Consider the following 72,089-nt stretch of genomic DNA (forward strand, 5'->3'; position numbering starts at 1 on the left):
GGCCAGCAAGTTAGAGGCCGTCCCAGAGACGCAGTTCAGAGTGGTGGGGCCCAGCCCCGATTTTATACTTTTCCAGCTAGGCCTGAGGCTGAGTCATCTGATGCTGTGATCATAGGTATTATTCCAGTTTTCCATAGAGATGCTTCAGTTATATTTGATCCAGGATCTACTTATTCCTATGTGTCCTCCTATTTTGCTTCATATTTGGTCGTGCCTTATGATTCTCTGAGTGCTTCTGTGTGTGTATCTACACCGGTGGGAGACTCTGTTATAGTAGATCATGTCTATCATTTGTGTGTGGTTACTATTGATAATCTTGAGACTAGTGTGGATCTTCTACTTCTTCATATGGTAGATTTTGATGTCATCTTGGGTATGGATTGACTGTCTCCTTATCATGCTATATTGAATTGTCATGCCAAGACAGTGACCCTAGCTATGCCGGGGTTACCTCGGTTAGAGTGGAAAGGAACTCTTGGCCATTCTGCCAGCAGGGTTATTTCTTATATGAAAGCTCGGCGTATGGTAGAGAAAGGGTGTCTACCCTATTTGGCTTATATTCGCGATCCCAGTACAGATATCCCTTCTATGGACTCAGTACCAGTTATTCGTGAATTTTCAGAAGTATTTCCTGCAGATCTGTCGGGGATGCCACCCGACAGAGATATTGACTTCTGTATTGATTTGGCTCCAGGCTCTCAGCCCATTTCTATTCCACCATACCGTATGGCCTCGCCAGAGTTGAAAGAATTGAAAGAGCAATTACAAGACTTGCTTGACCACAGATTCATTAGGCCTAGTGTCTTACCCTGGGATGCACCAGTATTATTAGTAAAGAAGAAAGATGGCTCTATGCGGATGTGTATAGACTATCGGTAGTTGAACAAATCCACTATCAAAAACAAATATCCGCTGCCAAGAATTGATGACTTATTAGATCAGCTTCAGGGTGCCAAGGTATTTTCGAAGATCGATTTGAGGTCTGGTTACCATCAGTTGAAGATTAGAGCATCTGATGTCCCTAAAATAGCTTTTCGGACTCGGTATGGGTATTACGAATTCCTAGTGATGTCGTTTGGGTTGACAAATGCCCCAGCAGCATTTATGGATTTGATGAATCGGGTGTTCAAGCCTTATTTGGATTTTTTTATGGTTGTATTCATTGATGATATCTTGATTTACTCCAGTAGTCGAGAGGAACATGAGCAGCATCTTCGAAGTGTGCTTCACACCTTGAAGAATAATCAGTTATATGCCAAGTTTTCAAAATATGAGTTTTGGTTAGACCTAGTTGCCTTTTTAGGGCATGTTGTATCGGCATAAGGCATAAAGGTGGATCCTAAGAAGATTGAGGCTGTTCAGAATTGGCCTAGACCTACTTCAGTTACAGAGATCCGGAGTTTCCTGGGTTTAGCAGGTTATTATCGTCGGTTCGTGGAAGGGTTTTCATCTATAGCAAGCCCATTGACCAGATTGACCCTCAAATGTGTCCCATTCAGATGGTCAGACGAGTGGGAGATGAGCTTTCAGAAGCTCAAGACCGCTTTGACCATGGCGCCAGTGTTGGTATTACCCACAGGTTCAGGATCGTATACGGTATATTGTGACGCATCTCACATTGGGCTTGGTACAGTATTAATGCAAGATGGCAAGGTAATTGCATATGCGTCGCGGCAGTTGAAAGTTCAAGAGAAGAATTATCATGTTCATGACTTATAATTGGCAGCCATTGTTCATGCGCTGAAGATTTGGAGGCATTACCTCTACGGTGTCTCGTGTGAGGTATTTACTGATCATCGCAGCCTTCAGTATCTGTTCAAACAAAAAGATCTTAATTTGAGGCAGAGAAGATGGTTGGAGTTGTTGAAGGACTATGATATCACCATTTTGTATCACCCCAGAAAGGCCAATGTGGTGGCCGATGCTTTGAGTAGAAAGGCTGTGAGTATGGGCAATCTTGCGTATATTCCAGTTGGTGAGAGGCCATTAGCTGCAGATGTTCAGACTTTGGCTAATCAATTCGTGAGGTTAGATGTTTCAGAACCCAGTCGGGTTCTAGCTTGCACAGTCACTCGGTTTTCTTTATATGAGCACATTAGAGAGAGGCAGTATGATGATTCTCATTTACTAGTCCTTAAGGACACGGTGCGGCACGGTGATGCCAAACAGGTTGCTGTGGGGGAAGATGGGGTTCTGCGAATGCAGGGTCGTATTTGTGTGCCTAATGTGGATGGGCTTCATGAATTAATTCTTGAAGAAGCACACAGTTCCAGGTATTCTATTCATCCAGGTACCGCCAAAATGTATAAAGATTTGTGGCAACATTATTGGTGGAGGAGAATGAAAAAGGATATAGTTGCATATGTAGCTCGGTGTCTGAATTGTCAGCAAGTTAAGTACGAGCATCAGAGACCTGGTGGTTTGCTTCAGAAGTTAGAAATTCTTGAGTGGAAGTGGGAGCGTATCACTATGGATTTTGTTATTGGGCTCCCACGGACTCAGAGAAAATTTGATGCATTTTGGGTCATTGTGGGCAGGTTGACCAAGTCAGTACATTTCATTCCAGTGGCAGTTACCTATTCTTCAGGGAGGTTAGCTAAATTTACATTCGTGAGATTGTCCGCCTTCACGGTGTGCTCGTGTCTATTATTTCAGATCGAGGTATGCAGTTTACCTCACATTTCTGGAGGGATGTACAGCGTGAGTTAGGCACACGGGTGGAGTTGAGTATAGCATTTCATCCACAGACAGACGGATAGTCAGAGCGCACTATTCAGATATTGGAAGATATGCTCCGCGCTTGATTTATAGACTTTGGAGGTTCTTGGGATCATTTCTTGCCACAGGCGGAGTTTGCTTATAATAATAGCTACCAGTCGAGCATTCAAATGGCTCCATATGAGGCATTATACGGAAGGCGATGTCGATCGCCAGTTGGTTAGTTTGAACCGGGAGAGGCTCGGTTGTTGGGTACTGATTTGGTATAGGATGCCTTGGATAAGGTTAAGATTATTCAGGATCGACTTCGCACAACTAAGTCTAGGCAAAAGAGTTATGCCGACCGTAAAGTTTGTAATGAGGTTCGGAAAGAAGGGCAAGTTGAGCCCTAAGTATATCGGACCCTTTGAAATTCTTGAATGGGTGGGTGAAGTAGCCTACAGGCTTGCATTACCACCTAATTTATCAGTGGTTCATCCGGTGTTCCATGTGTCTATGCTCCGGAAATAGCATGGTGATCCGTCCCATTTGTTAGATTTCAGCTCAGTCCAATTGGACAAAGATTTGACTTACGAGGAGGAGCCGGTGGCTATTCTAGCCTGGCAGGTCCGATAGTTGAGGTCTAAGAGTTACCCTTCAGTTCGGTTACAATGGAGAGGTCAGCCAGTAGAGTCATCTACCTGGGAGTCCGAGTCGGACACACGGAGTAAATATCCACACCTTTTCTCCAGCTCGGGTACTTTTTTTAACTCCGTTTGAGGACGAACATTTGTTTTAGAGGTGGAGAATGTGATGACCCAAAATGTCATCTTTAAATTTAATGAGTAATTTTGTGTTCTAAGACCTCGAAAAGCACCATTCATTATTCCTTGACTTGCGTGCGTAGTCCGTACTATTTTCCGAAAAGTTTTCACGTGAAAAATGGATTAAAATGTGAAATAGAGCCTTAAAACTCAAATGAGTTGACTTTGGTCAACATTTTGAGTAAACGGACCCGGATAAGTGTTTTGACAGTTCCGGTAGCTCCGTATCGTGATTTGGGACTTGGGCGGTGTCACGACCCAAAATTTCCCACCGACGGGACCGTGATGGCGCCTAACATTTCACTTGCTAGGCAAGCCAACGTTAGAGAATCATTTACCAATTCCTTATTTCCATTCAGTAATTAGCAATAATTAACTACGATAGAATATAAACAAGTGCGGAATATTATAAATCTGTATTAACTACTACCACCCGGATCTGGAGTCACAATTCACGAGCATTCAAGAATTTACAATAAGTAATAGTCTAAAAGAAATACAATAGTTTGAATGAAAGAAAACAGTAAGACATAAAGGATAGACGGGGACTTCAAGGTCTGTGAACGCCGACAGATCTACCTTGAGTCTCCGGACAGCGGACTAGTAGCAAATCTCGATCAACCAGAGCCGGTATCAAAATCTGCACAGAAAGTGCAGAGTGCAGCATCAGTACAACCGACCCCATGTACTGGTAAGTGTCGAACCTAACCTCGACGAAGTAGTGACGAGGCTAAGACAAGACACCCACATATAACCTGAACAGTATAATCATGCTAGTGGCAACAACAATAAGTATAGCAATAACACAGAAATAATGGGAGGGGAACATACAATGGGGGAATACAACATAAAGAGTGAGAATAATGAAAAGACAGAATTAAACCGAAAATCCTTAAACGAATTGAGCGATTAAGACATCAAGGAAAACTGCACGGCATCACCCTTCGTGCTTTTACTCTCAACCTCACCAAATAACAAATAAGACTGCACGGCATCACCCTTCGTGCTTTTACTCTCTTCCTGACAATATAAATAAATTATGCACGGCATCACCCTTCTTGCTTTACACTCTTCCTCACAATATAATTAAATTATGCACGGCATCACCCTTCGTGCTTTACACTCTTCCTCACAATATAATTAAATTATGCACGGCATCACCCTTCGTGCTTTACACTCTTCCTCACAATTCACAAAATCAATAACAACGGATAGAGAGAAGTTTCATAAGAAATCAATATTTCATAAATGATTACTTTCACAATTTAACATCTCAACCTCGAATCAATATTCACAATTTTATCGACCTTGGTGGAACCGGATACACGTCTCCCAACATTTCAACGACAACAATAAACATGGATAACAAGATTTAAGACTACAAATTTTCAAGAAATGGAATTTCACTCGCATGCTATGACTCGGCCACGACGTATAGATGCTCGTCACCTCAACTATACGTCGTATTCAACAACAAAACACGTAGCAAATACTCACACAATACCTATTCCCTCAAGCCAAAGTTAGACAAGACACTTACCTCGCTCTGAAGGCCACTTAATTCTCAATCACAGCTTTTCCTTTGGAATTCACTCCCAAATCACTCGTATCTATTCAAAAATGACTCAATAATATCAAATATTACTAAAGAAAACAGTTATATTGCATAAATTAAATTTTCCATATTTTCCTCCAAAAAGTCAAAAATTTGACCCCGGGCCCGCTTGGTCAAAACCCGAGGTTCGGACCAAAATCCTTTTAGCCATTCACCCCCGAGCCCGAATATGTAATTAGTTTTGGAATCCGACCTCAAATTGAGGTCTAAATCTCCAAATTCCCGAAATCCCTAGTTTCTACCCTAACCCCTAATTCTACCATGAAAACTCTAGATTTTAGGTTGAAAATTCAAGAAATGTAATGGGTAATTAAAAACAAATGATTTAGAATCACTTACCAACAATTTGGGAAAGAAATGACTCTTGCAAAATCGCCTCTCACCGTTTGATTTTTGAGAAAAATGAGTTTTTGGCTAAAATCCCGTTTTTTTGGGTTATGTTAAGTGTTGGACGACAGTGTTCATTGCGTTCGCGAGAGCACTGTCGCATTCGCGAAGTGTATGGGATGCCAAGCCTTCGTGTTCGCGAGATAGTAATCGCGTTCGCGTATGCTACCCTTCCCTGGTCTTCGCGTTCGCGAGTAATTGTTCGCGTTCGCGATGAAGAAAAGCTGCATGCCCCTCCCCAGTGCCTAACGCTGCGCGTTCGCGATTGGCTTGTCGTGTTAGCGAAGGGTAACGCCTCCATCGCTTCACGTTCGCGAACAAGCCTTCTCGTTCGCGAAGAAGAAATCCTCAGCTGCCCAGTTTACTCTTCGCGTTCGCGAGAGTACCTTCGCGAACGCGAAGAAGGACATGCCAGAATACAGATTTTGCAGAAAAACCAGATTTCTAAAGTCCAAAACATCTCGTGGCCTATCCGAAACTCACCCAAGCCCTCGGGGCTCCAAACCAAACATGCACATAAGTCTAAAACCATCATACGAACTTGCTCAAATTGAATGAAATTCTCAAGAACACTTTAAAATTTCTATTTTCTCAACTGGACGTCCGAATCACGTCAAATCAACTTCGTTTCTCACCAAATATCACAGACAGGTCTTAAATATCATAATGAACCTGTACCGGGCTCCGGAACCAGAATACGGACCCGACACTAACAATGCCAAACATCAATCAATTCTTAATCAAACTTTAATTTTCATCAAAAATTCATAACTTGAGCTAGGGACCTCCGAATTCGATTCCGGGCATACGCCCAAGTCCCATAATTCGTTACGGATACACCGCGACCGTCAGATCCAGGACCGTCAAAACATGGATCAGGGACCGTTTACAATAAATGTTGACCGAAGTAACCTAAAATCAATTTTTAAGGCAAAAATTCTTATTTTCATTAGTTTTCAACATAAAAGCTTTCTGAAAACCTGCTCGGACTGTGCACGCAAATCGAGAAGGGTAAAATGAGATTTTTAAGGCCTAAGAGTGCATATTCGAGTTCTAAATCATAAGAAAACCTTTTGGGTCATCACAGGCGTATGCCCGAAATTTAATTTGGAGATCCCTAACTTAAGTTATTACCATTTAACAGAAACTAGTAATTTAAAGGCTAAAGATTTTCAAGTTTGATCACGGGGTTGACTTTTTGATATCGGAGCCGGAATCCGATTCTGAAAATTTGAACAACGCCTAACATTTCACTTACTTGGCAAGCCAACGTTAGAGAATCATTTACCAATTCCTTATTTCCATTCAGTAATTAGCAATAATTAACTACGATGAAATATAACAAGTGCGGAATATCATAAATCTGTATTAACTACTACCACTCGGATCTGGAGTCACAATTCACGATCATTCTAGAATTTACAACAAGTAATAGTCTAAGAGAAATACAACAGTCTGAATGAAAGAAAACAGTAAGACATAAAGGATAGGCGGGGACTTCAAGGTCTGTGAACGCCGACAGATCTACCTTGAGTCTCCGGACAGAGGACCAGTAGCAAATCTCGATCAACCTGAGCCGGTATCAAACTCTGCACAGAAAGTGCAGAGTGCAGCATTAGTACAACCGGCCCCATGTACTGGTAAGTGTCGAACCTAACCTCGGTGAAGTAGTGATGAGACTAAGACAAGACACCCACATATAACCTGAACAGTATAATCATGCTAGTGGCAACAACAATAAGTAAAGCAATAACGCAGAAATAATGGGAGGGAAACATACAATGCGGGAATACAACATAAAGAGTGAGAATAATAAAAAGACAAAATTAAACCGAAAATCCTTAAACGAATTGAGCGATTAAGACAGCAAGGAAAACTGCACGGCATCACCCTTCGTGCTTTTACTCTCAACCTCACCAAATAACAAATAAGACTACACGGCATCACCCTTCGCACTTTTACTCTCTTCCTCACAATACAAATAAATTATGTACGGCATCACCCTTCGTGCTTTACACTCTTCCTCACAATATAATTAAATTATGCACGACATCACCCTTCGTGCTTTACACTCTTCCTCACAATATAATTAAATTATGCATGGCATCACCCTTCGCGCTTTACATTCATCCTCACAATATAAATAAATTATGAACGGCATCACCCTTCGTGCTTTACACTCTTCCTCACAATATAATTAAATTATGCACGGCATCACTTTTAGTGCTTTACACTCTTCCTCACAATTCACAAAATCAATAACAACGGATAGAGAGAAGTTTCACAAGAAATCAATATTTCATAAATGATTACTTTCACAATTTAACATCTCAACCTCGAATCAATATTCACAATTTTATCGACCTTGGTGTAACCGGATACAAGTCTCTCAACATTTCAATGACAACAATAAGCATGGATAACAAGATTTAACACTACAAATTTGCAAGAAATGGAATTTCACTCGCATGCTATGACTCGACCACGACGTATAGATGCTCGTCACCTCAACTATACGCCGTATTCAACAACAAAACACGTAGCAAATACTCACACAATACCTATTCCCTCAAGCCAAAGTTAGACACGACACTTACCTCGCTCTAAAGGCCGCTTAATTCTCAATCACAGCTTTTCCTTTTTAATTCACCCCCAAACCACTCGTATCTATTCAAAAATGACTCAATAATATCAAATATTACTAAAGGAATCAGTTATATTACAAAAGTTAAATTTCCCAAATTTTCTTCCAAAAAGTCAAAAAATCGACCCCGGGCTCGCTTGGTCAAAATCCGAGGTTCGGACCAAAATCCTTTTAACCATTCACCCCCGAGCCCGAATATGTAATTAGTTTTGGAATCCGACCCAAATTGAGGTCTAAATCCCCAAATTCCCGAATTCCTAGTTTCTACCCTAACCCTTAATTCTACCATGAAAACTCTAGATTTTAGGTTGAAAATTCAAGAAATGTAAGGGGTAATTGAAAAAAAAAAATGGTTTAGAATCACTTACCAATAATTTGTTGAAGAAATGACTCTTGAAAAATTGCCTCTCACCGTTTGGTTTTTGAGAAAAATGGGTTTTTGGCTAGAATCCCACTTTTTGGGTTCTGTTAAGTGTTGGATGACAGTGTTCATCGCGTTCGTGAGGGCCCTGTCGCGTTCGCGAAGTGTATGGGCTGCCAAGCCTTCGCGTACGCGAGACAGTGATCGCATTCGCGTAGGCTACCCTTCCCAGGTCTTCGCGTTCGCGAGTCATTGTTCGCGTTCGCGATGAAGAAAAGCTACCTGCCTCTCCTCAGTGCTTAACGCTACGCGTTCGCGATTGGCTTGTCGCGTTCGCGAAGGGTAACGCCCCCATCGCTTCGCGTTCGCGACCAAACCTTCACGTTCGCGAAGAAGAAATCCTCAGCTGCCTAGTTTACTCTTCACGTTCGCGAGAGTACCTTCGCGAATGCGAAGAAGGACATGCGAGAACACAGATTCTGCAGAAAAACCAGATTTCCAAAGTCCAAAACATCCCGTGGCCTATCCGAAACTCACCCGAGCCCTCGGGGCTCCAAACCAAACATGCACACAACTCTAAAAATATCATGCGAACTTGATCGCGTGATCAAATCGCCAAAATAACACATAGAACTCTGAATTTAGCACCAAATCGAATTAAATTCTCAAGAACACTTTAAAATTTCTATTTTCTCAACTGGACGTCCGAATCACGTCAAATCAACTCCGTTTCTCACCAAATATTACAGATAGGTCTTAAATATCATAATGAACCTGTACCGGGCTCCGAAACCAGAATACGGACCCGGAACTAACAATGCCAAACATCAATCAATTCTTAAAAATAATTCATTTTCAAACTTTTAATTTTCATCAAAAATTCATAACTTGAGCTAGGGACCTCCAAATTTGATTTTGGGCATACGCCCAGGTCCCATAATTCTATACGGACCCACCGGGACTGTCAAAACACAGATTCGGGCCCGTTTACAAAAAATGTTGACCGAAGTCAACTAAAATTAACTTTTAAGTGAAAAATTCTTATTTTCATTAGTTTTCAACATAAAAGCTTTCCGAAAACCTGCCCAGACTATGCACGCAAATCAAGGAGGGTAAAAATGAGATTTTTAAGGCTTAAGAGCTCAAATTCGAGTTCTAAATCATAAGATGACCTTTTGGGTCATCACAATCTCCACCTCTAAAATAATCGTTCGTCCTCGAACGGACATAGAGAAGTACCTAGGCTAGTGAAAAGGTGGGCATATCTACTCCGCATATTGGACTCGGACTCCCAAGTAGCTGCCTCAATAGGCTGACCTCTCCACTACACTCGAACTGAAGGGTAACTCTGTGACCTCAACTGACGAACCTGCCGGTCTAGAATGGCCACCGGCTCCTCCTCGTAAGTCAAATCCTTGTCCAACTGGACAGAGCTGAAGTCAAATCCTTGTCCAGCTGGACAGAGCTAAAATCTAACACGTGGGACGGGTCACCATGATATTTCTGGAGCATAGACACATGGAATACCGGATGAACTGAGGATAACCCTGGAGGCGACGAAAGTCTATAAGCTACCTCTCACATTCTCTCGAGGATCTCAAATGGCTCGATATACCTAGGGCTCAACTTGCCCTTCTTCCCAAATCTTATAACACCCTTCATGGGTGATACCCGAAGCAATATTCTTTCTCCAACCATGAATGCAATATCACGAACTTTACGGTCGGCAGAACTCATTTGCCTGGACTGAGCTGTACAAAGTCGATCCTGTATAATCTTGACCTTGTCCAAGGCCTCCTGAACTAAATCTGTACCCAATAACCGAGCCTCCTCTGGCTCAAACCACCCAACTGGCGACCTACACCGTCTACCATATAATGCCTCGTAGGGAGCCATCTGAATGCTCGACTGGTAGCAATTATTGTAGGCAAACTTTGCTAACGGCAAAAACTAATCCCAAGAACCTCCAAAGTCAATAACACAGGCGCGGAGCATATCCTCCAAGATCTGAATAGTACGCTCGGACTGCCCGTCCGTCTGAGGATGAAATGATATGCTCAACTCAACCCGCGTACCCAAATCACGCTGAACTTCCCTCCAAAAGTGCGAGGTAAACTGCGTACCTCGATCAGAAATGATAGACACGGGCACACTGTGAAGACGGACGATCTCCCGAATGTAAATCTCTGCCAACCACACCGAGGAATAGGTAACTGTCACAGGAATAAAATGCGCTGACTTAGTCAGCCTGTCCACAATAACCCAAACTGCATCGAACTTCCTCTGAGTCTGTGGGAGTCCAACAACAAAATCCATAGTGATACGCTCCCACTTCCACTCAGGAATATCTAACCTCTGAAGTAAACCACCAGGTCTCTGATGCTCACACTTTACCTGCTGGCAATTTAGGCGCCGAGCTACATAGGCAACTATGTCCTTCTTCATTCGCCTCCACCAATAATGCTTCCTCAAGTCCTGATACATCTTGGTGGCGACCAGATGAATAGAATACAGGGAACTGTGGGACTCCTCAAGGATCAACTCACGAAGTCCATCCACATTAGGCATAGAAATATGACCCTGCATCCCCAAAACTCCATCATTTCTAACAGTAACCTGCTTGGCACCCCCGTGTCGCACTGTGTCTCTAAGGACAAGTAAATGAGGATCGTTATCATGCCGATCTCTGATGCGCTCAAATAAAGAAGATCGAGCAACTGTACAAGCTAGAACACGGCTGGTCTCAGAAATATCTAACCTCACGAACTGGTTAGCCAAGGCCTGAACATCCAATGCAAGCGGTCTCTCACCAACTGGAATATATGCAAGGCTACCCATACTTACTAACTTCCTACTAAAAGCGTCGGCCACCACATTGGCCTCTCCGGGATGATACAATATGGTGATATCATAGTCTTTCAATAGCTCCAGCCATCTCCTCTACCTCAAATTGAGTTCCTTCTGCTTGAACAAATACTGCAAGCTCCGATGATCAGTAAATACCTCACATGGCACGCCGTAAAGATAGTGCCTCCAAATCTTTAGCACATGAACAATGGCTGCCAGCTCTAGATCATGAACAGGGTAATTCTTCTCGTGAACCTTCAGCTGACGTGAAGCATATGCAATAACCTTGCCACCCTGCATCAATACCGCACCCAAACCAATACGAGATGCGTTATAATATACTGTATAAGATCCTGAACCTGTGGGTAACACCAATACCGGTGCCGTAGTTAAAGTTGTCTTAAGCTTCTGAAAGCTCACTTCACACTCGTCTGACCACCTGAACGGGGCACCCTTCTGGGTTAATCTGGTCAACGGGGCTGCTATGGATGAAAATCCCTCCACAAATCGACGGTAATATCCCGTTAAACCCAGGAAACTACGGATCTTTGTAGCTGATGTGTGTCTAGGCCAGTTCTGGACTACCTCAATCTTCTTAGGATCCACCTGAATACCCTATGTTGATACAACGTGACCCAAGAAAGCAACTGAACTCAACCAAAACTCGCATTTTGAGAACTTAGCATATAACTGGCTGTCTTTTAGAGTCTGAAGAACGATCCGAAGGTGCTGCTCATGCTCCTCTCGACTGTGGGAGTAGATCAAGATATAATCAATAAACACAACCACAAAGGAATCCAAGTAAGGTTTGAACACCCGATTCATCAAATCTATGAATGCTACTAGGGCATTTGTCAGCCCAAATGACATCACTAGAAACTCATAATGCCCATACCGAGTCTGAAAAGCTATCTTAGGAACATCGGATGCCCTAATCCTCAACTGATGGTAGCCAGATCTCAAATCAATCTTTGAAAACACCCTGGCACACTGAAGCTGATCAAATAAATCATCAATCCTCGGTAATTGATATTTGTTCTTGGTGGTGACTCTATTCAAGTGCCGATAATCTATACACATCCTCATCGATCCATCTTTCTTCTTCACAAACAACATAGGTTCACCCCAGGGCGAGACATTAGGTCTAATGAAGCCCTTATCCAGCAAATCTTGCAATTGCTCCTTCAATTCTTTCAACTCTGGCTGGGCCATGCGATATGGCGGAATGGAAATAGGTTGAGTGCCCGGAGCCAAATCAATACAGAAATCAATATCCCTGTCAGGTGGCATCCCCGGCAGGTCTGCAGGAAATACCTCTGGAAACTCACGAACAACTGACACTGAATCTATGGAAGGAACCTCCGCACTAGAATCGCGGACATAAGCCAAATAAGCTAGACACCCCTTCTCGACCATATGTCGAGCCTTCACATAAAAGATAACCCTGCTGGCAGAATGGCCAAGATTTCCTCTCCACTCTAATCGAGGCAACCCCTGCAAGACTAAGGTCAATGTCTTAGCGTGACAATCGAATATAGCATGATAAGGTGACAGCCAATCCATACCCAGTATGACATCAAAATCAACCATGTCGAGAATTAGGAGATCTACACAAGTCTCAAGACTCCCAATGGTGACCACACATGAACGATAAACACGATCTACAACAATAGCATCTCCCACTGGTGTGGACACATACATAGGAACACTCAAAGAATCACGGGGCACAACCAAATAGGAAGCAAAATAGGATGACACATAGGAGTAAGTAGATCCCGGATCAAATAGAACAGAAGCATCCCTACTGCAAACTGAAACAGTACCTGTGATAACAGTATCAGATGACTCAGCCTCAGGCCTAGCAAGGAAAGCATAACATCGGGGCTGGGGCCCACCACCCTGAACTACGTCCCTGGGACGGCCTCTAACTGGCTGGTCTCCACCTCTAACGGCCTGACCTCCACCTCTAACAGTCTGGCCTCTACCTCTGGCTGCCTGACCCCTGCTTCTGGCTGGCTGAGCAGGTGGTGCAACAACTGGTGCCAGAACTATGGCACGAGAACTTTGATGTTGTGAGTTTCCCGTTGCTCGAGGGCAAAATCTAGCAATGTGTCTCGGATCACCACAAGTATAACATAACTTCGGCTGTTGTGACTGCTGACCCTGAAACTGACCATGTCGACCTGAATAACCACCCTGATAACTCTGGAGTTGAGGTGCACTAATAGGAGTTGGTGGTGTACTGTAGGCTAGCTGGTCGGAATAATGCATCTGAGGGCCACGACCACCTGAGGCACCGTGGGATGCTTGGAGCGCTGAATGAAACGGCCTAAGAGGATGGCCTCTACCAAAAGTACTCTTGCCTCTAGATAAGGCACCACTGAACTCACCAGAATGACGAGGCTCTTGTCAGACCCCTGACCTCCCTGAGTAAGAACCAGTTTGACTCGTCTGGCGACATTAGCAGCCGCCTGAAAAGAAATCCCACTCCCCGTCTCCTTAGCCATATGCAATCTGATAGGCTGAGCAAGTCCATCAATAAACCTCCCCACCCTCTCTCTCTCTCTTGGTGGGAAGCAGGAGAATAGCATGACGGGCCAAATCCATAAAACAGGTCTCATACTGAGTAACAGTCATGCTGCCCTGCTGGAGACGCTCAAACTGACGGCAACGCTCCTCTCTTAATGTGATAGGTAGAAAATTCTCTATGAAGAGTTGAGAGAACTGGTCCCAAGTAAGAGCAGGCGACCCAACTAGTCTGGTCAACAAGTAATCTCTCCACCATTTCTTGGCGGAACCCGTCATCTGAAATGCAGCAAAATTGACCCCATTGGTCTCCACTATACCTATGTTCCGTAAAACCTTGTGACAGCTGTCAAGATACTGCTGGGATCCTCTGAAGGAGCACCACTAAAGTGAACAGGAAAGAGCTTCATAAACCTGTCTAATCTCCATAAGGCCTCAGAAGACATAGTTGGCCCATCTCCAACCTGTGCTGCAATAACCGGCTGAACTAATCCGATTGTCTGAGCTACTGGAGCCTGATATTGGGGAGCTATCTCCTCTGGAGCGGGAGTGGTAGGAGTTTAGGCTCCTCCTCCAGCCTGAGAAACTGTTGGTGCCATGGGAAATGCACCAATCTGGGCCACACTCTCCATAAGGCCCACCAAACGGACTAAAGCGTCCTGAAGTATTGGGGTAGCAACGAACCCCTTCGGAACCTGAGCTGGTCCAGCAGGAACAGTCTAGGTTGGGACCTCCTCGTCAAGCTCTATCTGAGGCTCTACTGTTGGGGCTGCTGCTCGGGCCCTAGGCTGAGCCCTGCCCCTGACTCGGCCTCTGGCACGGCATCAGCCTCGACCTCTGCCCCGCGTAGGAGCTGTCACTGGAGGCTCTGGCTGCTGCTCAGTTGAGGAAGCGCTACGTGTTCTCGCCATCTATGAGAGAATAAGGGTAGAAGAGTTTAATCACCATTAAGAAAGCAAAATCGCACGACAGAGAAGAATAGAAGTGAAACTTGTTCCTAAACTTCATAGCCTCTGGAAGATAAGCACAGACGTCTCCGTACCAATCCTCCAGACTCTACTAAGCTTGCTCGTGTATCGTGAGACCTAGGCAACCTAGTGCTCTGATACCAACTATCACGACACAAAATTTTCCACCGACGGGACCGTGATGGCGCCTAACATTTCACTTGCTAGGCAAGCCAATGTTAGAGAATCATTTACCAATTCCTTATTTCCATTCAGTAATTAGCAATAATTAACTACTATAAAATATAACAAGTGCGGAATATCATAAATCTGTATTAACTACTACCACCCGGATTTGGAGTCACAATTCACGAGCATTCTAGAATTTACAACAAGTAATAGTCTGAAAGAAATACAACAGTCTGAATGAAAGAAAACAGTAAGACATAAAGGATAGACGGGGACTTCAAGGTTTGTGAACGCCGACAGATCTACCTTGAGTCTCCGGACAGCGGACCAGTAGCAAATCTCGATCAACCTGAGCTAGTATAAAAATCTGCACAGAAAGTGCAAAGTGCAGCATTAGTACAACCGACCCCATGTACTGGTAAGTGTCGAACCTAACCTCGGCAAAGTAGTGACGAGGCTAAGACAAGACACCCACATATAACCTGAACAGTATAATCATGTTAGTGGCAACAACAGCAAATAAATAAATAACGCATAAATAATGGGAGGGGAACATACAGTGGGGGAATACAACATAAAGAGTGAGAATAATGAAAAGACAGAATTAAACCGGAAATCCTTAAACGAATTGAGCAATTAAGACAGCAAGGAAAACTGCACGGCATCACCCTTCGTGCTTTTACTCTCAACCTCACCAAATAACAAATAAGACTGCACGACATCACCCTTCGTGCTTTTACTCTCTTCCTCACACTATAAATAAATTATGCACTGCATCACCCTTCTTGCTTTACACTCTTCCTCACAATATAATTAAATTATGCACGGCATCACCCTTCGTGCTTTACACTCTTTCTCACATTTAAATAAATTATGCATAGCATCACCTTTCGTGCTTTACACTCTTCCTCACAATATAATTAAATTATGCACGGCATCACCCTTCGTGCTTTACACTCTTCCTCACAATTCACAGGATCAATAACAACGGATAGAGAGAAGTTTCACAAGAAATCAATATTTCATAAATGATTACTTTCAAAATTTAACATCTCAACCTCGAATCAATATTCACAATTTTATCGACCTTGGTGGAACCGGATACAAGTCTCCCAACATTTCAACGACAACAATAAGCATGGATAACAAGATTTAAGACTACAAATTTGTAAGAAATGGAATTTCACTCGCCTCAACTATACGTCGTATTCAACAATAAAACACATACCAAATACTCACACAATACCTATTCCCTCAAGCCAAAGTTAGACACGACACTTACCTCGCTCCGAAGGCCACTTTATTCTCAATCACAGCTTTTCCTTTGGAATTCACCCCCAAACTACTCGTATCTATTAAAAAATGACTCAATAGTATCAAATATTACTAAAGGAATCAGTTATATTGCATAAATTAAATTTTCTAAATTTTCCTCCAAAAAGTCGAAAAATTGACCCCGGGCCTGCTTGGTCAAAACCGGAGGTTCAGACCAAAATCCTTTTACCCATTCACCCCCGAGCCCGAATATGTAATTAGTTTGGGAATCCGACCTCAAATTGAGGTCTAAATCCCCAAATTTCCGAAATCCCTAGTTTCTACCCTAACCCCTAATTCTACCATGAAAACTCTAGATTTTAGGTTGAAAATTTAAAAAATGTAATGGGTAATTGAAAGAAAATGGTTTAGAATCACTTACCAACAATTTGGGGAAGAAATGACTATTCCAAAATTGCCTCTCACCGTTTGGTTTTTGAGAAAAATGAGTTTTTGGCTAAAATCCCCTTTTTGGGTTCTGTTAAGTGCTGGCGACAGTGTTCATCGCGTTAGCAAGAGCACTGTCACATTCGCGAAGTGTATGGGCTACCAAGACTTCGCGTTCGCGAGACAGTGATCGCGTTCGCATATGCTACCCTTCCCTGGTCTTCACATTCGCGAGTCATTGTTCGCGTTCGCGATGAAGAAAAGCTGCCTGCCCTCCCCAGTGCCTAACGCTGCGAGTTCGCGATTGGCTTGTCGCGTTCACGAAGGGTAACGCCCCTATCGCTTCGCGTTCGTGACCAAGCCTTCGAGTTCGCGAAGACAAAATCCTCATCTGCCCAGTTTACTCTTCGCGTTTCCGAGAGTTCCTTCGCAAACGCGAAGGACATGCCAAAACACAGATTCTGCAGAAAAACAAGATTTTCAAAGTCCAAAACATCACGTGGCCTATCCGAAACTCACCCGAGCCCTCGGGGATCCAAACCAAATATGCACACAAGTCTAAAACCATCATACGAACTTGCTCACTCGATCAAATCGCCAAAATAACACCTAGAACTCCGAATTTAGCACCAAATCGAATGAAATTCTCAAGAACACTTTAAAATTTCTATTTTCTCAACTAGACGTCCGAATCACGTCAAATCAACTCCGTTCTCACCAAATTTCACAGACAGGTCTTAAATATCATAATGAACCTGTACCGGGCTCCGGAACCAGAATACGGACCCAGCACTAACAATGCCAAACATCAATCAATTCTTTAAAATAATTAATTTTCAAACTTTTAATTTTCATCAAAAATTCATAACTTGAGCTATGGACCTCCGAATTCGAATCCGGGCATACGTCCAGGTCCCATAATTCGATATGGACCCACCGGGACCATCAAAACATAGATCCAGGCCCGTTTACAAAAAATATTAACCGAAATCAACTAAAATTAACCTTTAAGGTAAAAATTCTTATTTTCATTAGTTTTCAACATAAAAGCTTTCCTAAAATTTGCCCGGACTGCGCACGCAAATTGAGGATGGATAAAAATAAGATTTTTAAGGCTTAAGAGCGCAGATTCGAGTTCTAAATCATAAGATGACCTTTTGGTTCATCACAGGCGTATGCCCGAAATTTAATTTGGAGGTCCCTTACTCAAGTTATGACCATTTAATGAAAACTAGTAATTTAAAGGCTAAAGATTTCCAAGTTTGACTACGGGGTTGACTTTTTAATATTGAAGCCGGAATCCGATTCTGGAAATTTGAACATCTCTGTTATATCATTTATGACTTGTGTGCCAAATTTGAAGTCATTCCGGATTCATTTATTATGTTTTGGCACGAGATTTGCAAATGAAAAGCTTAAAACTCAAAGTTTGAATCGGGGTGTGAATTATAATTTTAGCGTTGTTTGATGTGATACGAGACTCTGAGTAAGTCTGTATTATGTTATTGGACTTGTTGATATATTCGTACGGGGTCCTGGGTACCCCGAGCGCGATACGGATTGAAATCGAATAAAAAATTGGACTTAAGCAAAATCTGAATTTTTGCCTTCTCTTAAAATCGCACCTGCGGATTTTTGACCGCAGGTGCGAGCTCGCAGAAGCGAGCCTTCGATCGAAGATGCGCCCGGACGTGGCTGGGCAAAAATTCGTAGGTGCGGAAATCTGCACGCATTCGCAGAAGTGGACAGCTTCTCGCAGAAGTGCGTCCGCAGATGCGCACCAATTACGCAGATGCGGACATACGCTGGCAGCCCCCTTTCCGCAGATGCGAGCTCGCATGTGCGAGCCCAGGCACCGCAGGTGCGGAAATGCCTGGGCAGTGTATATATATATCGAAGAATCCAATAGTTTTACTCATTTTGGTCAATTTGAGCTCGGTTACGGCGAATATTTGGGCGATTTTCACGGGAAATATTGGGGTAAGTATTCCTTATCCTATATTAATTATATTTCATGATTCCATACTCGTTTATATCATGAATCCATGAATTTATGGAAGAAAAATCAGATTTTTCTAAAATCTTCCAAAAACAAGAAATTTAGATTTGAAGGTCCATTCGATATCGGAATTGGACAATTTTTGTATGGTTGAACTCGTATCGGAACGGATGTTTGGATTTTGTGAGTTTTTTTGGGATTTGATACGTGGGTTCCACTGTCAAATATTTTAATGAATTTCGGATTTTTATCCGAAAAATTTATAAATTCATATGGAATTAATTCCAATGATTAGTATTGAATATATTGAATTGTTTGTGAATAGATTTTAAGCTTTCATAGACAAATTTAAAAGAAAAAGGTGTGGTTGAGTAAATGGTTGAAATTTGCAAAGCGAGGTAAGTGTCGGGGTTAACCTTGACTTGAGGGAATAGAACCCTTAAATTATTTGTTATGTGAATTGCATGTGAACGACGTATAGGAGAGGTGACGAGTGTCTATACGTCGTCAAATTAATTGTTTGCCTGCTTACTTGAAAAATTATAAATTATTTTAAATCATAAATTAATTATTATAATAATTATTTCTCTCTTATTCTATGTCAAATATTAATTCTTGAATTCATGCATTAATTGTTACATGCTATTTGAATTATGTGTTTTAATTGTTATTTGACATTTAGCATATTAAATATTAAACTGCCTATTTTCTCCCTGATTTCTATAATAATTTGCTATTTATCATTGTTTGTTTCATAATTAAATCATAATTATTGTATCCATGTCTTATAATTTTATATTAATTATTACATTTATTGGAAAAATTTCTTCTATAAGAATTGATTGGAATGGATATATTGGAGGATCGGGTTGCACGCCGCAACAGACTTATTAAAAAGTCCATATTGGAGGATCGGGTTGCACGCCGCAACAGACTTATTAAAAAGTTCATATTGGAGGATCGGGTTGCACGCCGCAACGGACTTGTTAAAAGTCAATATTGGGGGATCGGATTGCACGCCGCAATAGACTTATCTAAAAGTCAATATTGGGGGATCAGATTGCACGCCGCAACAGACTTATTTAAAAGTCTATATATATACTTGATTGAAATAAATATATGACAGACTTGATTAAAAGGAATATATTGTAAGAGCGGGTTGCACGCTGCAACAGAAATGAATGTGAATATATTTTGAGATTGGATTGCACGCTGCAACAGAATTGGGTGAATTAATAACGGATTATGACTGCTGAGTTGGCTTCAATTATTATAAATGAGTTACTTGATTTATTTTTATTATTTGTTGTTGTTATTAATATTGTGTACAAGTTAATGTAAGTGAACCGCCTTAGCCTCGTCACTACTTCGTCGAGGTTAGGCTCAGCACTTACCAGTACATGGGGTCGGTTGTACTGATACTACACTCTGCACTTCTTGTGCAGATTTCGGAGTTGGTCCCAGCAGCGTACCATAGACTTGCTCGGATTTCAGCTATTCGAATGAGACTTGAGGTATAACTGCATGGCATCTGCAGTTTTAAAGTCCCCGTCTATTTTACTTTAGCTGTTTGTTTATTTCCAGACAGCTTTATTTTATTCAGACCTTTATTTATATTATTCTAGAATGCTCGTGAATTGTGACACCAATTCTCGGATGGTATTTAGACACCGTTATTTTTATGAATTATTTCACTATGTTTCAAACTTTGCTTCCGCCTTTGTTTCCTTGATTATTAATAATATAAAAAATTATTTTAAAAATAGATAATATTATTCTAACGTTGGCTTGCCTAGCAAGTGAAATATTAAGTGCCATCACGGTCCGAAGGTGGGAATTTCGGGTCGTGATACTCCCAAACCATTAATTGTTCACCAAAGGGTTCATTGATATCCAATATATCTCTAGAACTCCGGACAATTATTTTGATTATTTGACACTTAGACATAGATGCTTCATCCCATATTATTAATTTTACTTTTCTTATAAATTTAGCACCATTGTTGTGCTTTGGTATATTTGTGATTGTTATTTAAGTTGTTTGAAGAGGTATATAAAATTTAAAGTGGGTGGTCTCACAATAAAATCATTGTTGGTATACCATTTGCTATTATTGCTAATAGTTTCATGCCTCTTGATATGATATTTGCAAGTAAGGCATGACGTAGAAATATTATTTCGATTCCGCCGAAGGCATCTACAAAGAATAATCTCGTTATACCACAGTAGACTCTTTATAATATAGAGCCCGTTTTGATTGGCTTATTTTAAGTGCTTTTAAGCCAAAATAACTTTTAAGTCATTTTGTAGTGTTTGGATAGAGTAAAAAAGTGCTTTTAAGCACTTGTTTTTAATCTAAAATGACAAAAACAAGCCAAAAGTTAGAATTCCTAACTTATGGCTTAAAAGCTATTTTGGCTTAAAAGTCACTTAAAATAAGCCCATCCAAACGGACTCATAGTCTTGAAAGCTTGTTCTTGTTTGGGAATTAGCTTTGATTGTGCTTCTTCATACACTTGTATAACATTTTGATTGTTAATAATATACTAACATTTTTACTTTGTGTTCTAACGCTCCTTTTAAGGAATTAATTTATATAGCCTAAGATTTTTTTTACTTGAATAAGAATTTTACTCATATGATGAATTTAAAAAATAATTGAATTGGATTCTCTTTCTAAATAATTAATTAAAAGATTTAATTATTTTTTAAATTATTTAATTTTAACATAAAAAAATAATTTATTCTATGTTGATTCAGATCTTAATATTAGTTCATCTCTTGTTTTGAATATTTAATTGACTCATACCAACCATTTTTTCTCTCTTTCTCACACATTTATATTCTTAAATATTTTCTTAGTTGTTGTTTAATAATTAGGTATTTTTCAATATTACACGAAAAATTAATTTAAAAAACTATTTGAGTGGGAAAATAGTTCAAATATAATATAAAAATATATTATCGTGGGAGTATTTTTTCTCAATTTCAACTCTTTATGCAGTCCATTTAATATTACTTTTAGTTTTTCTTCGTATTGGACATTATGTAATGGTAATGTATTGTCAATACGGAGAATTCTTATGAAATTGATTTTATTAAGCCTTCCTACATATTTTTAATGAGAATCTAATAGACAAATTTTTATTAATTTTAAATATTAAAAAATTAGCATTAAAGATATTGTAGTCCAAAAAATAGGTTATTGTAGTTATGTCCTTTCCCTATGAGTTCTTCCGTTTAAAATTTTAGAGCTATTTCGATATATTAATATTGTATTTATAATTTTATAATAATATAGGCTCTCATTTTTCTAAATGAATTTGTATAATATAATACATTCTCAAATAAATTAGTAATAGGACATTATAATACGTTTTCAAATTAAATTAGTAATAGGAGTTTTTAAGAAGTATATCCTAAAAGTAATAGGATTACATGACTAAAGGTATTTACTTGGTCAATTTTATATGAATTAGACAACACGAAATTAATTATACTAATAGGATTCCTAACGGTAATAATGTAGGATTCCTAACGTATAGTATTATGTCCTAAAACTAATAGAATTATAAGGCTAATATCTATAATTTCGTTTATGTTCTTTTATTATAAGTTATTATGATTAATATTATAAGGTTATTTTTGTAAATCGATATTGTATTCATACTTTTATAATAATATAAATATAGATAAATATATAGATACAGATATATATATATATATATATATATATATATATATATATATATAGATTATTAACACGCAAAAGGTCTTTGCCATACATTTTTCTACACTGAATGGTTGATCACCATCCATCATGATACTCCATGTCTATGTTAGATGAGTGGTGTTGCTGCTAATAGTCGTATTTTCGTTGATCTTTGTAATTATAACTATTGGTATTTTGAGATGAAACAATATAAATAAATTAAGATGTCGTTGATAGTTATCTCTGGGGAATGTTTTTATTCACACCGTGTGTTTATTAGAGCAATGGGTGCAGGTAATGGCCATTCACTAGCTTAGCTTAATATTTTTTTTTTTTTGGGGGGGGGGGGGGGGGCAAGACTAGCTTAGCTTATTAACAGTAGTAAACAGTGATATCGTGCATAAATCTTAGTCCTCAATTAAATGTTAAACTTGACAATAATCTTTTTTCTCCACCTAAACTAAGTAAAACTTTTCCTGCCATAAGTTATATTTCAGCTGGAACTGTGTACGTAAGCAATTTTGTCTGAACTGACACATTTTAGGTGTTGGTGAGGATTACACGAAGGTGAAATATCTAAGTTCCTGATTCAGCATAGTGTCATAGCAATCATAAATTTTGCAGCAATCTAGACTTCAGGGCCCAAAAAAAAAGGAGCTTTGGTGCAGGATAAAGTTGTAATTTAGCTAACGTTATAATGATCAAAACAATAAATAAGTCACTCCTAAATATCTTCAATATATAAAAATATAAAACTCAAGAAATCACCATGAATATGTAATCGGTCTGTTTGATTTTTTTTAAAATACCGAACCGTTATAAATATATTTTATTATGGATATCCATTTAGTACTCCCTTGTAAATAAGATTCATGAAGAAACTTATCTATATATGACGTAAATATGTTTATCTATTTAGTACTCTATTGGAAATAAGTCTCCCGAAGAAATTTATCTTTTCGGTACTCCGTTATGGATAAATATTACTCCCGATAGAAGATTATCTATATCTGGTACAATAGCAGCTTACACAACAGCTTCCTTTCTTCTATAAATAGAGGAGATTTCAGTTCATTATGTACATAAGTTTGAAGTTTGAATAATATATCAGTTTCTCTCTATACTTGTCTTTACTTTACAGTTTTTATTTTATAACACGTTATCAGCACAAGTCTCTAATTTCATCATCACTACCTGACTGTGAGGCAATATACTGCCCTTGTGCGTGGTCAAACCGAGTTTATTCAGGGCATTTTGAGGAAAATTACATCCTTAGAGCGGTGAACAGCACGTTGGTTTTGTTAATTTTCAACTCTATGAAGAGATGAAATCCTTCTGATGTCATTTCTCAAAGATAAGGCTTATTAATTTATAATTTTAATTTGATTTCCTTCCTGAGCTTGAAAAATTATGCTTATTATCTATGTCCATCACGTGCTAATTCTAAACAACTAGTGATGCAGGACTTGCAGGTATATTGTGATTTGAAATACAAATTTGAAGGCTAAGAAGACAATAGATAGTGAATCAACTTGCTATGTTACGTGCTCTGTATACGTATTAGCATATAACAACTATTTTTTTTAATATACTTATCATGTTGTCATCTCCATAAAAGATTACAAAGTGAATAACAATGTCAGATCCATCTAAACTTCAGTAGAGTTTATGAGAAATATATAATTACCAACAGTGATAATATTTCCTAAGTCTCGTTATGACTTAACTTCATGGTTCACTTGAACTCCAGCAGAGTACGGCCACCATAAGCGGCTATGTTTCATATATCTCATTGTAACTAAATTTTGTTAACCACCAGAAGTGTTATATGCCTATGACCATCAGAAGTGTTATATGCCTATGACCACCAGAAGTGATAATTTAGGCTTGCTATGGTTACAATGAAGATAAGTTAGAGAAAATTCTCTATATTGATGTTCGGCTATAATTCCATATTTTAGTACATTATTTACCTTATATTTTGGGACTTTAATGTTAAACTATTCTATATTTATTATTAATTGAGTCCATTTTATGTGTAGATACGATGAAGATGAAATTGGGAGCAAAGTTGAGATTTTATGTATATTTTATATACTACAAGAATAAAATTATAATTATTTAATTAGGGGACAAAAGAAATCAATAGAAGACAAAAGAAATCAAAAGACGACAAAATAAACAAATTGAAAAGAAAGGAAAAGAAAGAGACAAAAAACGTGAAAGAGAAAGACAAGAAACAAGGATGAAAGCTGAAGAAAATGTAAGGCAGCAGAAATTGAAAACGAAGCAGCAGTGTCTGGCGAGGCGAAGCAATTTTCTCGCGTTTGAGCACGCGACGCCAGCCTGACGCGAGGTGCGTCGTGTGTTTTGCATGGCCACGCATGTTCCGGATTTCAAGTTTATTTTGTCTTTTATTTGATTTTGGACATAATTATTTCGTCTAGAATTTTTTCCTACATATATAAATAGTCATTAAACATCAATTTTGAGAAGAGACCGATATTAGGAAAGACCGACATTAGATCGATTTTTGACCTAAGGAGACAAGAACACACTAGGAGTAAGGCGGAGAATTCTTCTACGAATTTTTCACTTTCTTCTTCTTATTTCCATTATTGGTTATGAATTCTAGTATTGAAGTTTTGCATACTATTATGAATAGCTAATTTGTTATTTAGGGTTTTGATGGAACCTCTTGAAGGATGATTTTCCTGTTACGTTAATATAGATTTGTCGTAGTATTTTCTATATTTGTTCAACTACGTTATTATTGTGGTTGGTTGAAGAGATCTCAATCGACTGTGCATATTTAGTGTGTATTACTCGGGAGAGAGTGCATAATTAGGTAGTTGTTAAACAACATCACTTCTAACGTATATGAGGGATCAATACGGAGGGTTTAAAGGTGGGATTAGGGATAACGAAATCTTGGTGCGATCCGAGTGAGTCGTACTTAATGCCAGCTAGCGTAATTTGGGAGAATATGTCTAGTAAATTGTGGTAGTTACTCGTGAGAGAATTACGACACTCAGAGCGCTCATGATCGGTAGAGAATACTTAGAAGTAATTATAGAAGGCATAGCGGGAGGGATTCCGACAATTGGGAAAATCACAACTCTAGACCTCCTTAGTCTTGTTTCAAATTTCATCCTTGTTAGTTGATAATTTTGCTGCTTTATAATAGTTGTTAGTTAATTAGTTAGAAATAAAAAATATAATCTCTATAATTAGAAAATTGTTTGGACTTGTGTTTCTTAGCAATATTGAACAGTTGTAGCTAAGTCTTAGTTCTCTGTGGGATTCGACTCCGGACTTGTAAACCAGATTATATTTGCAATGACCGCTTAGTCCTTTTTATAAGGCATAGTTGGGCGTGATCAATTATATTCATACCTCGATTTGTTTCTGAAGTAGCAAATATCTTAAAAGAGGTTCGAAGCATCACAATTTGATGTGATTATGCACATTCAGATAATTATGTTCTATCTCCTGAAGGAAGAGAACTTTTGATAATATTAATCCATTTCCTGAAGTGAATGTGACAATATTAAATATGAATGCGCTCTTGATGTAAATATATTACGATTCACCTCCAGAAGAGGTAATACGATTGAGAGAATATATTCTCAATATTTCATATTTCAAATTTCTCCTGAAGTAGTAAATAATTAAAATTTCCTCCTGAAACAGAAAAATATTATGTAGTGGTAAAACAATATATTAAAATTCTTAATTTTCGTCATTTATAAATTTAGAATTGTATTTATATTGTTCATTTGATTATGATTTTCTTTCATTACACCAGAAGTGTCTGAACAATATTTGGTAGTACAAAATTTATCAAAAGCTCCTGAAGATCTAACTATTTGTCTAGAAGATACATGACATCAGTAGTGTCGGATAAATATTAGATTGTGGATAATAAATGAAGGCTCTCGAAGAGCTTATATACAAATATGTCATTCATATTATATGATTATGGTCAAAATATATATTGTAGTAAACCTGAAGTTTACTAATAAATGGTTATCATATTGAGAATACAAATGACTGAAAGATTGAAAATCTTCATGTTTTCACAATCATAGGGGGTAAAATAATATGTATGTGAGAAGTGACCCGCCTTATTCTTTAATTTGTACTATATCATGTATCACGGTAAATCAAAAGCTTACTAATGCAAAAACAGTTACGGTAAACCAGAAGTTTTACTGAGGCAAAAGTTGCTACTGTAAACCAGAAATTTACTGATACAAAAGTAACCACAGTAAATGAGAAGTTTACTTAGAGATAGCACATGCCATGATAAACTTGAAGTTTTCATTTTCCATTTTTAAATGAGCTATTTGAGAATTCAGATAAGCATACACTGAAGAACTAGAAGATTCTTCAAGAATTCTCTTGTGTTGCTTGTTCTCATAATAAATTGATTATACCAGCTAAAGTTGGGACTAAAATCCCTGAATTTTGGAATATATAAAAGGTGAATATGGGCTCATTCACCTATCATGTGAACCACTTATAAATGCATATATGAGATGGTTACATGTGTGTTTATTGTCAACCTGCAGTTTGGCATTTAAAATTGCCTTTCTCAATTAAGAGCATAATTTTCAGATTATGAAATCAAGATAGTTCATCTTAATGATGCTGGTTTATATCCAAGCTAGTTTAGCATTGAATACCTCCTATTAATGGCTAAACTATTGCTTATAAGAACAAAGCCTCATATGTTGATCTAAGATTTTCTAAATTGCAAACAATAACACTTGTATGCATCAGACCAACAAAATATGATAAGTCCTCCCCTCACAATTGGTTTAGGATCAGAAATCAAATATTTTTACTATCTAATAACTTTTGATGTGTGGTATATGATTAATTTCTCTACCACAGTGCACAAAGATAGGTTTTCCAAAGAATATTGGGGATATGTGTTAGTTTTTCTAACATTTGGGGATGGAATAAACAGCTGAAAAATATGCTATATGAATCGAATTATCTTTAATATGATCCTCACTTAGAAGATAATTCAAGTCAAATGCTAGAAGCATTTGCTGATCCAAAATTAAATATCATATTTCAGTTATAAATGCTACTATTAAAATTAAAAGTCCCTGAAGGATAAAGTTTACTGCACGCATAAAGCGTAGTAAACCAATCGGTTGCAAAGATAACAATCCTTGAAAAATGATAGGAGCAAATGATCAAAATGATCATAATGATGAGGAAATGAGCTCTAGAAGAGCCCACGACATAACATTTCATGAAACTCCAGAAGAAGTTCAGGTACCTGAAAATAAAGAAAGTGATGAGATCTCAACAAGTTATGTCGCTTAGGAACCGATACAAAATAATCATCGACGATATATTTAATCCAATATAGTGCACGATATTATAAAAGATTGTGAGGATCGGGCCTGTAGTCCAGACACCTAAAGATGTCATGCCATTTAAATGCAAGTCATAACCTATATGACTCATTTGATTAAATCAATATGAAGATCCCTGAAGGATTTAAAATGCTTGAAGCATATAATTCAAAGTCTCGAGAAATGTACTCGATCAAATTACAAAGATCTTTGTACGGTTTAAATCAATTTGGGCGCATGTGATATAATCACCTCAGTGAATATTTGCTGAAAGAAGGTTACATAAATGATGTTATTTGTCCATGTATTTTTACAAAGAAAACAACATCATAGTTTGTTATATTTGTTGTTTATATTAATGGCATAAATCTCATAGGAACTCCAGAAGAGCTCCTAAGGGAAAAACTTTGTCTTAATCTACAAATTGAATATTTAGTAGACGAGATCCTTATCCATCAATCTGTCTATACAGAAAAGGTCTTAAAACGCTTTTACATGGACAAAGCACACCCATTAAGTACACCAAATGGGTGTTCGATTACATGAAGTGAATAATGATCCGTTCCGACCTCTAGAAGAGGATGAGGAACTCCTTGGTCCTGAAATACTCTATCTCAGTGCAATTGGTGCACTTATGTATCTTGCTAATGCTAACAAGGGTGGTGCAGATCATATTGGTTGTGCAGATGCAGGTTATTTATCCGATCCCCATAAAGTTCGTTCTCAAATCGGGTATGTGTTTTACATGTAGAGGTACTGTCATATCATGACGCTTCACAAAGCAATCTATTGCTACTGCTTTTTCAAATCATGCTGAGATAATAGCTATTCATGAAGCAAGTAGGGAAAGCGTATGGTTGAGATCAGTGATTCATTTTATTCGAGAAAAATGTGGGTTGGAATGTGATAAGAAACCTATAATATTATACGAAGACAATATTGCATGGATAGCCCAATTAAAGGGAGGATTCATAAAATGAGATAGAACGAAACACATTTTACCAAAGTTATTCTTCACACATGATCTCGAGAAGAATTGTAATATCGTTGTGCAGCAAATCCGTTCAAGTGATAATCTAGTAGATTTATTCACTAAATCTTTACCAACTTCAACTTTTGAGAAGATAGTATACAAGATTGGAACGCAAAGACTCAATATTTGAAATAAAGTTTTCATCAGGGGGAGTAAAATACGCGTTGTACTCTTTTTCCCTTACTAAAGTTTTTCCCATAGGGTTTTCCTTATAAGATTTTTAATGAGGCAGCTATTAATGCATATTACTAGATATGTGTACTCTTTTTCCTTTACTAAAATTATTTTTCGCGGAGTTTTTCCTAATAAGGTTTTAAATGGGGCACATTATCTTTTAATGAACATCCAAAGAGGAGTGTTATAAATATATTTTATTATGGATGTCCATTTAGTACTCCCTTGTAAATAAGCTTCCTGAAGAAGCTTATCCATATGGGACTCCGCCGTAAATATGTTTATCTATTTAGTATTCTATTGGAAATAAGCCTCCTGAAGAAGCTTATCCTTTCGGTACTCCATTATGGATAAATATTACCCCCGGTAGAAGATTATCTATATCTGGTACAATAGCAGCTTACAAGCAACTTACACAGCAACTTGCAGTAGCAGCTTACAAGCAGCTTGCAGTAGCAGCTTACACAACAACTTCCTTTCTTCTATAAATATAGGAGATTTCAGTTCATTATGTACATAAGTTTGAATAATATATCAGTTTCTCTCTGTACTTGTCTTTACTTTACAGTCTTTATTTTATAACAAACCAACAAATATTATTGATTTTATAAAATTGACAACCAAGTCAAAATATGTAACGTCAATTTAATTTGATTATTTGGTTTGGTTCAATTTTTTCAGTTTATCTTGAACATCCCTTAGTACCACTCTAAGGGGTCATTTGGTTGGAAATAAGTTATCCCAAGATTAATTATCTCGGAATTAGTTATTCCGAAATTGTTATATCACCCTCCGATAGGGATAAAAGTAACATTATAATCCCAGGATAACTAATCTCGAAACTAATTATACTGCAGTTTTATCCCAGCTAAATATAGTATAGAGAAAATACCAGTTATGTCCATTTATAAGTAGCTTATTGTAAAAATTGGCCAATTCATAAAATATTACTAATATTAGCCAATTAGCTATTTGTAGCAAAAAAAAAAAGTCAATATTTTGCTTTCTTTTGAGTGGGTGTTATTAGAATAAATTGGATACATTTTAAGGAACTTGAATTTCAATTTTGGAATGATTTGGTAGAGTTTTGAGGTGGTTTAGAAGATGAACATGAAAAAATGATATGTGTATCACACTGTGTATCAGATATGTAACATATTTGTATCAAATGTGTATCACAAGTATATCCATGTATACCTGCGTATGAGATACATGCGTGATACATGTGTCGCAGAAGAACTTTTTGAACTCGATTTTAACTACGAATTTTGATACCAATTCAGTCCAAATCACCTCCAATCTTCCTCAAATTTTATTTATAGACTCATTTATATGTTTTCAATGAATCTCAACCATACCCATTGAAAAAGTTCTTTTTTTGCTTAGATTTTTGGAATCTTATATATATATTTTTTTGTATTTCATCACCTTATTTGCTACCCCATTCATGAAATTTCATTTCCGTCTTACATCTAATGTTGCTAATTATACTTAAAAATATGGAAGGAGATCTTTGTGTGTGATTCTTGGAGAGAAATAACACCTTATTTCTTTTGGTTTTTAATTTTTATATGTATTTGACTAGTTTTGATAAATTTATGATTAATGGCTAGAGATTGATAATTTGAATTTTTTTTTTGGGGATATTTCTATAAGATTCTTTATATGATAAACTAATCTCAAATTTAAGTTAGGATTAATGGTCTCTTATCCCTAGTATAAAACGAGCCCACGTGGGAACGGGGGGACAAAATGCACAATCAAGTGGGAGCGGGTCGGGTTTGATTTCTCAGTCACCAACCCAATTACAGACGTGAGACCACCCGGTATTTCTCCTACCATTATCCTCCCCATCGATCACACCACCACCACCGGAAAACCCTTCATTCCTGGCGAATCGCTAATTCAAAACCCTAAAATCATCCCTAAATTCCCACCCCAACCCTAACTAATCGTCATTCACAAAGCAAGCTCCATTCAAATCCCGCTGTTCCATTCCTCAATTCGATAATCCGATCATCAAATTGTTGAATCAAGATGGTGTTAGCACAATTAGGGGGGAGCATATCACGTGCTCTCCAGCAAATGAGCAATGCCACAATCATTGATGAGAAAGTTCTCAACGAATGCCTCAATGAAATTACACGTGCCCTTCTTCAAGCTGATGTTCAGTTTAAGCTTGTCCGTGATATGACTACCAATATCAAGAAAATTGTTAATCTCGATGATCTTGCTGCTGGGCACAACAAGCGTAGGATTATTCAACAGGTTATTTTTGCTTTCAATCGCCAAGATTGAATTTTTTTTGCTTATAAATTTGCTTATTTTGGATCGTTTGTATACTTTTATTTGATTTTTCAAGTCAACATTTGAACATTTGCATATGTTGTATAAGTGTGTGTCTGATGTCCTGCACTATCTTAGTGATTGGCTTTAAATTTGAATAAAATGTACTCTAGTACTTATTTACCTCTCAGGAAAAAATGAGCCTTCATAAATGTGCATGTTTGCTACTAAGTATACTACTCTTTGCTTAATTATACTTTTTCCTCGTCACATTCTTCCATTGACTCAAGACAATTTTCTTCTCTTGTATAGGCGGTCTTTAATGAGCTCTGCAAGATATTGGATCCTGGGAAGCCTTCTTTTACACCAAAAAAGGGGAAACCTAGTGTTGTCATGTTTGTTGGTTTGCAAGGTGAGTTGATAAAAATTTCCACTTTAAATTTATATATTATATGATACCTTAGCAATTTGGTGATTATCACATGACCTCTTTGCTTTCTAACGGCAATAGGAATTTGCGTGAAGACATGTTGAATCCCGTTCCAATTTTTCACTTTGTAAGAGGGATACCCTTATTTATTTTGTAATTTACCACAGGGTCTGGAAAGACAACAACATGCACAAAGTATGCATACTACCACCAGAAAAAAGGTTGGAAACCAGCTTTAGTATGTGCAGATACATTCAGAGCTGGTGCTTTCGATCAATTGAAGCAGAATGCAACAAAAGCCAAGATACCCTTTTATGGAAGGCATATCCTCTTCTCAATCTCTTAGTGTCACCTTCTCTTTACAATTTTAGAAGCTTGATGAGGCTACAATCATCGTGAATGTTCCTCCATCCTTCTTTGTGAAGGTGTTCTACATATTGGTTGGTTAATTAAACTGATAAACAATGTCATAGGCTTAGGGATCAGAGATTTTAAGTGCATTTAGACAGAGAATCGGAGCAGGTCAAAAAGATTACTTAAAATAAAAAAAGACTCGTCAAAGAGATTAAAGTCATAGCTGTCAGCTGACTGAGAATCATTATGCAATATCTAATCATGAGTGGTAATAGTGAAACAAAAGTACATAACGTGTAGTTATCTGCTTATGAAATAGTTTCTTTAAATCTGGCTGAGGATTGCATATCTATTTGGATTCACCTTTTGTTATCTATTTGGCGAAAGTCCTTATTCTACCTGCTTATGGGAGGAAAGTCCTTAAGCTACTTTGCTCAAGAGCTCTCACCACTGAGAAACCAATGATTTCTTCTTCTCTTCTTTTATTTTTATTTGTTCAAATCAAATGGAGGTGGATAGTTGTTTGACCTCGGTTTTGCCTAGTTGCTTCACCCTTGCGAAGAATAAAAGAAGTTCTTCATCTGCTTTTTGAATGGATTGAGTAGTCTGCTATTGTTGCATGTTTGCTGACTATGAAGTAATAATTAGTCAATTAGGTTCTGCTAATCTGCTTTTGCTGTTCTAAGCAACAGTATAGGCAATTTTGTATTTTGATTTAATGAATGTTTCTGCAACAGCTATACGGAGTCAGACCCTGTGAGAATAGCAGCTGAAGGTGTTGAGACATTTAAGAAGGAAAATTGTGATCTAATAATTGTTGATACCAGTGGGCGCCACAAACAAGAAGCTGCTCTTTTTGAAGAAATGCGACAAGTTTCTGAAGCAACGGTATGTTTTACAATGCTCCAAATATATGGTTAGCTTTAATAAGAAATGCTAATCTTTCTATTTGGTTTTCCAGAAACCAGATCTTGTGATATTTGTTATGGATAGCAGTATTGGTCAAGCTGCGTTTGATCAAGCTCAAGCATTTAAGCAAAGTGTCGCAGTTGGAGCTGTGATTGTTACTAAGATGGATGGTCATGCAAAAGGAGGTGGTGCCCTTAGTGCGTAAGTTTGCTTGCTACGGTTGTAGCAGTTACTATAATTGATAATGCCTTCTTTTGGTAATGAGCACTCTTGTATAACTAAATAAAACATGCCTTTGAGCACGTCTGGGCAACATCAAGGGTGACAACTTTAAACCATGTCAGTTGCAGAGCTTGTTTGGTCAAACTTCTAAAAACTACTTATTTTAAGAAGCACTTTTGTCAAAATAACTTTTCCAAAAAGTACTTTTAAAGAGAGGCAAATTGTGTTTGGCCAATTCATATGAGAAGTGGTTCTTTTTAGTATTTGATAACCAAGTTGTGTTTGGCCAATCTTTCCAAACAATGCTTTTGAGTGTCAAAGAGTATTAAGGTTCATTTACAATTAGTATTATTTGAATAGAGAAATGTTTTTAAATATTCTTTTATGAAAGGCAGTAAATAATTTTTTTTTATTTAGTTAAAATTTTAAAATAAACTAATAATATATATTAAGGCTTTTAATCATTATCTATATTCTATATATTATTAAAAGGAGAGGAAAAAGCCCTCTTCTTAAACTAAATGACGGCCTAGAAAAAAGCCACATGGCATAAGTAGTTAATAATTAGTTATTGGTTATTGTTTTTGAATTTAAATTTCTATAAAATAATAAAATAAAATATTTTATAATAAAAAACGAAAATTAAAAAAAGTGTCCATTCAAATTGGAGAGTAGTTTCAAGTTGGAGTTTTTAAATTATTTTAAAATAAAAAATCAATATCAATCAATATATTATTAAAAGGAGAGGAAAAAGCCTTCTCCTTATGCCAAGTGGCAGCCTAGAAAAAAGCCACATGGCATAAGTAGTTAATAATTAGTTATTGATTATTATTTTTGAATTTAGTATCTATAAAATAATCTTCTATATATTATTATAAGGAGAGGAAAAAACCCTCTCCTTAAGCCAGTGTTTTTGAGAGCGAGAAGCGCAAAAAAGCGACAGGGGCTCGCCTCGCTTCAAAAACGAAGCGCAAAGCGAAGCGCACGCTTCATTGAAGTGAAGCGCAATTCTTAAAAAACATAATGTAAACCTTGCAAAGACACAATATAAATAATCAAAGAGTTCAATTTATATATAAGAAAAAAACATAATCAAATAAACTGAAAATAATATATATATATATATATATAGACAAGCAAAATCACATAAAAATTAACTTTATAAACTGAAATACACATAAAAATTAATAAATAAAGGCTAAAATACTAATCAAATAAAAATATAATATATATATATATATATATATATATATATATATATATATATATATATATATATATAATAATTAACTTTATAAATTGAAATACACATACAAATTAATAAATAAAGGCTAAAATACTAAATAAAAAGAATAAAAGGAAAAATAAATCGTGTCTGCCCTAGCTGTGAGCAGACGCCTGGACGGGAACAAGAAGAAGAAAGAAGAAAGAAAAAAAGGAGAAGGAGAAAAAGAAGAAAAAAAGAAGAAAAATTACCCGGAGGATTGGAGGAGGTCTCTGGCGACTTGAACCCTAGCAGTACTCAACAACAATTGATTTTGGGAAGAAGAGAGAAATGGTCTTCACTTTGGTCTTAGGGATATGTTTTGTATAATAAAAAAACAGACCCAAATTTTTTCTTTTAAAAAAACTGACCTCTTTGAACAGAAGCGAGCGATTCTGCGCTTCTCGCTTCAAGGTCCCTTCGCGCTTTTTTGACTGAAGCGAGCGCTTCGTGTGGTCGAGTCGCCTCAGGCATGGAAAAGCGAGCAGCCATCGCTTTGCGTCGCTTCTCGCTTAAAGCGATCGCTTCGTCGCTTTTTAAAACACCGCCTTAAGCCAAGTGGCGGCGTATAAAAAAGCCACATGGCATAAAGTAGTTCATAATTAGTTATTTAGTTAATAATTAGTTATTGGTTATTGTTTTTGAATTTAAATATCTATAAAATAATAAAATAAAATATTTTATAATAAAAAACGAAAATTTTAAAAAAATATCTTGAATTTAAATATCTATAAAATAATAAAATAAAATATTTTATAATAAAAAACAAAATTTTTAAAAAAATATAAATATCTATAAAATTTAAAATAAAAAATATTTCAAGATTAATAAAATATATATCTTCTCTTATATTACAAAAAGAAAGTGAGCAGACAAAAATATTAAACAAAGTAATATGCTAATAAAAATTAAAAATACTAAACATTGAATAATAGAATAAAGAAAAATATAGAACAAAAAAGTTATTCAATGACTATATAAGTCCCTTTAATTTTATTATTGGGTATATCATATTGACAAATAAGATAACAATTGAAATTCATTAAAGCAATACGATCTAATATGTTCAAACAAGCCCGATCACAATTTAGTTTAATTAATATTTTTTAATATTGACTGTGCATCGCGCGGGTACGACTACAAGTAATAGTTAAACAAAATAAAAGGAAGAGGAGAAGAGGGTTGTAATTATATTTGAGGGATGTATGGGTTAAATTAATGTGAGACAGTTTGGTAAATATAAATTTTCAATAAGGATATTTTTGTCTTGAAAGAATCAGTTTCTGCTTTTGCTTCTTGGAAGAAGCGGAAATTTGTCGTTTTCCCCAAACAGCAGAAAACTGCTTATGCTGCTGCTCAAAAGCACTTTTTGTTTTTGGTACACCTCAAATCTCCGCTTTTGGCTTCCCAGACAATTGGCCAAACAGGCTAGCTTTCTGTTAATGTAATTTTTTGGTTGGGTAACACATATTCTTATAACCTCTTTCAGTTAAGTACTCTAAGCTATTGAACATGTTCCTTAGAAAATTATTATTCTTTATCTGACAAGTTCAATTTATATGGAAACAAAATGAGATGCTGTTCAGGGCTTGAAATTTGAAGGTTTCTAATTGGTACAACACTAAGCCATAACTTCTGCTGTTTCTTGTCTAGGATATGCACATATTTCCTGAAGTGTTGATTAAACTATGAATTCTACTGCCCTGTCCTGATATGTCCGTTCTTTTGCTTACAAGCACTTCTTTTTCATATTTTCAATTCCTAAATTAGATGAGTTTCATCAGTTATTTTAATGCAATGAAATTTATAACCTGATTTTGGGAGTGAACAAGATATATTTATCTCTCTCTCTCTTGCATGCAGAGTTGCTGCAACAAAAAGTCCCGTCATATTTATTGGAACTGGTGAACACATGGACGAGTTTGAAATTTTCGATGTTAAGCCATTTGTCAGCCGTCTTTTAGGTTTGCATCTCTTTTGTCAATTCCTCACCTTTGCTTGGACGCATTTTCATCTGCACTGTAATTTGATTTTCTTCCTGAACCAGCTCCTGCTTATTTGTGGTACTTTATATTGCTGATATCTGTTGTCCTATTGTGTCGATCTCTACCAGGCATGGGTGACTGGTCTGGGTTCATGGACAAGATACATGAAGTTGTCCCGATGGATCAACAGCCTGAGCTTCTTCAGAAGTTATCGGAAGGACACTTTACCTTGAGGATAATGTATGAGCAATTTCAAAACATACTTAAAATGGGTCCCATTGGCCAGGTTTGTTGCTTGCTTTAAATTTTCTGATTTTTCTGAAAAAACATTCTCTTTTTCCATCGTTTTGGGTGTCAACCGTCAACTTCCTCATCATTTTGGTTGGAAAAGCTTCATCACTATCCAATTCATTTGGAAATAAGCAACTATAGTCCATCAGCAGGCGCTTTTGCTGTTATCTTAAGTTTATAGTTCCTGCAGTATAAATTTTCTTGAGTCCGTTTACAATTTTTTTTCCCTTCTTTTCTTTCTGATAAACCACAAATATTTACAGAATAACTTACTGCAAGCTCAAGATCATTTTCTAGTTCCTTGAATACAACTGAAAGGGATTTGTCAACCCTACCTCTTTTGCTCCCCCAACCCCGTCCTCTCTCTCTCTCTCTCTCTCTCTCTCAGTTGACTTGATATCATCTTACACGTTTTTTATGTTTCTTTGTGGTATAGGTCTTCTCAATGCTTCCAGGATTCAGTGCAGAGTTGATGCCAAAAGGCCGTGAAAAGGAAAGCCAGGCAAAAATTAAACGATACATGACAATGATGGATTCAATGACTAATGAAGGCAAGTGATCTAATTCTAAGAGCTTTACGCATTAGTTGGTTTTAGAGTTTAGTTCGATGTTTTGATTTAAAATTCTAATTCGATTGCAGAATTGGATAGTTCCAACCCAAAGCTTATGACAGAATCCCGAATTATGCGGATAGCTAGGGGCTCCGGTCGCCAAGTGCATGAGGTCATGGAAATGATGGAGGAATACAAACGACTGGCGAAGATATGGAGTAAGATGAAGGGGCTTAAGATTCCAAAGAAGGGAGAGATGAGTGCCTTGTCTCGAAATATGAATGCGCAACACATGAGCAAAGTCCTGCCCCCTCAGATGTTGAAGCAAATAGGTGGCATGGGTGGTTTGCAAAACTTGATGAAGCAAATGGGCGGAATGGGTGGAATGGGTTCCGCTAAGGACATGATGGGTATGTTTGGTGGTGGAGACAAGTAATATATGATTACATCAAAGCACATTTTTACTGGAAAAGCATCTTAACCCCGGAGCTTCCTCTTGCCCTTTGTATTATTGGCCATAGATTTTGGAATTTTGGAATTATTGGAAGCAGATCATGTCAATAGAAGGAATTTCTTATGAGTTTGCTGCTTCTTGATTTTCTTGCTGTATTTATGTTGTCAGTAGGTATCTCAATATCCATTTTCTTAGATTAGAGAATGGTCATACCCCTCCTCCCGTTTGAGGAAGATATCTCAGGTGTTCGCGGATAGGTGGATGGGATGTGTCAAGAGTACAGATTGTTTGAGTATAACACTATAGATGTCAATGAAGGGGAGCCTTGGTGTAACGGTAAAGTTGCACCTATGTGACTAGGAGGTCACGAGTTCGAGTCGTGGAAATAGTCTCTTGTAGAAATACAGGATAAGGCTATATACAATAGACCCTTGTGGTCCGACTCTTCCCCGAACCCCCCGTATAGCGGGAGCTTAGTGCTCAAGCTGCTTTGTTTTACTATAGATGTCAATCTTTTCTCTCAGTAGGCTTTTACTAGAGTGTTTCTCGACTCTCCAAATAGTCTCAGGTGTAGAGGTGATCACGCTCAACTATGCCTTATAAAAAGGACTAAACGGTCGTTGAAAATATAATATCCGGTCTAAGAATTCGGAATCGAATTCCACAGAGAACTAAGGTTTAGCTACAACTGTTTACTATCACTCATAAAACAAGTTTGAACAATTTATAAGCTGTAAATATCAATATTCTTATGTCTAACTAATTAACTAACAAATTAAAAAAAGTAAATAAACAACTAGAGATACTCAGGGTGGGAGACAAGAATAAGGAGGTAAAGAGTTATGATTTTCCCAATTGTTGGAATCCTTCTCGCTACGTCTTCTATAATTTCGCCTAAGTATTCTCTACCGATCGTAAGTACTTTGGGTGTTGTATCTCTCTCTCGAGCAACTACTACAATTTACTAGACGTATTCTCTCGAACTACGCTAGCTAATACTAATTCACCGCTCACTACGATCGCACCAAGGTTTCGTTATCTCTAATCCTACCTTTAAACACATAAGTTATGAGTGATGTTGTTCAACAATTACCTAAATGCGTACTCTTTCTCGAGCAGTACACACTAAATAGGCACAGTCAATTGATGGCCATTAAATCAACAACAACAAACACGTAGTTGAACAAGTAGCGAAATCTAACTGCTAAATTATATAAAAACATAACAAGAATTCATCCTACAAAAGGTTCCATCAAAACACTAGATAACAAATTAACTATTCATAATAGTATGCAAAAGTACAATACTAGATTTCATAACCAATAATGAAAATAGGAAGACGGAAGTGAAAAACTCGTAGAAGAATTCTCCGCCTTGCTCCTAGCGTGTTCTTGCCTTTTTAGGTCGAATCTCCTCTCCAATAATGTCTCCCTCTTAAGAAATAGGTTTAGAACCCCTTTTATACATGTTGGGAGCGTGTAGGGTCGAAACTACCAAGTCCTAGCCGAATTAGGACGAAATCCGCCCTTAGGCGTCTCGCTTGGCGCCTGGTGCCAACCTGGACACCGAAATTTTTCCACTTCTGTGCTTTTCTTCCATTAGCGTTTTGGTTAGTGCCTGGCGCTAACCTGGGCACCAAAATCATACTCCCTCCAAATTCTTGTATTTTTACTTCACTTTGCATGCAAGCTTGCCAAATTACTTTAAATTGACTCCTACACATATAAACACCATTATTAAGCTTGAGTCATAAATATTTACACCAAAGTTAACAAGATTGAGGTATAATGCAAGGCAAATTACATGCAAAAATATGAATTTGTAGCCTAACATCACCACCCCACACTTAAGCTCTTGCTCGTTCTCGAGCAACCTAAAACTTTGCAAACCAAACGATGCACGCAAGACATTATACAATGGAGGAACATCTGGCAATTCAAAACACTACACATATGTGTCACGTCTCAATTTCCCCTTCGTTGGGTATCGTGATGGCACCTAGTCTTAGGGACTAGGTAAGCGTAACATTTACTGAATAACAACCATAATAAATAACATCTAATAACTTGAAATGAATTTTTTAATAAAAGTTTACAATTCCCAAAACCGGTAGTACAAGTCATAAGCTCTACAGGGATTGCTACAAATTTCTAAATACAACTGTTTGGAAATAGGTAAAACAGTGTGAATACAAAATAGGAAGGTGACTCTAAAGCCTGCGAACGCAGCAGTAGGTTTACCTTGAGTCTCCACAGCAACAGTCTGCACAACTAGCTAATGATCAACTGATTTCAAAATACCTGGATCTGCACAAAAATGTACAGAAGTGTAGTATGAGTACACCACGGCGGTACCCAGCAAGTATCAAGACTAACCTCAGTGGAGTAGTGACGAGGTACAGTCAAGATACCTACTGGACTAAATAACTTGAACAAGTATAAGTATAGAAACAACAGAGTATGATATCTACATAAAGACTATGCGAAGTGAAAATTAATACGGTAATTGCAATAAGAAAGGACAGCAACAAGTATCAGCGGAATACCATAATAATGACACAGACGGGTAAACGTAAACACAACCTAAATCCGAAATCACAGATACAACAAAGACAATTAATAACTCAGCAACAACAACCGCTTTCGCATCAGATTTTAGTCAATAAACTCCACGAAGTATCGAACCTCGAGCTAATCACAATTCACGGGTCTCAATAACTGAACCTTAACACTTGACATTTTGTGTCCTCATTACACTTCATAACCGCATTGACGACTCACGTGCCAAATAGAGCCATTCTCACATAGAAGGCAAGTAAACAAGGGTGTGCACCTATACTCAACAATATCAAGAAAATCTTTTATCCGATAAGAGTGCTTAACTACGTGTATGCTTGTGCAAGTGTCCTAACATAGTTCATACCGGCTAGTGAGCATAAGGAAAAGAACGGACAACACGTAGAATATTTTCTCACAACTTTTACAAGATAAAGCTCACACAGATAAGTGTACCACTACACAAATATCAACAATAAGAATGCCCCTAGGCCATCACGAATCATCACAAATCAATCCCTGATATAGCCCACCTTGTCTCGTCACGTGTGCAATAGTAAAGTAAATGTCCGTCTTGTCTCGCCACACGTGCATAATAATGTTTCCACCTTGTTTCTCCACATGTGCAACCCACATATATATTTCCTGCCTTGTCACGTTGCATGTGCAAATATCAATAGTAACAATGGCACGGCAGAAACCTCGTGCAACCCCATAACAAAGAGATGTCAACAAAGGGCACTCCCGAGATACTGTCTCGTAGTCCCAAAAGTAAATTCTCAACAGGGGATCTCCCGAGGTACCGCCTCGTAGTCCCAAAGTAAATATGCAAGACAGGGGGATCTCCCGAGGTACCGCCACGTAGTCCCAAAGTTAATATGCAAGACAGAGGGATCTCCCAGGTACCGCCTCGTAGTCCCAAAGTAAATATACAAGAATAACAAGTACAACAACAACAATAACACTAATACAAGGATACGACAAATAAATCAACTCAAAAATTCTAGAACTCAAAGGAACGGAGGAATTAATTCACGAGGAGTGGCCACAATTGAGAATGCTAGTCATAATAAGAACATCTCAACAAGAAAGGAAATATTATGTAACGACGGTCCACGATGTACAGTTCGACAACGAGGAAGCTAACACAAGGTGAATAATTCCAAATAAGGAACATATAGGATATCTAACATTCTTTTAAGGTTGGCAATTAAGAAAGAGATACAACAAATTCAATTAGAGATAAGCAGCAGAAAGATAATCATAGCCTAAATTAAGGACGAACAATTACAAAAAAGATAATTATAACTTCAAATAAAGATAATCAGTTAGGGGAAAGATAACATGGCAATAAAAGAGATAACAATTTCAGTTAAGGCGTAGATGACTCAAATAAGCATCAAGGGCGGATCATGAAGTAATTAATTCTAATTAAAGTAGGTAGAGGTAAAACTAGTAATTAAGAGACGTATTCATAACATAATAACTGCATAATCAGTGAATACAAGGACCTAAGAACCCTAAAAGGCCAACTTTCCACAAATAGGTCCGAGCACGTACTCGTCACCTCGCGTACACAGACTAAAATTAGCATAGAAGACTCAAATCCTAAGGGGTAGTTCCCCCACATGAAGTTAGGCAAGATACTTACCTCGAACCAAGCTCAATCAATAAGTAAGAATGCCCTTTTCCCTTGATTATCCGACACTGAATGACCCAAATCTAACCAAACATAATTACGTATCATAAATAAAATTATGAGAAACTAATTTAAATAATAAATTTATGACACTACAAAGAATCGAAAATTCGGCCCAAAAAGTCGACTCGGGCCCATGTTTCGGAATCAGGTAAGAGTCATAAAATACGAACACCCAATCAACCACGAGTTCACTCGTACCAACCCTTTTCCCAATTTCTCAACCAAATTCCTTAATTAAATGATGAATTCAACTATAGATTAATGAGATATAACCATAAAAGAGTTAATAATCGTTACCCACAAGCCTCCTTTGAAAATCCCTCAAACTTTTGCCTCAATCCGAGCTCTCTGGGTCCAAAATTGGAGAATGAAGTCAACCCTCGCACTTAGCCCTTTTCTGCCCAGCGATTTCCACTTCTGCGGGCTTCCAGTCGCACCTGCGACGCCGTACTTGCGGAAATTCCATCGCAGGTGCGGAAATGACTTAATTCCTCTAGTCCGCTTATGTGAGCATAAGGCCGCACCTGCGAGTGCGCGCCTGCAGATTCTTGTCCGCTTTTGCGGAATCCTCACTCAGCTCTCCTTCCGCTTCTGCGATCTCTTCTCTGCAGGAGCGGCTCCGCTTCTGCGGCCCTTTGGTCGCACCTGCGACCACTGGTTACCCAGACCAGGGCCGCATCTGCGAGCTCTCTTCCGCACGTGCGAGTCCGCACTTTCGGCCACCCCACCGCAGGTGCTATTACACCAGAAGCTTGAAAGCTTCAGCAACTACACAAGTCCAAATTTCGACCCGTTAAGCATTCGAAACTCATCCGAGGCCCCCGAGACCTCAACCAAATATACCAACAAGTCCTAAAACACCATAAAAACTTAGTCGAGCCCTCAAATCACAACAAACAATGCTAAAAACATGAAACACCCTCCGATTCAAATTTAATGAACTTGAAACTTAAAAATTTCTACAACCGATGTCGAAACCTATCAAACCGCATCCGATTAACCCCAAATTTTGCACACAAGTCATATTCAACATTACGGACCTACTCCAACTTCCTAAATAGGATTCTGACTCCGATATCAAAAATTCCACTACCGGTCAAAATCTTCAAAAATTCGACTTTTGCCATTTCAAGCCTAAATGAGCTACAAACCTCCAAAATACAATCCGGACACGCCCCTAAGTCCAAAATCACCCAACGGAGCTAACAGGACCGACAAAACTCCATTCGAGGGTTGTCTTCACACAGTTCCGACTATGATCAAAATCCTAAGGCTTAAGCTTCCTTTTAGGGACTAAGTGTCGTCGAACCACGTACGTAAGTTAATACACATAATACGAAGCTGCTCAGGGTCTTATGTCATCGAACGAGACTTAAATTCTCAAAAAGACCGGCCGGGTCGTTATACTATGACCATGGTTGATACCAACAATTAAGCCCTTGCATACACATTCATAACTTTGCCAACTTTCACATGCCTAAATATTAGTGACCAATTTAAAACACTCAAACAACCAGCCCATAACCACCCAACCTCAAAGACCGACTCGTCGCCAATAAGCACTCTTAACTCGTGCACTTACCCAACAAGAGATGTTTAATAATATCACATATCCGTCATGAAATCATGTGCATCACCAAAGAATAAGAGGGTATTTCGTCCACACATTCACACATGCATTTAAATATAATTTAAGGATATCACATATATGAAAAAAGAACCACTCACTCTCACAAATAAATTCATGTGCACTCCGTGGTTGTGCCATAGGCTTACCCGTAGTGTATATCTCTCACAAATCTAAGCTCTCACAGTCTAAGATCAATTAGGTCTTTACTGGTTATAACGTAGGCTAAGGGACGGGTAGGATAAGCCCTCCTAAGCACTTTATTACACTACACTTAACTATCAAGTACACACTCTTTATGACCAATTTAAGAAATGCCACGAAACCATATACAACTTGGCACTTCTTCTTTAAGCACATCTATATACTTATTTTTCTCCTTTTTGTATTTTCTTTGATCTTTTTTTTCTCTTTTTTTTCCTTCAACACTCTCCATAAATTTAGGTTGCTCGAATAATGATCTTCCAAAACATACATGCACCTTTTTGGTTTTCTATGATTCCACTCAAAAGCTACCCCAACTCTCACCTTACTCTTCTAGCGACTTAAGTGCTTTCTGTAACACCCTAAATTTTTACTAAAATTTGCATTTTCGATTGAGCATCTTTATAATGAGGAGATATTTTTTACTTCGCACTTCCTAAACGTGAAATTGACAATACATGAAAATTCATTACTTTAGGTTGTGTTAATATTGACAAAGAAGTTCCATGGTATTGCTATGTGTAACACTTAATATTATTTTGATAAATTGTTGTTAAATACATTATAATTATAGTTTTGGGCTTCCACCTTTTTGTATTTATATAAAGATATTTAGTAGGTTGGGCAGCCACATTTTTCATATTCATCCAAAAATTTTATATTACTTTTGTGACATGCTTTTTCATAACCTCGTCTTATTTTCAGTCCTTAATGCCAAAGAAAACCCCATCTCTCTCTCTCTCTCCTTATTATCACCTGAAAAACTCCATGAAAACCATCATAAATTTTCACTAAACCAACCAGAAAAATTCGTTCTTGGTGAAGCTAAAGTTGCTCCTCTCTTTTGTGGTAAGTTACTAAACTCGTTTTTACACTAGACAGCTATTAGTGTTTTCTTCATATCTTTTTATATAGAGATCCGTTTTAAGAGATCAAATACTTTCTGGAAATATGTTTTACAGATATATAACTCTTATGAAGGAACAAAAACCTGTTTTGTCTTTTATTAACCCAAAAATAGGTGATGAAGTACAGGGCGGTGCTGCCCAGATTTTCTATTTTACAAACCCTTCCTGTACTACTGTTAGTAATGTTAGCATAACTTTTTGTATAAAATTTATATGGGGTGATTCAAGATGTTCTGAAATTCTAAGATACATATCTACAATTGTAAAGAAGACCACACAGTCTAGTTTGTCCTTTTTTATCTTCAAATCTGAGTCACAACACGAGATAGTGATACTGTCCAGAATTTTTATTTCAAACATTTTGGGTAATTTTCACCAATATCATATTTAGTTTGACATGTTAAATCACTAAACTTATATAGATATTTGATTATGTATTTAAGGTATATATACCCTTGTAAAATCTAAGGGGAAGTATTTGAGGAAGTAGACAGATTTGGTTTGTCTATGGCGTAGACAATTCGAACATCCTCAAGTTGTGGTTGAACTGTTTTGTGGTAAAACACCAAGGTTTGTGTATAAACTTTGTACTCTTTTTACTTGCTGGAATATTTTGAAATAACCTGATATTTTATTTTTGTTGTCTTCAATTAATAGCATTGTATTCGTGTTATATCAAGTATTGCAAGATATTTGCTAAATCGCCCACTCGTACGGATTGTTTGATCATTTTGCATTCTTGTTGGGACTTTGTCCTTTTTGTGGCAGTGACTTTATCACTCATCTTGGCATGTCTCTTGGTTTGGATCTTTTGCCATCTTGACTTTAGATTTGTAGTTCGGCTTAAATTATGAAACTTGTCCGTATTAAGTACGAACTAGGAAGCCATTTTTAATATGGTTCTTGATTCTCTTGGCTATTGGGTTTTAACCCTACTTGATTTGGGGCTTCGGTCCATCTTGATATTTGATTTTACTTAGTGCGATGGCATGACGTACACATTAGACGAAAAATAGATATTTGACAAATTCTCTTGGATTGATAGTATATGCTTTCTCAACTCTTGAATCTTGAACATTGTTATTGATATTAAGGGTTGATATTTGATACTTTTGATATATTTATTCACTTATTTTAAATTATATTTTATTTGAGCTACCTATGACTGAAAATGAGAATTGGAGAAGTTAATGGCTCCAAGCCTAAAGTTTATACGCCACTAAGCTTTATGCTTAGCGATAGTTGTTTTCTATCGTAGGTAATGTACGGGATGAAATTTGAAGACGACCTTATGAAATAGTCTTTTTGGGAGCATTTATGGAGATCACATTTGCATATGCACCATGGTTTTGTATAGTTTTGGGACATGTACATGATATATATGTCACAATTATGTATGTTATTTGGAGGCTTGTTGGATCTTAAGACCAAAATCTTGTAACTTGAATTTGGTAACTTATTTTGCTGTTTTAGGGTGTGTTAATAACTCAAGTCTTGTAATATGATGAATTTACACTTTGTCTTATAAATATGTACAAAGGAGAAAACTAATTTTCCTTTTTATACCCGATAGTTTGAAATTTATGTACAATACAAACTTGCAGTGATGTTGAATGAAAGTATAATTTTGTTAGAAAGTTGCTTTAACGTGTTGATTATTCAAAAAAGAAGGGTTATATCACCTTATGTTGATATTTTGACATTGTATTTCATTTTTAAAAAAAAATTATAAAGAGTATTTTTAAAAATAAATATATTGCACTTTGGACCTCATTGCATGGGCCTATTTCCGCTACTAAACTATTCTGAATATTTTTTTAATGTTGTAAGTAGTAAATTAGATTTGTTTCGTAAGTAGTACCCTCCCGAAGGGATTGCTACAGGTTTTGGTATCAGAGCCTAGGTTTGTGATTCTAGGATTTTTGTTGTGATCGTACTTAATATTTTTGTTATTTTCTTTCTTGAAAATGACTTGGAGATTATAAATTTTTGCATACTTTTTAGTGTAATTTGATGTATTCCTTGTGCATATGCATCATGTACATGTCCCTAATGCAATGTGATCTTATCTTTTATAGGAATTTTAATATGGCCTCTTCTTCGAATAGAGATATTAAATCCATTGATGAAAGTCATGCCTATTATAATGCTCCACCTCACCTCCAAGAAGTAGATGAGGTACCCTTGCCTAACCTAAATCATCATCGTTTTAGTGAAAATGAAGTGGGCAATAATCCAAGAGCAATGGGTCATAATACTCCTATTATGACTCATCCATTTTAGCAGATGGCTGAGTTCTTTCGTCACTTGGCTAGGACAATGTCAGAACCTAGTGAAATAAATTTTGAGAAGATGAGGAAAATGGGTGGAGTTGAATTTGAAGGCACCACTGATCCCACAGTAGCTGAACAATGGCTCGAGCGCGTGGAGAGGGTCTTTGAATAACTAGAGTGTACTAATGCTGCCAAATTTAAGTATGTTATCTCTCTTTTACAAAAAAAATGCCTATGATTGGTGAGTAAGTGTGCCAAATGCAAAAGAAAAACCTTCGGTGCTGACTTGGGATGACTTTGTGAAAGCATTTCGTGCGAAATATGTCCCCCATGTCTATTGTGATGCTAAGAAAAAAGAGTTTCTGAATTTAAGACAAGGGAGTATGTCTATTGCAGAGTATCAACAAAAATTTCTCAGGCTTTCTCGCTATGCTGGAGGTATTATTGATGGTGAAAGAGAAGAGTGCAGAAGATTTGAAGAAGGTTTGAATGGTTACATTCGAAAGTCTGCGGCAATCTTGCAACTTGAGGATTTTTTCAAGATAATTTCAGTTGCTCTTACTTGGGAAAGAATTGACAAGGAAGAAGCTACTAGGAGAGAAAACATGTTTAGCAAGGGTAATTCAGATTATGGCGGTCCATCCAAGAAGGGAAAGTTTGACTATTTCAAGACTGAAAGTGCACATAGGTCATCATATCATAAGCAGAATAAGCCAAATTTCTCTACTGCTAGTACTCCAAGTTATGTCCAAGGCAAAACTTATACACCTACTTGTGCACAGTGCGGGAAGAATCACTATGGTGCTTGCAAAAGAGCTTTTGGTGCTTGTTTTAATTGTGGAAATCTAGATCATAAAGTGCAGGGTTGTCCTAATCCTAATCCTCTTTCTTATACACATACAGAGGGCTCAGTTCAAAAGCTTGTCACTACTTATTATCAAGCTAATAGCTGTACAAGACCTAGAAATATGCAAGCAGCGGGTTCGGGTGGAGCTAATCAGGCTAGTGGGTCGAGATCTACTGCACGAGTCTATGCTATGAGACAGAGGAATGACCAAGATGGCCCGGACGTGGTTGTTGGTAAATTTCACTTATTTGGCATATCTGTTGTTACATTAATTGATCCTGGATCTTCGCACTCTTATGTTTGCTCATCACTTGCATTTCCTGATACTAGTAAATCTGTGAGACTTGACTTTGATATGCTAGTCACGAGTCCATTAGATCATCAGGATGTTGTTAACAGGATTTACCGAGATTGTCCATTCATGATTCAAAATTTGGTCTTTCCTACAGACTTGCTTGAAATGCCCTTCCAAGACTATGATGTTATTGTTGGTATGGATTGGCTCTATAGGTACCATGCATTGGTTGATTGTAGGTTAAAGCAAGTGACTTTTGAAAATCCTGCATATTCACACATAGTAGTTCAATGAGAAAGATCATTGACATCTAATATTATTTCTGCGGTCTTGGCAAGGAAGATGATTTGTCAAGGTTGCGATGCCTATCTTGCTCATATAGTCGATACACGATTGGGGAGTCCAAGTCTTAAGGACATACCCACCGTGTGCGACTTTCCTGATGTATTTCCTGATGATCTTCCTGGGTTGCCTCCAGAAAGGGAGATTGAATTTCCTATAGAGCTTGTCCCTGGAACTACTCCTATTTCTATCACTCCTTATAGAATGGCTCCAGCTAAATTAAAAGAGTTGAAGGCTCAATTGCAAGAACTTCTTTAGAAAGGTTTTATCCGTTCAGTATTTCGCCTTGGGGAGCTCTTGTTTTATTTGTGAAAAAGAAAGATGGCACTCTTAGGCTTTGCATTGATTACCAACAGCTGAACAAGGCAACAATCAAGAATAAATACCCACTTCCTAGAATCGATGGCTTGTTTGACCAACTGAAGGGTGCATGTTTGTTCTCAAAAATTGACTTGAGGTCTGGATATTATCAGTTGTGCGTGAGGGAGAAAGATGTTCCTAAAACTGCTTTTAGGACCAGGTATGGCCATTATGAATTTTTGGTAATGCCATTTGGTTTGACAAATGCTCCTGCTGCATTTATGGATCTAATGAAACCGTGTATTCAAACCTTATCTTGATCAATTTGTGGTGGTGTTTATTGATGACATTTTAGTCTATTCCAAGAATAGAGAAGATCATGATAAGCATCTCCAAATTGTCATGCAAATTCTGAAAGAGAGGCAACTCTACGCGAAGCTTTCCAAATGTGAAGTTTGGCTGAGTAAAGTGGCATTTTTGGGGCATATTGTATCAGCTGAAGGTGTGAAGGTTGATCCTAGTAAGATTCAAGCTATTGTTGATTGGAAATCTCCTAAAACTCCAACTGAGATAAGAAGTTTCTTGGGTTTTGCAGGATACTATAAGAGGTTCGTGAAGGGCTTCTCTATTATAGCTTCTCCTTTGACCAAACTTTTAGGGAAAGCCGCCAAATTTGTATGGGATGACAAGTGTCAAGAGAGCTTTGAAAAGCTCAAATCCTTGGTGACACAAGCTCTAATACTTTCTTTGCCATCTGAAAGGAAATATTATGTGGTATACAGTGATGCATCTCACCGTGGATTGAGTTGTGTTTTGATGCAAGAAGGGAAAGTAATTGCTTATGCCTCTCGAAAGTTGAAATCGCATGAGTTGAATTATCCCACTCATGATCTTGAACTTGCTGCCATTGTTTTTGCCTTAAAAATTTGGAGGCATTACTTGTATGGGGAAAAGTGTCACATATTTACTGATCATAAAAGTTTGAAGTATTTGGGTACACAAAAAGAGTTAAACTTGAGACAACGTATATGGCTTGAACTCATCAAAGATTATGATTTCACGATTGATTATCATCCTGGTAAAGCAAATGTGGTTGCAGATGCGTTGAGTAGCAATTCCCTTGCAAGTTTAACTCTAAGTCCTTTGCCTTTGCTTCTTGAATTAAGAGCCATGAATGCTTGTCTTTCATTTAATTCTAATGGTTCTATCATTGCTAATTTTCAAGTCAAGCCAGTCTTACTTGAGCAGGTCCAAGAAGCACAGAAGTTAGATGAGAATCTTGTGAAACGGATTGAAGAAGTCCAAAATTGAAGAGAATCAGATTTTACATTGAAGAAAGATGGTACCTTATTTTATAAAAATAGGTTGTGTGTTTCTAATGATGATGAATTGAGGAAGCATATCTTGATTGAAGCACATAGTTCACCTTATGCAATGCATCCTGGAGGTACTAAAATTTACCGGACCATCAAGGACCACTACTGGTGGAATGGTATGAAGAAAGACATTGCAAAGTTCATTTCTAAGTTCTTGGTATGTCAACAAATAAAATTTGAACATCAAGTCCCAGCTGGTCTACTACAACCGTTGTCAATACCTGAGTGAAAATGGAAAAGGATAACGACAGACTTTGTTTCTGGACTTCCACGCACTCAAAGGAATCATGATGCAAGTTGGGTCATTGTTGATAGACTAAATAAGAGTGCTCATTTCTTGGCAATCAGAATGGACTACTCACTGGAACATTTGGCAGAATTATACATTAATGAGATTGTGAGGCTGCATGGAATCCCTGTTTCTATTGTGTCTGATAGAGATCTAAGGTTTACATCCAGATTTTGGTCTAGCTTGCAAGAAGCTTTGGGTTCCAAGTTGAATTTTAGTACCGTTTTCCATCCACAAACAGACGGCCAGTCTGAGAGGGTAATACAAATCTTGGAGGATATGCTTCGAGTCTGCATTATTGAGTTTGAGGGTAGTTGGGACAAACACTTAGCCCTGATAGAATTTGCTTACAATAATAGCTACCAATCAAGTATAGACATGCCTCCTTATGAAGCTTTATATGGGAGAAAATGCAGAACGCCTCTTTGTTGGAACGAAATTGGTAAAAGAAAATTGGTGGGTCCTGAGATTGTTCAACTAACTAAAGATAAGGTAAAAATCATCAAGGATCGCTTAAAAATTGTCTCAGACAGACAAAAGTCTTATGCTAATCTTAAGAGGCATGAAATTGAGTATAAAGCGGGTGATAAGGTATTTTTAAAGGTTTCTCCATGGAAGAAGATTATGAGATTTGGCCAAAAAGGTAAACTTAGTCCATGATTTATTGGACCTTATGAAGTGCTTGAGAGAGTTGGCCCAATTGCTTATAAACTAGCTCTTCCACCAGAGTTAGACAAGATCCACAACATCTTTCATGTTTCTATGCTTAGAAGATACTGCTCAGATCCATCTCATGTTCTTCCTATTGAATCTATTGAGGTTAATCCTGATTTGACATATGGAGAAGAACAAATCCAAATCTTAGCGCGTGAGTTAAAGGAGCTTAGAAACAAGAGCATCCCCCTAGTGAAAGTTCTTTGGAAAAATCATTCTGGCGAAGAAGCAACCTGGGAGAGAGAATAGGATATGCAAGTTCAATATCCACATTTATTTAGGGACTAGTACAAGGTAAATTTCGGGACGAAATTTATTTAAGGAGGAGAGAGTTGTAACACCCCAAATTTTTACTAATATTTGCATTTTCGATTGAGCATCTTTATAATGAGGAGATATTTTTTACTCCGCACTTCCAAAACGTGAAATTGACAATACATGAAAATTTCTTACTTTAGGTTGTGTTAATATTGACAAAGAAGTTTCATGGTGTTGCTATGTGTAACACTTAATATTATTTTGATGAATTATTGTTAAATACATTATAATTAAGGTTTTGGGCTGCCACCCTTTTGTATTTATCTAAAGATATTTAGTAGGTTGGGCAGCTACATTTTTTATATTTATCCAAAGTTTTTATATTACTTTTGTGACATGTTATTTTCATAACCTCGTCTCATTTTCGGTCCTTAATGCCAAAGAAAACCCCATCTCTCTCTCTCCTTATTATATCCTAAAAATCTCCATGAAAACCATCATAAATTTCCAAAACAAACCAGCAAAATTTGTTCTTGGTGAAGCTCAAGTTGCTCCTCTCTTTTGTGGTAAGTTACTAAACTCGTTTTTACACTAGACAACTATTAGTGTTTTCTTCATATCTTTTTATACAGAGATCCGTTTTAAGTGATCAAATACTTTATGGAAATATATTTCATAGATTTATAACTCTTATGAAGGAACAAAAACCCTGTTTGTCTTTTATTTACACAAAACTAGGTGATGAAGTACAGGGCAGGTGCTACCCAGATTTTCTGTTTTACAAACCCTCCTTGTACTACTGTTAGTAATTTTAGCATAACCTTTTGTACAAAATTTATATGGGGGTGATTCAAGATGTTCCGAAATTCCAAGACACATATCTACAACTGTAAAGAAGACCACACAGTCTAGTTTGTCCTCTTTCATCTTCAAATCTGAGTCACAACACGAGACACTGATACTGTCTAGAATTTCTGTTTCAAACATTTTGGGTAATTTTCACCAATATCATGTTTAGTTTGACATTTTAAATCACTGAACTTATATAGATATTTGATTATGTATTTAAGGTATATATATCCTTGTAAAATCTAAGGAGAATTATTTGAGGAAATAGACGGATTTGGTTTGTCTATGGCGTAGACGATTCGAACGTCCTCAATTTGTGGTTGAATTGTTTTGTGGTAAAACACCAAGGTTTGTGTATAAACTTTGTACTCTTTTTACTTGCTGGAATATTTTGATATATCCTGATATTTATTTTTCTTGTCTTCAATTAATAGCATTGTATTCGTGTTGTATCAAGTATTGCAAGATATTTGCTAAATTGTCCACCCGTATGAATTGTTTGATTATTTTGCATTCTTGTTGGGACTTTGTCCTTCTTGCGGCAGTCACTTTGTCACTCATATTGGCATGACTCTTGATTTAGATCTTTTTCCATCTTGACTTTGAATTTGTAGTTCATCTTAAATTATGGAACTTGTCCGTGTTAAGTACGAACTAGGAAGCCATTTTTAACATGGTTCTTGATTCTCTTGCCTATTGGGTTTTGACCCTACTTGATTTGGGGCTTCGGTCCATCTTGATATCTGATTTTGCTTAGTGTGATGGCATGGCATAAACATTGGGCAAAAAATAGATATGTGACAAACTCTCTTGCATTGATAGTATATGCTTTCTCAACTCTTGAATCTTGAACATTGTTATTGATATTTGATACTTTTGATATATTTATTCACTTATTTTAAATTATATTTTATTTGAGCTATCTATGACTGAAAATGAGAATTGGAGAAGTTAATGGCTCCAAGCCTAAAGTTTATACGCCACTAAGCTTTATGCTTAGCGATAGTTGTTTTCTATCGTAGGTAATGTACGGGATGAAATTTGAAGACGACCTTATGAAATAGTCTTTTTGGGAGCACTTATGGAGATCACATTTGCATATGCACCATGGTTTTGTATAGTTTTGGGACATGTACATGATATATATGTCACAGTTATGTATGTTATTTGGAGGCTTGTTGGATCTTAAGACCAAAATCTTGTAACTTGAATTTGGTAACTTATTTTGCTGTTTTAGGGTGTGTTAATAACTCAAGTCTTGTAATATGATGAATTTACACTTTGTCTTATAAATATGTACAAAGGAGAAAACTAGTTTTCCTTTTTATACCCGATAGTTTGAAATTTATGTATAATACAAACTTGCAGTGATGTTGAATGAAAGTATAATTTTGTTAGAAAGTTGCTTTAACGTGTTGATTATTCAAAAAAAGGGGTTATATCACCTTATGTTGATATTTGGACATTGTATTTCATTTTTTAAAAAACAAATTATAAAGAGTATTTTCAAAAATAAAACTATTGCACTTTGGACCTCATCGCAAGGGCCTTTTTTCGCTACTAAATTATTCTGAATATTTTTTTAATTAATATCTTCTTAATGTTGTAATTAATAAATTAGATTTGTTTCATAAGTAGCACCCTCCCAAAGGAGTTGCTACACTTTCAGAGGCAAAGGTTCGAAAAGATTTAATTAAGAACAAAATGGGAATCGGCTTGTAATGTGGGTGCCAAAGAAAAGGCTTATAGGCTCAAATGGGCTATCTACGGATAATTTTATATATGGAGGCATAATAGCTCAATGGACAATCAAAGAAACGCCTACATCATCTCCTAGACTCATAAAACATACTTATTTCGCTTCGACTAACACACAGGGCAAGTTCTAGACAAACACAGGATAACACAAAATGTGATCAAAACCTCATATCACACAATGCACATGACCCCAGTCGAGACGGTTTCATTCCAACTCTCAAGTTTAAGCAAGTAATCACAAAGTCAAGAAATATTAAGCATTAAAGCACTGCATGAACAATCAGTCAAGTAACTGAGAGAAAGCGTCACAGACAGGCTATTCAATATTTCACGGCATCAATATTCATCAAAACATGTTAGGAAGGTAATTTGCATGCTAAGGCCTAACTATGTTAGCATCAAACAGGTCAAAAGGCCTATAGGACACTCAAGTTTTCTTTCCTCAATTTTCTAAAAATAAAAATTACTCGGTTCAAGTTACATCCCCTGAAAAAGAACCATTTCCAAAAGAAAAACCATGAGATATTATAATCTACCTACGACTAAATAAAAATATATTTTTTGATTTTTTTATTGGACCTTAATCCCTCAAGAAAGCTGTCTAAGAGATCCATCATCACGAAAATTCCAAACAATATTTTTAGTTAAACTAGCACAACTAAAATATCATTGAAAATCACTCAGATAATCTCCTCACCCAAACTTAAAATTGTTCATTGTCCCTAATGCACATCATAAATAACAAGAGGGTAAAAAAAAACTCCCTAGTAAGCCAAAGGCCGAAGTATTAGCAACTCATGGGATACTCAAACTTCTCCCAAGCATGGTCCTTCGTAGGGGTACCTCACACTTAGTTCCAACCATCTGGTTTGCTTTTGCTTCATTCCAATGACTTTCCTTTCTGTGCTCCTACAAAATATAAAAAAACTATACTACATAAATAACACAATTAAAAAAAGTAAAATAATAAAAAAAAATTAAAAAATTAAAAAGAAGTAAAGTTGGGTTGCCTCCCAACAAGCACATAATTTAACGTCGCGGCACGACGTAAATCACTTTTTGCCTCCACCTCGAGCTTATAAATTGAACTCCAAGTTTTGATTATGCTCTATGATCATGCTCTTGAGGTGGTACAAATTCTTGTAAGCCAAAAACTAAATGATTCTTTATGCACTTTTTAGCTTCCAGCCGAGGAGTGTCATCTTGCCTAGACGGCTTCGAAAATTTCAGAATATAAGGCTCATCTACCTCTTCCGTTGACTCCTTTGTATGCTCGTAAGGATCCATTCCCATTTCACCATCAGAGCACAAGGTAGAAAAGTGTTTGGAATGAGGTCCAACGCGCTCAAATACATAAACTTCGAGATGTTTAACATCCTCTGCACCAGTGACAGTAGAGTCAACTGAATATTTATACTCAATGTCCTCGGTTGACTCTAGTATCACGCCTTTAACATCGGTATCCTTAAATTCTAGTTGGCTAGGTTGTTGGTGTTCTACTCTGACCTTCTCCATCAGAGTGTCAACTCCTTATTCTAATTCATATTGTTTTTGGCTACTATCCACTATATTGACTTGTCGAACATTCAAAGCTTCGACCACTTGACTCACGTGAGCCTTCAAATTGTGAATAGTTGCCTCTTGCCTTTGTGTCTGTAATTGTGTCTTATTATTTTGTTCCACAAGGCACACTAACATATCCTTGATCTCCTTTGGGTTAGCATCCCCAGGTTCTTTGTTCCTAGTAACTTCACAAGTAAAAGTAGAACCATCATAATAAAGGGTGGGGGGAGGATAAAAAATATAAGCACAATCATAAAAGTGATCATCTTGACCACCACACATATCACACACATTCCATACATGAGATTGAGGTGGTGCACATAACTCGCTCTCGTGAATATATTGATAATTTTGGCACGAGTGGTTTCCTCCATAATATGCATAAGGAAGATCAAAAGTAGAATTACCAATATCAAAACGCCTATAATTCCAAAATGCGATGTTTCTCAAATCAACAAGTAAAACTAAAATAAATAAAAATTCAAATACTAAAAAAAGGTTTAAAATTGAAACCTAGCAATATGTACAACTACATCTACACCGTTAGTTCCCCGGCAACGATGTCTCTCTCGAGAAACTACCACAATTTACTAGACATATTCTCTTGAACTACGCTAGCTGGCACTAATTCACTACTCACTACGATCGCACCAAGGTTTCATTATCTCTAATCCTTCCTTTAAACCCTCCATATTGATCTCTCACATATGTTTGTAGTGACGTTATTCAACAACTACCTAAATGTGTACTCTATCTTGAGAAGTACACACTAAATAGGCACAGTCAATTGATGGACATCCAATCAACAGCAACAAACACGTAGTTGAACAAGTAGCAAAATCTAACTGCTAAATTATATAAAAACATAACAAAAATTTATCCTACAAAAGGTTCCATCAAAATCCTAGATAAAATATTAGATATTCATAATAGTATGCAAAAGTACAATACTAGAATTTATAACCAATAATGGAAATAGGAAGACGAAAGTGAAAAACTCGTAGAAGAATTCTCCACCTTATTCCTAGCGTGTTCTTGCCTCCTTAGGTCGAATCTCCTCTCCAATAATGTCTCCCTCTTAAGAAATAGGTTTAGAACCTCCTTTATACATGTTGGGGTGCGTAAGGTCAAAACTACCAAGTCCTAGCCGAATTAGGACGAAATCCGCCATTAGCCGTCTCGCTTGGCGCCTGGCGCCAACCTGGACACTGAAATTTTTCCACTTTTGTGCTATTCTGCCATTGGCATTTTGGTTGGTGTCTGGCGCCAAACTGGGCACCAAAATCATACTCCCTCTAAATTCTTCTATTTTTACTTCACTTTGCATGCAAGCTTGCTAAATCACTTCAAATTGACTCCTTCACATATAAACACCATTATTAAGCTCAAGTCACAAATATTTACACCAAAGTTAATAAGATTGAGGTATAATGCAAGGCAAATTATACGGAAAAACATGGATTTATAGCCTAACATCACGACCCCATACTTAAGTTTTTTCTCGTCCTCGAGCAACCTAAGACTTTGCTAACCAAATAATGCACACAAGGCATTATACAATGGAGGAACATCTGGAAATTCAACACACTACACCTATGACCGTGGTTGATACCAACAATTAAGCCATTGCATACGCATTCATACCTTTCCCACCTTTTACATGCCTGAATATTGGTGACCAATTTAAAACAATCAAACAACCAGTACATAACCACCCAACCTAAAAGACCGACTCGTCGCCAATAAAAACTCTCAACTCGTGCACTCACCCAACAAGAGTTGTTTAATAACGTCACCTATCCGTCATGGAATCATGTGCCTTACCAAAGAATAAGAGGGTATTTCGTCCACACATTCACATATACATTCGAATATAATTTAAGGACATCACATATATGAACAAAAAATCACTCACTCTCACAAAGAAATTCATGTTCACTCTAAGGTTGTACCATAGGCTTGCCCGTTGTGTATATCTCCACTAATCTAAGCTCGAACAGTCTAAGATCAATTAGGTCTTTACTGGTTGTAATATAGGCTAAGGGACGGGTATGATATATTTTGGGTATAGTGACTAACCCTCCTAAGCACTTTAATATACTACAGTTAACTTTCAGATACACATTCTCTATGACCAATTCAAGCAATTCCATGAAACCACATACAACTTGGAACTTCTTCTTTAAGAACATCTATACATTCACTAGCCCGGATCACGATGAATAGAAGGTGTATTTTCTATATACTTATTTTTCTCCTTTTTGTATTTTTTTTTTTCCCTTCAACACTCTCCATAAATTTAGGTTGCCCGGCTAATGATCTTCCAAAACATACATGCACATTTTTGGCTTTTCTATGATTCGACTCAAAAGCTACCCCAACTCTCACCTTACTCTTCTAGCAACTTAAGTGCTTTCGGACATAAAGGTTCAAAAAGATTTAATTAAGAATAAAATAGGAATCGGCTTGTAATGTGGGTGCCAAAGAAATGGCTTATAGGCTCAAATGGGCTATCTACGGATAATTTAATATATGGTGGTATAATAGCTCAATGGACATTCAAAGAAACGCATATATCATCTCTTAGACTAACAAAACTTACTTATTTCGCTTCCACTAACACACATGGCAAGTTCTAGACAAACACAGGATAGCACAGAATGTGATCAAAACCTCACATCACACAATGCACATGACCCCAGTCGGGACGATTTTATTTCAATTCTCAAGTTTAAGCAAGTAATCATAAAGTAAAGAAGTATTAAGCAATAAAGCACTACATGAACAATCAATCAAGTAACTGAGAGAAAGCATCAATCACGGGCTATTCAATCTTTCACGGAATCAATTTTCATCAAAACATGTTAGGAAGGTAATTTGCATGCTAAGGCCTAATTATGCTAGCATCAAACAGATCAAAAGGCCTGTAGGACGCTCAAGTTTTCTTTCCTCAATTTCTTAAAAATAAAAATTACTCGGTTCAAGTTACATCCCCTGAAAAAGAACCGATGCCAAAAGAAAAACTAAGGGGGATTATTATATACCTACGACTAAATAAAAAAATATTTTTGGATTATTTTTTATTGGACCTTAATCCCTCAAAAAAGATGTCCAAGAGATCCATCATTAGAAAAAGTCCAAAAAAATATTTTTAGTTAAGCTAACACAACTAAAATATCATAGAAAATCACCTAGATAATCTCCTCACCCCACACTTAAAATTGTGCATTGTCCCTAATGCACATCATAAATAATAAGAGGGTAAAAGAAACTCTCTGGTAGGCCAAAGGCCGAAGTATTAGCAACTCATGGGATACTCAGACTTCTTCCAAACCTGGTCCTTCGTGCGGGTACCTCACACTTAGTTCCAACCATCTGGTTTGCTTTTGCTTCCTTCCAATGACTTTCCTTTCTATGCTCCTACAAAATATAAAAACTATACTACAAAAATAACACAATTAAAAAAAAGTAAGCAAATTAAAAAATAAAAAAGCAGTAAAGTTGGGTTGCCTCCAAACAAGCGCCTAATTTATCGTTGCGGCACGATGCGAATCATTTTTTGCCTCCACCTCGAACTTATGAATTGAACCCAAGTTTTGATTATACTCTATGATCATGCTCTTGAGGTGGTACAAATTCTTGTAAGCCAAAATCTAAATGATTCTTTATGCATTTTTTGGCTTCGAGCTGAGGAGTGTCATCTTGCCTAGACGTCTTCGAAAAGTTCAGAATATAAGGCTTATCTACCTCTTCCGTTGACTCCTTTGTATGTTCGTAAGGATCCATTCCTATTTCACCATCAGAACACAAGGTAGAGAAGTGTTTGGAATGAGGTCCAACGTGCTCAAATACATGAACTTCGAGATGTTCAACATCCTCTGCACCAGTGACAGTAAAGTCAACTGAATATTTATCCTCAATGTCCTCAATTGACTCTAGTATCACGCCTTCAACATTGGCATCCTCAAATTCTAGTTGGCTAGGTTGTTGGTGTTCTACTCTGACCTCCTCTATCAGAATGTCGACTGCTGACTTTAAGTCATATTGTTTTTGGCTACTATCTACCATATTGACTTGCCGAACATTCAAAGCTTCGATCACTTGACTCACTTGAGCCTTCAAGTTGTGAATAGTTGCCTCTTGCCTTTGTATCTATAATTGTATCTTATTATTTTGTTCCACAAGGCACATTAACATATCCTTGATCTCCTTTAGGTCAGCATCCCCAGGTTCTTTATTCCTAGTAACTTCACAAGTAAAAGTAGAACCATCATAATAAGGGGTGGGGGATGATAAGAAATATAAGCACAACCATAAAAGTGATCATCTTGACCACCACACATATCATACACATTCCATACATGAGATTGAATTGGTGCACATAACTCGCTCTCGGGAATATATTGATAATTTTGGCATGAGGGATTTCCTCCACAATATGCATAAGGAAGATCAAAAGTAGAATTACCAATATCAAAACTCCTATAATTCCAAGATGTCATGTTTCTCAAATCAACAAGTAAAACTAAAATAAAATAAAAAATCAAATACTAAAAAAAACAAAATAAAAGTTTAAAATTGAAACCTAGCAATATGTACAACTACAGCTACACTGTTAGTTCCCCGGCAACGGCGCCACCCCTTATTCTACTACAATTTACTAAACGTATTCTCTCGAACTACGCTAGCTGGCACTAATTCACCGCTCACTACGATCGCACCAAGGTTTCGTTATCTCTAATCCCGCATTCAAACCCTTCGTATTGATCTCTCACATACGTTAGTAGTGATATTGTTCAACAACTACCTAAATGCGTACTCTCTCTCGAGCAGTATACACTAAATAGGCACAATCAATTGATGGTCATTCAATCAACAGCAACAAACACGTAGTTGAACAAGTAGCGAAATCTAACGGCTCAATTATATAAAAATATAACAAGAATTCATCCTACAAAAGGTTCCATCCAAACCCTAGATAACAAATTAGCTATTCTTAATAGTATGCAAAAGTACAATACTAGAATTCATAACCAATAATGGAAATAAGAAGACAGGAGTGAAAAACTCGTAGAAGACTTGTATGCGTTGCTCCTAGCGTGTTCTTGGCTCCTTGAGTTGAATCTCCTCTCCAATAATGTCTCCTTCTTGAGAAATAGATTTAGAACCCCTTTTATACATGTTAGGGGCGTGTAGGGTCGAAACTACTAAGTCCTAGCCGAATTAGGACGAAATACGCCCTTAGCCGTCTCGCTTGGCGCCTGGCGCCAACCTGGACACCGAAATTTTCCACTTATGTGCTATTCTGCCATTGGCGTTTTGGTTGGTGCCTGGCGCCAACCTAGGCACCAAAATCATACTCCTTCCAAATTCTTTTATTTTTACTTCACTTTGCATGCAAGCTTGCCAAATCACTTCAAATTGACTCCTACACATATAAACACCATTATTAAGCTCGAGTCACAAATATTTACACCAAAGTTAACAAGATTTAGGTATAATACAAGGCAAATTACATGCAAAAACATGAATTTTTAGTCTAACATCAAGAGGTAATATTTTTTACATCATCAAGTCCATAGTAAACTCCTTTTTTAATACAATGAAAAGTTAATTGGCAGATTTCATGGTATGATTATGAATGATAACAAACCTAGACCACCTAAATATATCCTTCTAAACTTATGTCACATTTCCAGGAATACCTAAGAAATGGCACATAAACCAGATGTTTATTTTAACGAACTCCCTAATAGGTAATGTGAAAGTATTGATAAACAGTGGCTTTATCGTGTAGAATTATTCCTCAGGCTGGATTAAGCATCAGAATTCCACTGACCCTTATTTAAAATTAAACATGGGCCAGTCACTCTCTTCTAATCAAAGGGGCTAACACTAGTATAAGAAAAAAGAGTCAAAGAGATATGATGCTTGCATAAAATGACGCGGAAAAGCAATATGATTTGACAAAGTTGTAGACATCACGTAAAGCTACCTAAATTTGTGCCAAAAAATTCCTTTTATTCTGCTGCAACTTGTCAAGAAGCTTGTTGGTCTTTCAACCATACTCTCAACTCATGACTTGTGACCTTTCTTTTACTCGATAAATATTCTTTTCACCAACGTCTAATCACAAATAATAGGTTAATTTTACGGATGATCATACAACTTACAACTTATTGTTTATAGGACCAAATTTATAAACATAAACAGGCTGCCACTTCGCAATTCACGTTACAATCTATGGGGTAACACTATCAAGATAAAAACTCATATTTTTCAGACCCAACCTAACACTAGATGTCTTTCATCATTAGTAATTTGGAACTAGGTCAAACTATAAGTAGTGTCCTGCACGTGGAATATGTAAAGTGAATTGTCACTTGGTTATACATGCATGACAATTTTATACATTTACCAGCTTACTTAATTATACATTTTCTTTGTAGCAATAAACTGAAAATTGAATAACGATCTTGAAATCATACAATATACTTGATATTGTTGTAAAGATTGATTTTGAACTGTCAAGAATCAATGCAAATTCTCAACAAGTCTATACACTTTTCAATTGACTCTTTTTCCTAGTGTTATTTTCTTCTCTTTTTCAACCCCTACCCCACCCTTGTCGAGGAGATGGTGAGATGTGCGTTGCAGAAGTGAGGGACCAAAAGGCCACAGATAAGGTTTTGAATGGATGACAAAAATATCGGTCACAATCTATGTGGAATTTAAGAACCATATTGTCCTTTTCTTGTAAGACTAAGTTTGTCATCTAACTTAGATGGTAATGTGTGAATTGGACTTTTTAGAATCTTCCCCTGAGGTAAAAATTCTTACTTTTTAACGTCCTTCTAAAGTCAGCAACGTCGCTATTTTGCAAGACACGTTTTGAAAAACTACTACATTTCTCCACTTCATACTCATATGTTCACAAACTAGCTAAGTAAAGAAAATGACCATTCAAGGCAAGTTATGTTGTGAATTATGTTTATCTTTAGACTTTTCTTGAATATTAACCGTTTTTATGTAGCTTTCGTTGGTATAACGGAAGCTGCATCATATGATGATCTCGAGTAAGGAAAAAGCGATAATAAGAATTGAATTTACTTTTTATTGTATGTGAGACATCACCGATATCACTAGGTTACAGAGAGCAATTGGTGATAATAGAACCTTTTAGGTTAGGGATCGGAACCTAGGGGGTATTAAAGTTACAATTTCTCCTTACAACTTGATATATATGGAGTTTGTCAAATTAAACCTTGAGCCTAACTCACATCCCAAAAGCTAGTTCGAAGGGAGAAGAATTGCGCAAGCCTTATAAGGAGACCAGGATCTCATCCTGGTCCGATGTGAGATTCATTCCATTCATCATAATTCAAATCTCATAAAAAAATCTTCAATCTTTTTGCTTCTCCTTCTTCCTAAGTGACCTAAAGACTACAAAATGTATTAGTTTAACAAACATCGATCAATAGTATAGTATAGCTGAAAGTAATATCATTTCTATACTTGTACTACTGTAGGAACTATTGACTAATCTAATGCTATGGTGTACCAAATTTAAATTTCTCGCAGATAGGGAGGCTATTTATTGAACAACTTTGACAAGTACGTAATTTGAATCGGTAAGCAACATACTGGATTTGGACCACTCTATCCATTCCTCGATTTTGAATTTGAAATTCTAATGAAAACTTTGACCCAAATTTATGGAAGAGATTTTGCAATAAATTCATGAAGTTTTATGGAGCAGTTCATTGAATACACCATAGACATATTATATCCGTTGGCCCGAGAATTAATTTGACAGACATTGGCTTAAATTTGCCCTTGCTCTAGTGTTGCATAAATTGTTATACATTCATTTCCAACTTCTAAATACGTAGGACTGGCCTGCAACGGTCGTTCAATTTGTTTATTTTATTACCTCTCCTATAAAAAGGAAGGAAAAAAATGGAGATGCTAGTGTGATATGAGGACTAATTGTCCAAAAGCATTCGTTTTCAATGACTAATTAACCGTTCCCCAACAAATACTATCCAAATGCAACATTAAATCATGTTTTAACAGTTCAAACAATGATCTTGATTTATACCTTAGTTTGACTTGACTTCTTAAGCAAAGATATACTAAGTAAGTTTGAACGAACCATAATTGAAATTGCTTAAAGAGGTGCAAAGACTTGTTCAAAGAAAGAAAACTATACGTTAAAAAGGACACGAAAGCTTATACAGGAATTAACTTCCAATTGTCCTTATATTCCTCTAAGAGATCTAAACTTACATTACTTCGGCTTGAGTTTTTTTTATTTTTTTCTATTTGGTTAATTTGAATTATGAGCAAAACTGGCTCTAATTATATACCAAAATATGTAGTTTGGTCAAACAGTCAATTACGGTACGTAGCATTAGTTTGAAAAGTTTCTTGTTTTACTAACCCTAATTACAACAAACAAAACTAATCATTGGTTAGTGAACTTTCTTCAAATGTACCTGTCTAATACAACAATAACAATAATAATAACAATAACAACAACAATAATAATACATATAAAATAATAATAATAATAATAATAATAATAATAATAATAACAATAATCCTAATTTAATTCTACAGGTGAAGTCTGAGAAAGATAGTGTATATGTCGACCATACCATTACCTTAAGAAGATAAAGATTCGTTTTCGATATATTTGCAGCTCAATATCTAGCCAATAATACATACTATAAAAGAATAGCTAGCACATTAAGAGAATTGAAAGATCGACAACTCCAATTACCTAAATACTATAATTGCAGCTTGATGAAACATTCAATAAGTGTAGTGCTAGTTTCATTAATGTTTTTCCTAATCCTAAAGTTCTACAAACGTTACAAGCAAATTAAAGAACTAATCATTGCTCCAGTGAACTTTCTTCAAATGTTTAGCCAATAATACAATAAAGAATAGCTAGCACGTTAGAAGAAATGAATGGACACCAACCTCCAAACATCCGCTTCCCGATCTTCGGAGTCTAGATTCAAGATTTAAACTTAATAAGTTCAGAATTTTGAAATCTTTAAAAATATAGTTAATTTCAAAATTCAAAATTTACTATATTACTATTTTCCAAGGATAGAACGAATTAACCTCGCTGGATTTATATTTATGTTTCTTCTGCATTTTCATTTCTAGTTTGTTTACAGATCACAAAATTTATTTTTTGAATGCAGAATACTAACAGAAGGTATATGTCGAAGACGATAGAGGCAATTGAATACACCCTAGCCATATAGATCCGCCTCTGCCAATGTCAATACCCACACCTTAACCCTAAAATTTAAATAAGAAATATTATGACAAGGGAAAAATTACTACTTTTTAGGCGCAAGGATAAAACTTTAGGCACACATTAACTACCTCGTTAAAAAAGAGTGCAAGACTAATGGAAAAACAAAAAAGAGGAAGAAAAAAAAGTACAAGCGTACGGTATCATCTAAGCATATCTTTAAATATTTTTGGAGACATAACAAGCACTACAACATCAAAATAAACAACAAGATTAAATATTAATTTGGCTATATCTAATGTTGAAACAAGAGTCAAGCTAAGACAGGCATCAATTTAATTACGTAATTAAGAAGAAGAATGATGTTTAGCTGTAGGAGACTGAAGTGGAAACAAAGGCAAGAGTTCAGGTGGCTCAATGCCTCTAGGGGTACTAAGTGGACTTGGATGTAAATAAAATCCTTTCTCAGCAATAGCTCTTTCTTCTAATTCCTCCATTGGTGATTTCGGACTTCCACGTGTCAGCATTTCCAGAGGTGACACTGGAGAAGCCATAAGTACCATTTGCCTATTAAAAGGAGGTGACAAAATTTTACCAGTGAGAATATTTTCAAGCTTTCTTTCACTATGCCTTCTTTCGTGTAACTTGAAAGTCGAACGCCGAGGACCTTTCTCGCCAGAGTTGGATTTTCCGACGACGGGATGACGGGAAGCTGATGCTGCACCGGTGAGTTTTTGGACTACAGAACGGAAGTTGGAGGGGTCAGCTTGGACAAAAGTGGTAAAATTGGAGTCTAAATTACTACTAATATTATTAGATGGAGAAGAACAAGATGAGATGTTATTCACATTGTGTAACTGGTTGTTGTTTTGATCATGTGGTGGTATATGGCAAGAAGATGCCATGATTTATGAGAAAGAGGAAGTGAATAATTAAAGATCTATAAAGCAGGAGAAAGAGAAATGGATGAAAAAGAAGGAAGAGAGAAGAAAGTTGGTGATTTTAGAAGGGAAAATGAAAGAGAGAAATTGAGGTTCTTTATGTTGGTGCTTTTATAGTTGAACTCCCATAGGATTGTGCTTTATTGTTAACTAGTTACTACATATGTTTTTCCTTTCTCGTGTTTGACCGCACAGAGTTTAGCAATTTAAAAAAAAATTAAACTATAAACCAAATATATTCAAAATAAAAATATTATTTTGAGGATCCAAAATTAAATAGTTTTCAAAAAAATGTATCATTTTTTTTTTGACAAATTAAAAAATAACTCGGACAAAGGGTGAATATATATATATATGAACTGATAGAATAAAAAATATTAATATCTCAATATAATTTAATATGTTATAGCAAATTGGCTACCTTATTTTATATGTTACTAGTTTCATTATCATAGAAAATTACATATAATAATCTTTTAGTGATCATTTGATAATGTAAAAGACATTTATACCGTAAATATTTAGAAGTTGAACACGTATGTTAGTGTAACAGGGTTAAAATGGTCAGGTACTATTCCAGGAAGACTTTAAGGCTTTGGGCAAAGCGCGTATATATATAATTTAACTTAGACCTGTCAATGGGCCGGGTCGACCCACGAACCGGACCATATAACCCATTAAAATTGACCCTTTAACCGGCCCATGACCCACGAAATCCTAACCTGACCAATCCATTAATTTAAGGGGCCTGGGCCGGGCTATAATATTTTAACCCACTAAACCGGACCAGACATGAACCAGTAGCTGACCCACGGGTCAATCCGCTCGGACCAGCTTTGTAAGAATTATTTTAAAAAAATATAGAGTATATTAGAGTTTTAAAAGTATAGAATTAGAGTATATTAGAATATTATTTTTCTTATGTATCAGACTATTAGTTATAAAAATAGTTGAATTCCATAAGTTTCTCAAGTTTTAATGTTAATAAAGTATGATTTTTCTTTCATTTTTATTGTAATTGGCTTCAAGAACATGTAGTAATTTCAAGTTTGTATATATGTATACAAGTTTGAAATTTTTATTATGTATTAGTTTTTTTTACTTAAATTGGAGGTTTTGATTAATGGGTCAAATCCGGACGGGTCCCTTTAAGAAAGTGAACCGGCCTGGCCCGGTTAAGGATCCACGGGCCAAGAATCAATGGGTTCGGGTTTGGATTGGATCGACCCATTTAATAGGTCTACTTTAACTCCACACGTTATGTCTTTGTCGAGTGGACTATTTTTGTGTTTGTTGCAAAAGAGTCAAATCAGTAGCTACTCGATTTAGCTAATGTGTTTTAACATTTCTAACTTTCATAAAGTATATAATATATATCAAGTCAGTCTAAATGGAACAGAATTATATGCTTTTAATTATGACAAATCCATAATTTGCCATTTTCACTCCACACGTTATCTCTTTGTCGAGTAGACTATTTCTGCGTTCGTTATGAAAGAGTCATATCAGTAGCTACTCGGTTTAGTTTATGTGTTTAACATTTTTAACTTTCAAAAAGTATATATCAAGTCCGTCTAAATGGAACAGAGAGTCAACCCAATTAATGTGAGATTGAAACATAATTGCTGCCGATATTAAGAAATAAGCAATTAATGCGGTGAAAAGTTGATTATTCTGGAGGATCGACCATGTTTGTTGTCAACCTAATAGAGAACTTTATGTTATAGTGATGATATATGGACAGTTAACCTCTTTTAGTTATAACGTGCCAATATATAGATATTAATTAACAGAAGTATTGTATAAGTAGAAATTTGGCATGAGAAAATAGCATATGAATGAGATTGGTTTCACATAATAAGCTTTATGTTCATAAATCAGAAGCGAAAATTTGTCAAAGAAGAATTACTCAAGTGCAATTAGAACATTAGATGGTAGTAGTGTAAAGAAGAAGTAAGCTTGGGTTGAAAACTTGAAATGAATGGAAAAGGCAAATCAGTAGAATATTTTCCTACCCACAAGGGGTACCATATGGTGTGGTAGCCAGTTAAATAAATTGTTACAGAGTTAAAAAGTTTGAAATTTGAAGTGGACGTAGTAGTGGGGGAAAAGAAACAGAGAAAAAGTCAATAAATGGGAATGAGCTGGATATATGAATGAATAATGATGAGCCATGCATGGGTCAACAGGCATTTTGAAACTGGAAATGACGAAGACTTTGAAAACACAAGCAGGTGAATTTTTCTTTACCAAATTAAATAGTACTAGTCGGACCAACAACAACTAACAACAAATTCAGTGTAATCCCACATAGTGGGGTTTGAAAAGAGTAGTATATATGCAAATATTTTTATAGAAACTAAGGGTCCACCAAACTATATAGAGAACCAGGTTCTCTATTAATTCCCATAAAACACACACAAAATAGTTAATAATTAACACAATAGAATTTTACGTGAAAAAACTCCCAACTCACGGGATTAAAAATCACGACCTACACTCGTAGGATTTTAACTTCACTATTGAGCAAACTTCAGATTACAAACTATTGTGATATAGGAATTAACCTTTTAATCCCTCACTAACTTGTAATAACTCTATTACAAAGCTTACAACTCGACTAACTCTAGCCAAGACACAAACACAAGGTTTGTGGTTTTACAAAAGGTTTCCTACACAATGCTTCTAACTAAACGAAGTAGGAATTACAAGTAAATCACTTTAACAAAGGTACAACACAACTAAGGACACATAATGACTCGATGCAGGAAACATGTCCTTCGTTATGTTATTCTTTGTTCTTGACGCCTTGAGTGTCACTTGCAGATTAGCAACACACTTGAGAGGGAGCTTGATGAATTCTGGAATGTGCAAGTGTGATGTTTTGCCTTTGCTTCATGTTAATATTACATAAGTAACATCACTCGAATGATGTAAGCATGTTTGGTATAAGGGCATTCCCCATAAAATGACTAGTGCATTGTATGAACTGTTGCGTGTGTGCTGAGGCACAGTTACAACCACTTTACAGCTGTGGGGAGTTGACTGGTACAGTCAGCAAGGGAACTGATGTCTATCTGTTCCCTCTGTTGTTTCTTTGACTCTGAGTGTTGGAACATGTCCCAGACTTGAGACTTGTTGATCTTGAGCACTTTCAGGATGTGGAGCACGTTCCCCATCTGGTTCTTAATATTAGGTTTGTTAGATCATCAAAATATAATGTCACACCTCCTTTTTCCCGAGGGGATAGGGGATAGGGGAGTTTTTTCAATTAAAGTGACATTAATCGAAATGAGATTATTTATTTAATTCAGAGTCGCCACTTGGAATAATTTATGGTGTCCCAAGTCACCGATTTATTTTAGAATCCCAAATCGAGGAAATTTGACTCTTATTTTTGGTCCGCGAACACAGAAGATCGGGTAAGGAATTCTGTTAACCTAGGAGAAGGTGTGAGGCACTCCCGAGTTCCGTGATTTTAGCACGGTCACTTAACAATTAATATTTGGCATAGTTATCTGATTTATTACATGTTTTAAACTTATTGTATATTTTTATCTTTTACCGCTTTTTAATATTTATGGAATTTATTTGAACAAGTCGCGATGTTGCACACTTGTCGTTTTGGTACACATTGCAAATCGCGCCACGTGAAACGCACCCGCGATTTATAATATGTTTACTTTTATTATTATTTGAAGTTATGGTCAAGTCGCGTGAAACGCGCACTTGAATTGGGGTTTACGTATCATGGCTATGCCACAAGAACCGTACCCATAGTTACGATGATTTATTATTAATCGCACCTAAATCAAGCTACGGTGTTCGACTATTATTTAATTACTAATTTTGACATTATTGTAAGGTCATGAGGTATGTATATTGTTATAGAGGAAATGAAGTAAATTAATTATGGAAAAAGTTGGCTAGCTTGTGAATGTTTATTAATTTTTGGTCATGAGCAACAATTAGCCCATAAATACGCTAGGGAAGTCCAATTAAAGTCTTACACCAATCATGGACCAACCTAATCTCTTATAATTTTATTGCTAACCAATATTTGAAACTAGACTAAATTTATGGCAGGAATAGATAGATACAGGCATGACCAATTTAGTCACTAAGATAGGAGATCAAAATGAAACTAAAGCATGCTAAAATGGAAAACCATTACTTCATTGAATAAACAAGAAAAGTAATGAATTAATACATATTCATCAATAAAATTAACCACATGAACTACTAAAAAGGACAATAAATTAATCTTAACAAATACTCAACATGAGAACAAATTAATCTTAGCACACTCAGATGCGAACTCGATCATATCATACTCAAAGTTAAATTAAAACAGAGTGACCCAAAGCATTAATGAGAAAAACAAAATAAAAAGAGAAGTGAACCTTTGTATTGATGATTGTGGATTTAAATTACAACAACTCAATGATCGGATAGCTCTCAACTGGACCCTTCGGACCACGGAAAACTCGAGCGGCAAATCTCAATTTGCAACCTCAATCGACCTTGCAAAACTGACGATTTAGTGGCTATTTTTGTAGCTTTTTTTTTGAGGGGGGAGGGGAGGGAGGGAGGGGTTAATGATGGCTCAAAAGTGGTCAAGGGCTGGTGGTTTTGGAGTGGTGAAGCTGCTGGATTTTTCGAAAGAAAGCCGAAGAAAGAATGACACAAGTAGAAATTTCCTTATTCTAGAAGAAGAAAATAAATTTTTCTCAATTCCTTCCTCCCTATTTTTTCCTTTCTCTCTCTCTCTCTCTCTCTTTTTCATCACATTTATCTTCTACTAGTTAAATTGTTCGCGCTTCGCGCAATCGTAAAAAACAGTAGTGAACTTACAAAATGACTCTTTTTATTACAAATTTAGTCATGATAAAAGGAAATATATGAGTAACACTCAAATATTTTTTCCACTATTTTTCTTTGTACAGATAGAATCCCATAGTCCAATCATCTCTACTGCTATCCAACTCCAAAAGAAAAAAGATATTTATTCTTACAAAGAATAGAAACATGTTAAAATGCAAAAAAGTTTATTTTGACAAATGTAATTACATACGTATATTCTCGTTCTACAGATAAATACTTATAAACAAAGATAGAAATAAAGTTAAATGTATTTTTCGTAATTGCCGTTATATTCTTTCTTCAAAAAACTGGTTAAAATCAAAGCTATTCCTGCCAAACTTCTAATAAAAATAAAATATGAACAACATTAGCCATAGTTGATTCTTGACGTCATTATTTTCTTTAAATGAACATCCATTGTGTCTTAAAGCAGAAGAATCGCAAGCATCCACACCACATACAAAGTTGCATCGATCTTGCTTCGCTAAACAAAAGGAGTAATATAGCAGATATATAGTCATTCCCATTTAGATATTATGAACTTTTATAAATTACTTAAAGCATATTGATAATATCACAAGGACAAATCAATGGATGAGTTTGTCCAAGCTCACTGAAAAGCAATTTAACAGCATGAGAAAGGATACCAGGAACTGTAGTGGTATTATAATTATTTCTCTGCTGTATATATGAAGACACTTAAGAATTGATTTCAATCTTTCTTTAACCCGCTCAAAGTAAGCAAAGCCATGATACTGCTTGCCTGCTCTAGCATAGGTATTGTTTATGAACTAAAATATATTATGAAGCTAATAATCTACAAATAATGAACCATACCAGCAATTCCATCTTACCAAATTGGGAATGTTGTTTATATATCCACAAAATAAAGTGCAAAGTCTCATAATCATATCATTATGCAGACTTATTTAAACCGATCAATGGCAGAATCTCTATAAGCAGATTTGTTGTCCTCTCTCTATCCTTGTATTGTCTCCGCCTTCATTTTCTTTCTTTGTCAATACACCCCCGCAACTTTCATTGTCAATATATCCGCGCTGGTCGTCAGTTCTCAGCATTATTTTATCATATTCTGGATCAGGCTGATCAATAGCAATTGTTTGAAGAATATGTGAAATAGCCTTCTAAACCAGCCGAGAAGTTCACCGCAGATTTAGCACCGACTTATGTATTATCGGAAAACATCAAGTTGACAAAAAAGGTAAAAATAAATTATAAAAAAAACTCAAACAAAATGGATATAATATGCAGTCAAAAGAGATCACATGAAGTTTCTTTAGGGAAGCGACGAATATGAGAAAAAGCCGAAGAATAATCCTCTCCATTGCCACCGAATTCATGGGTACATTATGG

The 72,089-nt window shown here is 36.6% G+C and overlaps 3 protein-coding genes across 3 annotated transcripts; 2 read left to right on the forward strand and 1 right to left on the reverse strand.

Annotated features, from left to right (window-relative positions):
• The first annotated feature begins 30,772 nt into the window (after positions 1-30,772).
• On the forward strand, positions 30,773-37,903 carry LOC107778901 (signal recognition particle subunit SRP54 2). Its single transcript, XM_016599227.2, has 9 exons — positions 30,773-31,299; positions 31,630-31,729; positions 31,915-32,068; positions 32,839-32,989; positions 33,063-33,211; positions 36,360-36,460; positions 36,610-36,767; positions 37,209-37,323; positions 37,413-37,903. Exons 1-9 carry the CDS (start codon positions 31,069-31,071, stop codon positions 37,757-37,759), a joined length of 1,506 nt encoding a protein of 501 aa, XP_016454713.1. The 5' UTR covers positions 30,773-31,068; the 3' UTR covers positions 37,760-37,903.
• A 9,526-nt stretch (positions 37,904-47,429) lies between these two features.
• On the forward strand, positions 47,430-48,482 carry LOC142169834 (uncharacterized). Its single transcript, XM_075231755.1, has one exon. The coding sequence runs from the start codon at positions 47,430-47,432 to the stop codon at positions 48,480-48,482; it is 1,053 nt and encodes a 350-aa protein (XP_075087856.1).
• A 16,617-nt stretch (positions 48,483-65,099) lies between these two features.
• On the reverse strand, positions 65,100-65,945 carry LOC107778903 (VQ motif-containing protein 11-like). The gene has a single exon (XM_016599228.2). It carries the CDS (start codon positions 65,814-65,816, stop codon positions 65,259-65,261), a length of 558 nt encoding a protein of 185 aa, XP_016454714.1. The 5' UTR covers positions 65,817-65,945; the 3' UTR covers positions 65,100-65,258.
• Between the last annotated feature and the right edge of the window lie 6,144 nt (positions 65,946-72,089).

The sequence above is a fragment of the Nicotiana tabacum genome, chromosome 15, assembly GCF_000715075.1.
Source record: "Nicotiana tabacum cultivar K326 chromosome 15, ASM71507v2, whole genome shotgun sequence".
Lineage (NCBI taxonomy): Eukaryota > Viridiplantae > Streptophyta > Magnoliopsida > Solanales > Solanaceae > Nicotiana > Nicotiana tabacum.

What these genes read in the sequence shown, in the direction of transcription:
- LOC107778901 (XM_016599227.2), top strand. Translation starts at nt 31,069, where the DNA reads ATGGTGTTAGCACAATTAGGGGGGAGCATATCACGTGCTCTCCAGCAA. An exon ending in AGCGTAGGATTATTCAACAG is followed by an intron (nt 31,300 to 31,629) that starts GTTATTTTTGCT and finishes TCTCTTGTATAG; the next exon opens with GCGGTCTTTAATGAGCTCTG. An exon ending in GACAAGTTTCTGAAGCAACG is followed by an intron (nt 32,990 to 33,062) that starts GTATGTTTTACA and finishes TTGGTTTTCCAG; the next exon opens with AAACCAGATCTTGTGATATT.
- LOC142169834 (XM_075231755.1), top strand. Translation starts at nt 47,430, where the DNA reads ATGTCTATTGCAGAGTATCAACAAAAATTTCTCAGGCTTTCTCGCTAT.
- LOC107778903 (XM_016599228.2), bottom strand. Translation starts at nt 65,816, where the DNA reads ATGGCATCTTCTTGCCATATACCACCACATGATCAAAACAACAACCAG.